This window comes from Globicephala melas, chromosome 1, assembly GCF_963455315.2.
Source record: "Globicephala melas chromosome 1, mGloMel1.2, whole genome shotgun sequence".
NCBI lineage: Eukaryota > Metazoa > Chordata > Mammalia > Artiodactyla > Delphinidae > Globicephala > Globicephala melas.
Window position 1 is genome coordinate 111,554,896 of NC_083314.1, and position 72,089 is coordinate 111,626,984.

Consider the following 72,089-nt stretch of genomic DNA (forward strand, 5'->3'; position numbering starts at 1 on the left):
CAGCAGTGAGAGGCCCGCGTATCACCAAAAAAAAGAAAAAAAAAAAAGCCATCCATGGCTCCTCACTGTTTTCAAGATACAGTCTAAAGTCACTAGACACTCAAGCCCTCCACAGCTGGCTTTAACCTCCCATTCCTACCTGTGCTCCACTTCTCCCTACTTCAACCCCCAAACCACACAGCGGGTCTCCTCACCGGTCCCCACACTGGACCTTATGTCCATCCACCCATACCCTGCCCTTTCTTCAAGCCCTGTCCTAGTCCTTCCTGCTCTCTGGAATCCCCAGTGCCCTTTCTCAGCACCTCATGTACCTCCTGTCCCCCTCACAGGCACTGATCAACTTACTGTGGCTGTATGTTGAGATTTAACTTTGTGGATATTGGTGTCTAACATCCCTGGTGAAATGATAGGCTCCCTGAAGGGGAGCCTCTTTTCCGCTACAGCAGTCAGTGTTTTAATGATTGTTCCATTAAACAAGACTTAACAAGACTTGCATTCAGCCTCACACTATCTGCGCACTTTCCACTCCAGGCATACCAGAGTCCTTGTAATTCCCCAGAGGGGCCATTTCACCTTTTATTTCCAGGTATTCTCGCGAGATGTTCCTTCTGCCTGAAACCCTTAACCTCGAGTGCTCTCTCTTCCTCCAGCTCCAGTTTTCCTGGAAAAATACTTGGCCTCAGCTTGGATGTCACTGCTCCCTGAGAGTCCTCCCTCAGCCCACAAGACCAGTTGGTTCCCCCAGCAGCTATGTTAACTCCAGTCATGTTGTCACACTCTGTGTTGGTCAGGACTCTTTCGGTTCTATGTAATATAAAACCAACTCAAACCAAGAAAAAAAAAGGGAAATTTATCATCTCAAGTAACTGCAATGGCCAGGGTAAAGCTGACCTCAAAGTACATAGTCATTTTACATTCTCTCTTGGTTTTTCCTTATTCTCTTTCTTTTTTCTTTATCTACTAGGTTTACTTCACTCTGTGTGGGCCTCATTCTCTGTGCAGCAGAAAATAGGGGAGCTGAAGATAGGATAGGGAACAAACTGACTGAGGAGGATACCGGATCTATATCACCCCAATGACCTCAGAGAAACAGAGCTGCCTCCTTCTGGCAGCCACAGATTAAACCCCAGGGAATTATTCTGATTGGCCTGGCTTGGTTTTACAGGTTTATTCCTGGGATAATCACTATGGCCACAGGCCTGGAGGTCAAGTCTGAGTCACCTGCCCCCCAAGTTCCCATGGTGTCGGGGGGCGTGGAGGAGAACTCCAATGATTAATGCTCTCCCCAGACCACTTAGAACTGGGAAATAGAATTTCCCCATAAGAAGGAGGAACCTATATATAAATAGGCTTTCCCAGCCAGAGCAACAGGGGCTACAAATGGGTTCTTGGAGAACCTGCACTGACTGCTCAGCAAATCCATAAAGTGTTCAAAGAAGGACCCAAAACTTTTCATAGAGCTGGCAGGAAATGAACCCAAGGTCAGCCACCTACCTCCTTAGGTCTGAGCACATCCAATACTGCGATTATAAAACACGCAGAGCAGCGCATTATCAAGGAAGAGGCCAACAGGGGACATGTTTCAGGAAAATCAACCAGAAGACTTCTGCATTTCTCAATGGATGAGAGCAAAGAGAGCTGGCAAGTGGGTTGCTTTCTTTGACCATCCTGTTAGTATATGCTCATAACATAAGACTAATTCTATTCAGGGATTATAATAAAATTGACTTTTATACCCCTACTGGATAATAAACTCTTCAAGGAGAAGAGCCCTTTCTTTAACTCCATGTAAGCCCCCGCAGCAACTGGCTCAACATAGCCTCACAAAGTGGAGGCTGGAATTAAAATACCTCAACCCATCCAGAGTTTTTGCAAACCTAATTTTATAAACCTAAATCTGATGAGATCTTGAGACACGGAATCACCATCCTGGTTGACTCATTGCTTCTAGAAGAACTTCAGAAGAACTTCACTTACAGTGCTGGAGTTCTTCTCTCTCTTTATAGGTTCTGTAATTAATGTAAACAAAAATGCTTTTAAAATCCATTTTTAAATGTGGGACTTATTTTCCTGTCATCTGCCAAAAGTCCGTAATCTTTTTCTAATAAATTAGGCAGAATGAATGTGGTGATCATACCCAATGGTGCTTCATTATATAATTTTGGCCTCACACACACACACACACACACACACACACACTCTCTCTCTCTCTCTCTGTTATTTTTAAATAGTAAGTCCCTTTGCAATCCTATTGAATATGATAGGAGAAAGCCATATCACTCAGTCTTAAAATGCTCAGGGCATTCACAAGAAATTTTGAGGTAAACTTTAAGGTTTATTTTAATTTTTAATTCATTAAAAATTTTAATCTACCACTAAGTATATCTCGTTGCTAAATAATTGCTAATACTGTCATCTACTTTACTTCCCAAGGCTTCGGTTAACATTATATCTAAAACGGTAACTTTTTTATTAATATCATTGATATAAGTAACTGTTAGCTGTCTTTCTGTGACATCTTTACACCATCATTCTCTCCCTACCCTTCACAACTTTGTTTCATAAACATTTCTTAAACACATTGTACCTTCTCACGTGCAACTGTAATCATGTCGTCTTCCTCAAAATCTGGGTGGGCTAAAATTCAAATACCTTAGCTGGCATTCCAGAACTTTCACAAGGCCCCAGCCCCCTTACTAACTCTTTCCCTCCGTGATATAAGACAGACACTCACCAAGCACCAAACCAGCCACCAAGCACTGCACACAGCAGCCTCCTGTCTCTTGGCCACAATATCCTCTTCACCTAGATTGTTCAGCCTGTCTTCTCCACCGGTCCAAGTCCTACTCTTTCTTCAAAGGTCAGAGTATGTCTCCCAGCCAGGAGCTGCCTTCTGTGAATCTCCAGGCTGACAGAGAGCTTCCAGCCTGTGAAATCATGACCCTGGAAGGCTGGCCTCCAGGTACTCACATGTGACCTGTTCTCCATTGTCCCCTAACTTTCCCTACATATATTTTCAGGTTTGCTGGGTAGTGAGTCTGTGGAGGGCAGAAGTCTTCTTTGTACTTGTTTCTGTCCCCTACACCTCTTAGCCCAAAACTGTAGTTGTTTCTCAACACATATTTAATTTTTGTTCAATTTCAGACTCTTTTCTCACATGTCCAAAGAACGAACAAGAAATGATCCTCTATGTTATACCATTTAACTATTCCCTCTTTAATTCAGGATAGGTATGAGCAGTGAATACAGTGAACTAGAGTAGAGTTTTAGTTAAGAAAGTTCTCTCTTGAGAATTGATTCCTTCATAGAGTGTTGGGCTAAGAGTTTATTAAGGGAAGGAGAGGACAGAATAGAAAAGGTAATAGTCTCCTAAATGGGTTCTTCCAGTGTTACTTCATTGTTTACGGTGAAGTGTGTGTATACCAGGGAGAGCTTAGATTCAAAATCATGGAACAAGGAGCTAAGGTTCATGATGATGTCCTGAGCACATGTACCTGCCTCCCCTTCCTCCAAAGATCCAATAGAAATTTTAGAAAAGAGATGTTTTAAAATGGTTCTGAAGAACCTAGGGGCAGGACAGGAATTAAGACACAGACGTAGAGAATGGACTTGAGGACACGGGGAGGGGGAAGGGTAAGCTGAGACGAAGTGAGAGAGTGACATGGACATATACACACTACCAAATGTAAAATAGATAGCTAGTGGGAAGCAGCCGCATAGCACAGGGAGATCAGCTCGGTGCTTTGTGACCACCTAGAGGGGTGGGTTAGGGAGGGTGGGAGGGAGGGAGACGCAAGAGGGAGGAGATATGGGGATATATGTATATGTATAACTGATTCACTTTGTTATACAGCAGAAACTAATACACCATTGTAAAACAATTATATTCCAATAAAGATGTTTTAAAAAAAAAGAAACGTTTTAAAATACTAAACTTTTCAGGAAGAGTAGAATGCAACATCCACAGACTAGAAATGGAGGCATTCCTGGAAGGTAGAAAGCACATGGAACTAGAATGACAGTGAAATGGGAACTGAGGAGCTGCAAAGAAGTCCTGGACAAGCTCCAAGCTCAGAGTCAACAAATGCAAAGCTGGAGGGAAGGGGAGATGGAGGGGAGGAGAGTGAGAAATCATAACAGCAATTAATTAGAAGATCTACCTTTGGAACAGCTGAACCATTGAGGCAACACCCCTCCCCCTACCTGTGCCTGAATACCAGCTAATAATTAGTGGCTTTTGCCTTCTGGGTAAAGCCTAGAGAATGGTTCCCTGGAGAAGGGGAAGGATATTCCTAGAGAGGGGTCCTTGATGCGGCCTGGGGAGTGCAGTAGAGGCAGAGCAGAGTCAGAGACAACTCTGGACCCCTATAACAGCTGCCAGAGAGAAAACTAAAAAATAAAGCTGCTCATCTTGGAATAAGATGGCCAAGCATCCTGGGTTGCCCAGACATTTCCAATTTATGTTATAATCCTCACACAGTTATTAACTTTTCTTTTTATGCTCAAAAATGTCCCAGTTTGAATAACAAATTATATAGCCATCTTATCCATAAGTGAAATATACTGAAGCCATGTTTCTCAAACTAGTGCTCAGGCACCATGTGAGGATTCAATCTTCCCCAGACTGGTCTGCCTGTGCAAATCATCGTCCATGCACAGGGCTCATGTTATTTGGGCAACACGCAACATGGATGCCATAGTAAAAACGCAAATGTAAATGCAGGTTCTGACACTGCTTGTCACACTTGTTTTTCAGGATCTGCAACTGATATTTTAAAAGATTATCATTAAAGTGAAAACCAGATTTTAAAATTCTGTTAGAGGACTAATGGACTCCTAAGAATATATAGAGAGACAGTTTCTAAGGATTATTAAATATTAAAGGATATTACGCAAAAAGGAGAAGGAGCAATTTACTTCACGGGGAACAGAGATTATTCAGAAAATTAAAGGTAACATTTTAAAAAAAAATTCAACTAGTTACACAAGAGATTCGAGAGGACAATGTATCCAATAATAAAAACAAGGTGCAATTTTTCTTAAAGTTTTCAGAGGATGCAAAAAGAATTCTTTAAATAGAAAAGCATAGTGTCTAAATACGAAATTCAGTGGACAATCTGCCTAACTGAGTGTGTGCTATACACGACAAATGGAGATCTGAAAAACTCCCGGTATCTCTCAAAATATGACACAAAAAGACGAGAGAGCAAATATGAGAAAAAGTAGATATTTACAGTGTCAGGAACAGGCTAATGGGAATTCTAGATGCATAAGACAGGGACTACAAAAGGGAGGAGATAACCAAAGACATAATACAAGAAACTCTGTATTACTGAAGGGAGGACATGAGTCTTTAGATTTAAAAGACCCACTAAATGATGAGCAGTATGAATGAAAAAAAAAAGGAAAAGAGAAACCCATTTAAAGATACATCCTAATGAAATGTCAGAAATCCAAGTATAAAAAGAAAATCTCAGCTTCCAGAGAGAGAAAAAATAGGCTACTCACAACAGAATAAAATTTGGATTGACGTTAGATTTCTCATCAACAGCACTAGATGCTAGGAGATCGATATGGTAATTAATTCAAAGTTCTAAGAAAAATTATTTTAAAACTAGAGTTATATATCCAACCAAACTGTATAGAGAATGGGGACAAAATAAAGATATTTGCAGAAATGTAAAGCTGAAACTTTTGCCACCATGAATCCTATGTGGAAAATACTCAAGGACATGTTCCAGGAAAACAAACAAACCAAAAGGAATCAAGGAGATGACTACATGAGAGTTAAAAGGAGTGCAGTTGAGCCAAAAGAAATAAATAAAGCTAAAAAGACATTTTTAAATAATCCATTTGACCTTAACACACTCAGAAAGTTCTCTTTTGAGGGAAATTGTTTGGTGACCCAGGATTAGTTTATTTCTCTTTAGTTCCAACCAGACTCCTTGGTTTGCAGTGAATAATATTTGCATAAGCATAGGACTATTTGTATTGGTTTTACTTTTTTTTTTTTTTTTTTTTGCGGTACACGGGCCTCTCACTGTTGTGGCCTGTCCCGTTGCGGAGCACAGGCTCCGGACGCACAGGCTCAGTGGCCATGGCTCACGGGCCTAGCCGCTCCGCGGCATGTGGGATCCTCCCGGACCAGGGCACGAACCCGTGTCCCCTGCATTAGCAGGCGGACTCTCAACCACTGTGCCACCAGGGAAACCCTGGTTTTACATTTTTTTAAATCAAATTACAAACTAAATACAGAAAACATCATAATCATAAAACAAAATGCTAATATAAACCTTAACAATGTGAAAATGACATGATTAATCAAAACTGGGAGAAAAGAGGGTATAAGTAAACTAATCTAATTTTTCATAGCAGGAAATAAATAGAAGTCTAATTTCAATAAATCAAGAAGTAGAGGTATTAATTAAAATTACAAAGATATTCTTTGTAATAACTAAATATAACTAACAAAAACTGAGAATGTAGTGGAAGATGGGAAATGAGTGATATTGCAATTGCACATAATGCTTCATATCCCATAGTTAGGAGTCAATAGATGTTACCCAAAGTTGATAAATCAATAGGGAGAAGTTGTAATGGTAACTATGATAAGGGTTAAAGAGAGAAACTTTCAACAGTGATTACCTATGAGTGACTTGTTGTATTACTCCCTTTCTACAATTCTTTACATGTGCTTGTATTACTCTTCTAATTTAAAATAGTTTTAAGAGATTTGGATATGTCCTTCACAATCCACAGAACCAAAAGAAATGATCTCTTCTGAAGTATCTGTTTGTGCCAAAGATAGGTTCATCCACCAATTTGGAATTACTCACTTTAGCTGTAAGAAAAACCCATCGCTGACTGGGTAGCTTCCCCTCATTAGGCTGTATAGCAGAATGAAAGCTATTAGAAGGTCCAGACCACTTTGCATGGCCAGCTTCCATCTAACATCCTTCCAAATTAATGTAGTAACAGGGCCAATGACCAGTCACAGGATGGTTCTAATGGCGAGACTCTCCCTATTTCAATGCATTGTATTCTCACTGTGCAGGTATTATCTCACTGGGGTAGGTGTGAACAAGATTTTATTCCCACATTATGGATGATCGAATGGGGGTTTCAAGAAATTGACTTGTCTCAGGTCTTAAACCCAGGTACTCTAATTCCATCACACTTCCTCATCACCTCTCAGATGGAAGGAAAAGGCCTTTACATTGTTTAAGGCAAGGAAATGAAAGGCTACAGCATCTATTTATAAGATGACAATGAAGTTGAAGAGAAAGCCATCAATCTCCACCATGTACACATTTCCACACTGTTATAAATTCAATTAACCAAAGTTTGGAAGAGAACAATATAATATTCCTCTTTCTTAGCCTAATATCTTGGTCTCAACGATGATTTCAAAACCAGAACGTTCTTCTGTAATTTGAAGTGAACTCAGTATTTCCATTATACCCCTTTCTCTATTATGCACAGATGTAAAATCATACTTTTAGACATAGCCAGTTTATAGTTATCCATTGATCAATTATGTAGTTGGTGCATTATTCAAACCTTTTGCAATTTGTTCTTTTATCTGTTTTTAATTTTATTATTTTGTTCTCTACTCTCACACCATCCCACTTTCCTCAATTATCATTACTATTTGTCCTGTTAAAATTTTTGACTGAAAAAAAGTTCATGGAGTTTGTGATACTTTCTCGTAATTTCATCTGCCTATTATGCATCCTCTCACATCAACAAAAGAAAGAATCAATGTTGGAAATATTCTGTTTCTGCACAATCATATCAGATTTGAATAGCATTGACTTAACTTGAAAATAAATCTGGACCTTTAACAAGGGAAATATTTTGGATAGAGAAAATTTTCTCTAATATTGTTATATGATTTTAATAATAAAAATGAGGGTAGGAATGGAAAGATATTGCATATATTCTCTAAAATAGTACTTGTGGGTCTTCCCTGGTGGCACAGTGGTTAAGAATCGCCTGCCAATGCAGAGGACAGGTTCGATCCCTGGTCCTGGAAGATCCCACATGCTGTGGAGCAACTATGCCCGTGAGCCACAACTACTGAGCTTATGCTCTAGAGCCCACGAGCCACAACTACTGAAGCCTGCACGTCTAGAGCCCATGCTCCGCAACAAGAGAAACCACCACAGTGAGAAGCCTACTCGCCGCAACGAAGAGTAGCCCCCACTCACTGCAACTAGAGAAAGCCAGCACACAGCAATGGAGACCCAGCGCAGCCAAAATAAATAAATTAATTAATTTTAAAAAAATAAAATAAAATAGTACTGTATCCCTGATCAAAAAGTCTGCAGTTACTGAATGGACAAGATCTGTCTAGAAAAATAATCAGCCAGGGCTTGGTGGGTCCTTTTCTGAACCAAGCCTCTGCCATTCCTATCTCCTTTTCTCCAAAACTGTTGGCTTCACAACTGGAGACTTGAGGGGTAACTGCCAATGGAGTTTGCCTTCCTACCCAGTTCTGCACCACTTTGCAAAAATGAACAGACTGTGGAGGGTTTAAAACAAAGGAAAGAATAAGAGAAGTGGAGATGCCTGATAGTAAAACTGACGTGGTTACAGGGTGGAAGAAAGTATAAGCTTCCCTGACCTTGAGAGTGGCCGAGTCTTGAACTGGGCTATGGTTTACTAAGGTTAAGGGCTTTCACACAAGAAAGCAGGAGGGCCTCCAAAAAGTCATGTTCTTTTCCAAAAACTTTCCTCTCAGACCCCTATGCTCCCCTCCATTACTGGGACTGAAATCTGTTGTTAAAATTTCAATCCTTGGGAAAGAGATATGTGCTTTACCAGAGCTTCCTCTGAAATTCAAATATCCCTGAAGCACCAACAAATGAAGTTGTTGTCCCTATTCTCTGGGATGAGTTTATCAAGTTGCCTTCTCCAAAATATATTGTGAAAGGAAATGGGCTGGATAGAGAGAGGGAAGTTTTGATGACTGATGAAATTGGGAATATGCCTGGAGCTTAAGGCCCCGTCCAGGGAAGGGAAGAGGAAGGAAACTGACATTTATTGAATAATTATGTCTCCCAGGCACTGTCTTAGGTACTTTACATACAGCTTCATAGCAGTCTCATGAACAGAGATTACTGTTTCCATTTTCCAGATAAGAAAATAAAGGCTCAAAGAGGTTTTTAACTTGCCTATTTTAGCTGTCTATTATTGTGTAACAAACCACCCTAAAATACAGTTGCTTAAAACAATAATTCATTATTTCTCACAATTTTGAGGGTTGAATAGGGCTCAGCTAGACAGTTCTTTTGATGGTCTCACTTGGGTCTCTTACGTGGCAGATAGGGCTGGAACCTCCAAGATGCCTCACTTACGTGACCAGTGCCTTTCTGGGAGCAGCTGCAATGCTAGGGGCAGATGGGATGGTGCAAAGGCCAAGCCTCTCTTTCCATGTAGCTTTAGGGCCCCTCTCTCTCTGCATGATCTCACCAGCACGAAAACCAGACTTCTAACGTGATAGCTCAGGGCTTTAAAGAGGAAGAAGCAGAAGATGCCAGTCTTCTTAAAGGTTAGGCAGGCCCAGAACTGGTAGAGCGTCACGACCACCATATTCTCTTTGTTAAAGCCGGTCACAAAACCAGCTTGGATACAACACTACCTCTTAAAAAAGAGGATGACAAGGAATGTGAAGTCATCTCTAATCTACTATATTGCCCCACATCACACAAGGGCAACAGGCCCAGAGTTTTGACCGGCCTTGGTGCTCCTGGCTGGAGCTCCTTGGCCCTCTGACCTGTGAGGTATGGGATGGGAATGATACTGTGATGAAGACTCAAGGCTGTAAAGGAGTTTGGGGATGGGGAAGGATGAAAGACAAGGACAAGGGCAATGAACTTCTGGGGGAGGGAGCTACTGAGCAAAGTCCCCAGGAAAGCTAAGAATCCGTACTGGCCTGAACAGATAAATAAAATATTATGCATCTGGACCAAGGCTTCAGAGCAGACTCAGATCTCCAGAGGAGATCATAGAATCAATGGAGCACCAGGCTCCATTGTGGGCAAGCATTTTGAGTAATTGAACACATGCAATTTCCATCCCCACTTATGGAGCCATCAAATGGCAGGTGAGGCAGAAAGATACACAAATGTGTCTGGTCCTATTCTTTGAGCCTAAATATACTGAACATGTCGTACAATCACACTCATTCACCTGATACCTTCAGGGTAACCCTTTTCCCCCATCTGCAACTCATTCATACACTTATTCACTCATGCAATAAATTATTATTGAGCACCTACTGTGAGTCAAACACTGTTCCATGGGCTGGGGATACAGCAGTGAACAAAAACAGAAAATCCTGACCTCCATGACGTTTACATCTTTTTTGTGAGAGTGAATGACAATACACAAATAAACAAGTAAGTTACATAATATCTCATAGTGATACAAAGGGAGCTAGAAAGTGTGTATTGAGGTGGGGGGCAATTTTATTTAAAATAGAGTAGTCAGAGGAGGCCTCCTGTAGGAGACGATGTTTGAACAAAGGCATGAAGAAGGTGAGGGAGTGAGCTCTGCCTAGACCTGGCAGAAGGGCATCCCAGGCAGGGAAATTCCTGAGCAGGAGTGTGCCTGGCTACTACAGTGCTGAGAACAGGGAGCAAGGGTAGAAACATTCACTCTTTGATTCATTAATTTAACAATATTTATTAAACGCCTACTACTCACCAGCATTACATTCAGCACTTGGTGTACAGAGATACATAGGTCACTACCCTGGAGGACTTGACAGTCTAGAATGGGAGACAGGCAAAAAGTCTCCTGACACAGGCTTTAAAAGCATGATGATGGGGCTTCCCTGGTGGCGCAGTGGTTGGGGGTCCGCCTGCTGATGCAGGGGACGCGGGTTCGTGCCCGGTCCGGGAAGATCCCACATGCCGCGGAGTGGCTGGGCCCGTGAGACATGGCCACTGGGCCTGCGCGTCCGGAGCCTGTGCTCCGCGGCGGGAGAGGCCACAGCAGTAAGAGGCCCGCGTACCGCAAAAAAAAAAAAAAAAAAAAAAAAAAAAACAACCATGATGATGGGAGTAAGCAGTGTCTCCGCAGGCACGCTGCTCAGCTTAGCGGAAAATGTCTGTCCTCAGTCCATCTGTTGATGGATCAGAAAGACAAGAGTTGTGTTTTGTACCTGAAATAGAATCTGCCCAGATGCTCAAATATTACAGAATCATAATTTTTTATTAAATGCAAATTTTATTATTGCACGTTAAAGCAAAAGTACCGGGTAAACTGCATAATATAATTGCCATATGAGTATCACTTTGAATTAGTATTGCAGATACTTCTAACTACTTAATTATTTATTTTTAAAATATATTCCAATATTTTAATTATGTTCAGTTAAGTGTACTTGAATATTTGCGGCACTCTGCATTATTTATATTAGAGAAAAAGCAGCCTAAATCAACGTGCTCCGGCATTCCGTAATTTGTGCTTGCATATCTCTAAAGTAGATTTATATATAGCTATCAAATGGTTATTCTGGATATGCTATGATTTAAAAATTTTATCTGAATTTTATTTTAATGTACCACAAAAATAAAATTTATTGGTTTCTTTATACCAGTAAGTATCTTATCTGACTATTCATATTCAATATTTGCAGAATACTAACTAGAGCTGCACACTCTTCAATTAGACACAAATGTGTAGATTTCAAATCCTCCATCCTAACCCCCTGCCCACTCCATCCCCCATCTCTTTCCTGGAAATATTCTAGATCTGGATGATTCAAATTCTCTAGCAGCTCAAGGGTAAAGAGTAAGGGAAAATGTATCACCTTAGAACAACACCATTACAAACAGAGAAAGGGGAGAAATTAGAAACCCCGAGGGAATTTACTATCTTGTACCAAGGAGCACAGCATATTACTGCTTAAAGGGAAGAATATGGATGGAGAAGCCTACACAGATGTGGGCTCTGCTATAACTGGCCTGAAAAATAATGAGAGCTGCTCTGTTCTTTGGTATCTGTCCAATGTCTTTCCTAGTTTCTAAATTCATTTAAGAGTCATTTCTGCATAGAGGATAAAAAATATTAAAGTTTACAGTATTTCAATAACCCTCTTTATGTCATACAAATCCAATGGACAGACGCCCACTAAAGAGATTACAGCTTGAATACTTAATCCCAATTTGGATGGTTTTAAACAAGCCAAACCTGGCCTTAAATGCAATGTGCACAATTTAGCTAAGTAAAAAATATTAATGCACAAACATGACCATAAATGTAGCCACAGAATCGGGCAGGTGGACGCCACCCAATAGCCATCTCTGCACATCACTCTCTGAAATCAAGGGCTGGGTGAATAATGAACGTGCCCATTTCCAGGTCGAAGGTACAGGTGGCTTGTGACAGACTGTCTCAAAGCCTGGGCAGGGAGAGCTGCTTAGAATGACAGTCATTTTAAACACTAGGGCTAGGTTAGCAGTTTTATTCAGCTGGGGTTTGGACTTCCAACCTCTCCTACTTTCCTTGGACTCCCTCTCTGAAAAAGGACCAGTATATTCTCAATGCTCAAGAATGTGCTTTGTACCCAGGATGACGTAAAGCAGTGACACAAGCGTGGGCTCAGGAATCGGATTGCCTGGGTTCAAATTTCTCCCCCACCACTTGTTAGCTTGGCCACTTAGGTAAATGGCTTACTTTCTCTGTGCCTCAGTTTCTTCTTGTGTTCATTTGACACATAGTAGTTGTAATAGGGCCCATGATGTAAAGTCATTTTGAGAATTCAAAAGCACTTAGAGCAATGCCTGGGCCCTGAGAATAAGGTCTAGTTATTAACATTGAGGTTACTATTAGAAAACCAGAGGCCAGGGCTTCTAGCAATGTCCTCTGTATGGTGGTGGTATGGGGGGGGGGTCATCACCCCTCTCCAGTCTGACCCTGTTGTCTGCTCTCATCTCCTTCATTTTCCTTGCCCTTTGCCTTCCTCTTCAATCACTGTTCAAAGTAAGTTACCTCAATAGATATTTGTTGGGTGAATAAGCTCCCAGGCTACTAACCCTCAAGAACATCTAGGGCAGCAAAGGCACCATATCCTTGAGAGACAACCTGTGAGGGAAATGCGCCTATAGCTGCTTCTTGCACCTATTCTGGTGAATAAAATTTTACTGGGTAAAATATGGTAAGAAGGAATTGGAGAAAAAAGAAGGAAGGAAGGAAGGGAGGGAGGAAGGAAGGAAGGAAGGAAGGAAGGAAGGGAGGAAGGAAGGAAGGGAGGAAGGAAGGAAAGAAGGAAGGAAGGGAGAGAGAAGGGCAGGAGGGAGGAAGGGAGAGGGGGGAAAGGGGAAAGGGATGGAACACGCCTTCCTGTCCTTGTGGAAGCTAGCAACAATAATCACAGTATCAAGATAAAAGGGGGTGGTTAAAAGAACATACTGTCCTTTGTTTAACTCACAATCAAGACCTATTTTCATGTCATACTGAATATGGCAATAAGATTATGAATTTCACATTTTAACATGTCTTGTTATAAGAACTTCACAATAATAAACACTTCTTCTCTTCCACAAGTGGAAGCAAAATCCTCACAAGAGCTTGAAATGCCATTTAAAAACTCCCAAGTGTTTTGTTTCTTGCTCCGGAAACTTCAATAATTTCATTAAACATTGGCCCTATTAAAATATCACAGTTTTATCTTCACAAAACGAAGACTCATTTTTCCCACCTTCACAAAAAGAGAACTCAATGTTCCCACTCAAGGTGGGAAGATCAAGGCCAAATCAGTGGCCTTGATTTGGCCACTGTCTCATCTAACTCAGACAGTGGGCAAACCAAGCTCAGAAGATGTATCTTACTCTTCCGTCTCTTCCCCACAATGAGAGCACTGAACAATCCATGACCATACGGGAAGCCCGCACTAGTGAGTTCTCATCCCATCTCACCTACGCTTCCCTGACTCTTTAACGAGCTCCCTTAGTTATAAACTAGAAATAAGCTCTGCCTGGTAGCTTGTTGCAATGATTAGGTAAGGAAGGACTACGTTGGTGGAGGGGTTAATATATAAAAAGGGCTCAAAAATTGTTAGTAGCAAAATCATTACCACCATTAGTATTTTTACTAAGTAGAGAAGTGATTTTGGAACAGTCCTTTAACCTCTCTTATCTCTTTTTCCTTATCTGTAAAGCCAGAGTTAAGACAAGATTCTCTCTAAAGTCATTGCTGCCTATAAAACTGATAAATGTGTGAAGAGTTTTATATTTTACAAAGCACTTTTGTGTACATTCGCTCATTCATTCTCTGCTATCCTTTGTGGACAGGTGGTGCAGTTTCCCGTTTAAAGATTAGGAAATAGAGTCTAAAAATAACTAAGGAAACGGTCCAAAATAATTTACATCAATGGTTAGAAAAGTCAAGACTCAGACCCTGGCTTTCTGACACCAAATCCATGTTCTCTTCAGTGCCCGGTGCTAATTCTCTCCCCAAAGCTGCCTGCATTGATCCCGTGTTTCCCATTCCTAGGGCCACCATCACTCTTCAGACTCCTATTTACTTATTTATTTACTTACTCATTCAACCAATATTTATTGGGTTCCAGGAACTGAAACGTATACTGAGAACACAATGGTGAGCAAAAAAGACATACTCCTTCCCTCATGGAGTCTACAGTCCAATAGAGGAGACAGTCGGATTGTCACGGAAATAAATGTTAGATTAAAACCATGGTAATTAGGTGCATGTAAGAGTCTGAAAACATATAATACTAAGATTTGGCCTAAATGAGAGAAGTCAGTGAATGCTTCCCTAAGAAAACGACTGTTGAGCGAGTCCCAAATGATGAAGTGTGGTAAGAGGAGTCTGCCAGACAGAATGAGCAACATATGCTAAGGCCCTGCGTTGGGAGGAAGCATGGCACATTCCAAAGACTCAGAGAAGACCATGGCAGGGAAAACTACAAGAGTGAGGAGAAAAGTGATTCAAAATTATGCTGGACAAGCAGACCAAGGCCAGTCCACATAAGATCACAACAGGCTGTTTACCTTTACCTTAAGAGTGGTGAGAAGCAGAAGGATGCCATGATTAGATTTTAATTTTGCCAAGACCATTCCCGCTGTGGTGTCTCAAAGGTGGATGGGGCAGGGCAAGAGTGGATGTAAACGGACAGGTTGGGAGGCTGTTGCAGTGTCCAGGTGAGAGAAGACCAGAGAAGCTAGATCGGTAGCAGAAATGGAGAGAAATTGGTGCATCCGAGAGGCTGATGATAGACTAAACCAACAGAGTATAATGGTGGACTAGATGTGGGCTTATTTTGACAGGTTCTCAACTGTTCTTCCTGCACGTACTCTTTCCAGTTTATGAGCCACTGCAAAACAACCCATCTTTCAATTGTTTTTCCTCCAGAGAATACTCATTGCACATTTTCTATATGTGGTGTGTTTTTCTATTATCTAGAATTCCCTCTCCTCTTTTCTACATTTATGTACAAACTATATCCATCTTTCAATGCTCTGCTTAAGTCCTTCCTCATTCGTTAAAAAAAATCATCAAATGTTTATTGAACATCTACTATATTCCAGGCATTGTTTTAGGTGATAGGGATACAGTGGTGAATAAAAAATATTCCCTGACCTCATGGAATTTGTGTTTTAGATCTCTTTGATCCCCTGTATCTTTCCAACATGTACCAAACTTAGAGACCATATTGTACAAGTTGGTGTTGTCATTTTTTTTCTATTTGTCTCATAGTATTAATCTTGCCTCTCAGGTAAAATTAAACCTTCTTGAAAGCGGAGACAAATGTTTTTGCTGCCTCTCAAATTCTCTTCATCACCACCTGCAACATAATAAAAAATTAAATGACTCGAAAAGATTGGTTGTAATATAAAAACCTTATGTTTTTAGAATTGCAGACGAAGTGCTTTCACATTCATTATAGCATTAGGACATCTCTAAGTTATAAAGCACTTTTAAAAATGTGTTGTTCCTATTTTTAATGTTAATATTATTATTACTACTACTGGCTCACAATATCTGCTGACTAGACTGTAGGTCTCTTCTCAGTCCTGGTTCTGGTGGATTGTGAATAATAATTATTTCATAATTGAGAATCTACATGTAAGATAATATTTCTTTGTTAGAAAATCCAGTTCCCACCACTGAAGAAGAATGGACATCCGTTGATAGTAATCTAGAATAACAGACATCAAAGGTATATAAATCCTCATTTACTCCTCTGGCAGGCTACAAGGAGGCAAAGTTCCAAAGGAAAACCTCCCAATAGATGTTCCATCTCACCTTTCATGATAGCCCTTCTATTTTTGAAACTGTAATTTTTACTAGTTGGGAGCTTGTCCAACCCAGTTCCAAATACACTGTGATTTGATGCCCCGGACTCAGGAGGCTTTGTGATATCCTATCTGCAATGGTTAATCCATCCTCAGCTCCCTAACCTACAGAGAACGAGGACAAAGACAGCCACCTTTTATACAGATTTAACTTTGTGGAAGCCCACAGAATAACAGATTTGGAAAGAAAATGAAATGTAATTTGTTGACAAAGACATGTTTTTCGCCTCTAGAAACAAGCATTGAAATTCAGTGTGTTAATAAAGCCTTTACATTTTCTTCCATCACAACTAATATTTCCCAGTGACCTGACTTGATTGAGGGTTTTGCATGAATCTTAAGTGAGAACAGAACTGAAAAAGCTCTAGAAATACCAGACACCTACAGTTAGCACACTTCATATAAAATAACCGAGCAACATATGCCTTCAGTGGCATATTGTTTCATATTTTTCCAGAGAAATATTGGGAGTGATTATCAAGGATTTAAAAATCAACACAAAGAACCACATTAAAAACTATAAGGACCCCCAAAATCTATGAAAATTAATTTTAGAGGCACGTGTTTTAATAAAACCTATTGTGGCATGAGATTGAAAAGTCATTTAAATATAGTATTTTACATATGTAGTTTAACCATGTAAACTCACCTCCAGTTTGGCATTTAAATTACTCTCTGATTATGTAATCACCATGGCCACGTTTGGAGATGTCTGCTTTTGCCCTGTTCTCTGGGAATTTCTGCTGTTCTCCTTGGCTATAGGTGATTAGTCCAAAGGTGGACATTTGACTCCAGTTAGGCCAGCCAGATTCTCTACTGGGTATTTCAAGTTGAAACCAAGAGAACATTTATCTGTAAATGTAGGTACCTGGACATATAACATGTAGTTTCTTCATGTGACCTGAGAAAACAGAGAAACCCATGGGGAGGGAGGGAGGTTGGAGGAGAAGGAAAGAGAGAAAGAGGGAAAGAGGGAAAGATAAAGAAGGAGAGAAGAAGGAAGAGGGGGAGGAGAAGGAAGTGGCAGATGAATACACAGGAGCAGAAATGAGAAATGAAGAGATCTTTTTAAGTTTCTAGTTCCATTCCGGTCCTAGAGTCTGGCTGCGTTCCTACACTTTGGTTCCATGAGACATCTTGGAACTCATAACAAATTCTCTCCTTTTTGCATAATCAAGCTCAAGTTTGTTTCTGTTGCTTGCAACCAAAGAGCTCTATCCAAAACTCTCTTTAAAACAATCAAATGCAGCCTGGTCTAGAAAGCCATGCATTCATTTACTCCATAATCATTTGCCAAACCAGGCACTGAAAACACAACCATGAATTAGTCACAATATTTGACTCTAAAAAACTCATGGTTAGTTGGGAAGGCAGAGAAATATCTTTGAAAAAAATATACAGTGTAGGTAAATATACAATGTAAGTGATAGATTCAGTGATGAAGAAACGTATAGTGAACAGTGGGGTAACAAAGAAGGGGTGGTAAACTTGACCTGGGGAAATCAGGGAAGGCTTCTCAGAGAAGGTGATGTTGACAGGAAATGTTGAAAGATGTTTAGTGCAGACAAGGAGGTAAAGCTTATCCCGCAGAAGGAAGAGCCCACACAAACATGAGAGGGCTGAAACAGCCTGGTACGTTTAGGTGTCTGGTTCCATGAGGGACTAGTTGATGAGACGAGGCAGACTGATCACAAAGGGTGCGTGGATTCAACATGAAGAATGCTAAGCTCAGGGCACTCGTCTCTGAAGAGAATGAGCTCAAAGGTTTTGTTGCCCCCGCATTAGTGCTCTCACTTTCCTGAAGATAAGGAGATGGCACCTGCCTCACTTTTCAGATAAGAAAAGTAAGGCACTTGACAGATGACAGGACTCGCCCTTGAGATCATCCGGGAACTCTGGATTTAGAGCTCAAAATACAGTGACCCCTCTCTGTTCTCACTCATAGTTATGGAAAACCTCCAAAGAGGATGTACCTGAGAAAGTAACCCCAAAACTCTGGAGTCTGGGGAAGTAAGGGGCTAGAGGCTGAAAACTGGATTTCTTGAATATAGGTACAAAATTATATAAAATGACATCATGAAGAGTCCTTTTGGATGTTTCAGTAAGTGCTTTTCTGCTTTTTCAACATATCTGTGTTGGAAGGTTAATGGGAAAGAAAAACAGGAAAATATTTTGGGAGAAATAGTAAATATAATGAAGAGAACCCTAAAATATCATGGGGCTGAAAGGAAGAAAGGAGTGAAGGACAAATTTAAAGACAACAGAAATGTAGACAATAATGAAAGCAAAGTTTAAAAAAAAAAAGATAGATTGTGTATATTTGTTTAGGGGGAGCAAATATTGAATTTTGAAGGAAAAGTTATACTAGGATTAAATTAGATAGAATCAATACCCAAAGCAAGATGTAAAAATAAAACTAACTTTCCTAGTTCAACTTTCCACTCAAAAGTTTTAGTGGAAAAAAATACTTTCAAGAGGGAAACAGAGCAGGCGAGACTAAGAGTTTCCATTCTTAACTATCCCAAAACAATTATTGATAATTGCCTGTCCTGAATTAAATTATTTCATCCTAGAGAACCAGATAGTCCAAGCTAGTCTTTTATTTGGAAGATTTAGTGAAGTTCAAACAAACTTTGCCACCACACAAAAGTTTAACAAAGTCAGAAGTCATGACTAGTACTTTCTCTGAGGATCTCTCAGGAGCTCTAATCCAACAGCTCTGGCAGGCTGGCCTTGGTGCCCGGCCTGCTGTCTTTTTATGTTGGTTCTTGGTTGCAAAATACCTCCAGCTGTTGAAGAACTTATTAACCCTTTCTCATTGGAACTGTGCAAGAGCAACAGAGCATCCCTCTGGGCCTGCTCAGCACTGGGTTAACTAAATCTCATCTTAGAAAGGTGTTCTGCATCCAGGAATGTTCAATATGATCCCTCAAACCCACCTAGCCAGGAGAGTTTCCTCTTCCTAAGGGCCTTCTCAAACCTTAATCTGCCTCTGAATCACCTGGGGATCTGGTTAAGCTACAGATCTGATCAGTGGGTCTAGGATGGGGCCTGAGACTCTGCATTTCTAACAAGTGCTGTTGCTGTGGACCAGACTTTGCAGAGTGACGTCTTAGAGGGTTCCCAAAGACAAGCATCTGAGCAATTACATAAGAAACTGAAAACCTGCAGCAGGTGAGTCCAGAGCAGAAATGGCCATAAGATATAGAAACTTTTGTAAAGCTTTCACATCAGCTGCTGCAACAATATCCCCAAAACAGTGACTTTCACAAAGCACCAGCTGGAGGTTGAGATAATCACAGGACTTCAGACGTGGACTTTATTGCCAGGGAAGATAATCACACCAAAAAGGGGAAGAGAGCCGGAGGCATTCAGATCTCTGTGCAAATATGACTTGCAATTTATTATCATGTGAAAAGCATAAGTGGCAGCAGCATTGTGATTTTTTTGCAGGATATAGAAAAATTGATAACGTCTGAGTAGAGCTATCTCCTGCCGGTGTCCTCTCCTGCTGCTGTCCCATCCTCTGCAGATCTGGAAGGCCTTTCTCATCTTCAACTATCAACGGGGTCATGTGTGATTACACAAGTTAGATAGAAAGATTACAAAAGGAGCGTGACGGGGCCATGGACCCTCTGCACCGCAAGAATAACGTTTGGAACAACAGACAATTATTATCCCAGAGGTAGTGTTGTATCTGGTGTCCCTCCATTCTTGTTTAGACAGGGGAAGGTCGCAGAAAGGGTGACAGAGAAGCAGGTTCAGGGGAGTGGCTGGGATGCCGAGGCCCAGGTCCTCTTGCCCTCACACGGAGCCTTCCGTCGGCTTCGGCACCCTGGATAGGTCCTCCTCACAAAAAAAGGTGTCGCAGCTCATATCATTAAGAGGCTTGGCTGTCTTCAGGCAGTCGCTCAGATTTTTTTGCCTTATTACCAATCTGCCTTTCTTAGCAAAGGTCATGAAATGGACAGGGGACGTCTCATCTTCCTTATAATCCACTGTTTGAAATATTTCAATTAAGCTTCAGATCAGGCCCCAGAACTGAGGCTGTTTTAACGAGGAGAAGTAATGACCTTCTGTTGCAGGTGGTTTCTGGCACACCATCAGTTTTAATTCTTCTTGATCTTTCTGCACCCTTTGATAGCCGGGATCAAGGGTTCTCTTTATATGCTTCAAGCGCACTGGAGGACTTTCAGGGACTCCACTGACATGGTTTTCATCCCTGCAGTCTTAGCTGAGCTGGTTGTCACCAGCAAGTTCTCCACGCTTGTTCAATTTATCAAAGATTAAAAGACAGCTGAAAAGATAGGGCCCATGTTCTAAACTGTGAGTGTCTGCATGTGTTCCCAAAGCAAGTGAACATCAGGCAGATTCCTCGGAGACAGTAGGGTAACCCCTTTGATGCCTGCTCCCCAGGAGGAAGGAAGCCTCAGAGGACATGAGAGCAGCCGTGTGGGCATGGTGGGTTTAATGGGGTGCACACCAGGTGTGGGTGAATGTGAGTGCGTGTGTGCGCGCGCGCGTGTGCGTGCAGGTGTGTCTGGAATCGAGACTTTTGAAAGCTGCACTGGTTTCACATGGGAGGGTCCTGGCACTTCTGAAATTTCATTTCCTTAACAAAGACATGGATATTTTAAGGAAAGTAATCCTTTTGAAAAGGATTTATCCCATTTCTCATCCTGGATATAAGACAGGAAGGACAGATAAAACACCTACTTTCCTTCCAGTACTGAAGAATTTCACTCATTTTACTTATTCTTTAACAATTCTTGAGCCCTCCTGTGTGCCAAGCTCACTGTCGGGCTATCACTGAGGGGGTAGCCATGAATGACACAAATGGTCTCTGTCTCCAGGAGTGTATGGTCTGTTCTGAAAGACTTATATTCAAAAACAATTATGCAAATAATTGTTTACAGAAAAATGTGAATGCCGTGCAGGTTCCTATGGGCAAGTGTGTGAGAGGAGCCAGCCCAGTCTGAACAGTCACATTTTTGTGCATGTTCGGGGGGAAGAGCAAGGTTGTCAGCTGGCACTGTGGTGCTGAGGCAGGGCTTGGAAGAAAACTGAAGGCATCTTCACCAAGACCAGGATATTAGCAGGTGCTTGTGGGCCTGGATGTCAGCAACAAACACCCTCATGAACCTTCAACATTTATTCCAAGAAATCACAGTTAAATATCTGTGCACTTTTTAAAAAACCACTCTATTGAGGTAAAATTGACATGTAAAAGCCTGTACACAGTATATACAACTCAATGAGTTTGGGGATAAGTAGATACCTGTGAAATCATCACCACCATGAAGGCCGTAGATTCATCCATCACCTCCTAAAATTTCCTCCTGCTCCTATTACTAGTAGTAGTAGTAGTAGTAGTAGTAGTAGTAGTAGTAACAGTAGTAGTAATAGTATTGTTCTTAGTATTTTGTCTGTGGGTGGCAAGAACACCTACCATAAGATCTACCCTCTTGGAACTTCCCTGGTGGTGCAGTGGTTAAGAATCCGCCTGTCAATGCAGGGGACACGGGTTCGAGCCCTGGTCCGGGAAGATCCCACATGCCTCGGAGCAACAAAGCCCGTGCGCCACAACAACTGAGCCTGAATGCTGCGACTGCTGAAGCCCGCACACCTAGAGGCCGTGCTCCACAGCAAAGAGTAGACCCTGCTCACCGCAACTAGCCCGCGCACAGCAACAAAGACCCAACACAGCCAAACATAAATAAATAAAATAAATACACTTATGAAAAAAAAAAACTAAAAAAAGAAAAAACAAAAGATCTACCCTCTTAGCAGTGTTCAGTCTACAATACAGTATTGCTAGCTATGGGTGTTATGCTGTATAGCAGGTCTCCAGCAATTACTGGTCTTGCGTAACTGAAACTTTGGACCCTTTGATTGTCACCTTCTTGTGGCTCCCACCCCCCAGCCCCTGATAACCACCGTCCTCTCTCTGCTTCTGTGAATTTGGCTATTTTAGTGTCCACCTCTAAGGGAGCTCATATACACTTCTGTGACCTGCAAGATGGGACAGCCTAGAGGCTAAATGCTCAGGCTTTGGATCCCGCCAGGACACTGGGAATGGATCATTTGAAAGAAATGGCTCCCCAGGCCTTTTCACTCCTTAAGCTGTTCTCACTTGCAACCAGCCTGTTTATCAGGAAGGGTATCAGAAAGTACTGTGTGCTTTACTGCCGTTAGACGGCACTGGCATCGAATTGAAAAAGCCTTAAAAATGGCCATCAATCATTTGCTATACGTAGCAGTGATCTATATTGATACGGCTCCAGCTGCCACCTGAAATGGTTTGTCTTTCATTTTATCCTTTATATGAGGGTTATTACAGTGCATGCCACTTACAACAGACATGGTTATTATGGACAATTGGTTATAGTGGACAAAAACTGATTTCCCAAACCAAACATATTAAATCCAATACATTTTTCATAGGTTATAACCGACAGAAACCTTGGTTTCGGCTGACATTTTCCGGGGACTTTAATGACATTACTATAGGACTCCAAAGAGGGAAAGGAAGGATGGCAGGTATCAAAATGAGGCCAGGGGACACCAGAGGTTTCATTTCTGACATAATAATTATCCAGGGTGGGAAGCTATTTTGGAGTTAACCCCCAGAGTGCCCCTGCTCAGGTGGCCAGGTGTCCGTTAGCAATTTCTCCGCACACCACCACTCCAGCCACGGGCCTCCAGTCGCTGTGGGTGGGATAAAGCCCAGGGAATGCACAGCCTGCCCAACGCAGGCTGCCTTCTGGAAAACAACTGGGCCACAGCTAGTCATGTGTTATCCATGAAGGTCACTCAGCCAATGAGCACTTTCTTCTTAACATACTCAGGTCATCAGACTCCCTTAAAAGAGTATTTAGGGCTTCCCTGGTGGCGCAGTGGTTGAGAGTCCGCCTGCTGATGCAGGGGACACGGGTTCGTGCCCCGGTCCGGGAAGATCCCGCATGCCGCGGAGCGGCTGGGCCTGTGAGCCGTGGCCGCTGAGCCTGCGCGTCCGGAGCCTGTGTTCAGCAACGGGAGAGGCCACAACAGTGAGAGGCCCGCGTACCGCAAAAAAAAAAAAAAAAAAAAAAAAAGAGTATTTAAAGAGTTCAGCAGTGGCAGAAAGATAAACGTAATGGCCTTAAATTCTGTTTCTCCCTAAACCTAAGAGGAAGGTGCGTGGAAAACACCATCAGACTGTGCCATGCCACAGCTCAGCACACAAGGGCAGTGAGCTCTCCTGTCTGGGAATCTTTGCTGGCTCCTCAGAGATTTGGGCTAAAGATGAGCAAAGTGTACTAGTTAGTTATCAGAACACAAGGTAACTCCCATTCTGCAATGCATCTGCTCACCTTTGACCCAAAGCCCACTCTTATGCCCTTTCTGCTCTCCCCCTGTACGAGGGAGAAAATGAGGTTTAGCATTCATAGGTGGAATAGATAAAAATGACTTACACTTTGGTGCCTCAGAACGCAGATGCTTCAAGCAGCGTAAGCTTTGGAGTCAATCAAATTTGTGTTGGAATCTTTCCTCTCCCCCTTATTACCACGTCACCTTAAGCAAGTTTCTCAGCCTCGCTGAGCCTCATTTCCTCTTCTGAAAATTGAGTGGTCATACCTATGTCACAGGATATGAGGCTACTCTGAAGTATCGTACATGACGGCATCTAGGAAATTCTGGCACAGAGTTGGCCCACAGGAGTATTTGGTGCCCCTCTTCTGTCCTCTCCTAGCACCCTCCCTGCATTCCTCTAGTTTATCCTGTGCGGTCCCTTGTGTCCTTGTCTCTCTACCCACCCCCACTCTCACCACAGCTTCTGAAAGGACTAAGACCTTATTCATCTTGGTGTCCCTGGTGCCAGGGGCAGAGCAGTGCCTGTGAAAGTTTGTTGAATGAACATATGGATGTTAGTTTCCTTTCCCACTGAGGTTCCTTCCCTCAGAGGTGGTTAAGATCTCTGATTCAGGGATTCTGTCTTTAGGGTTTTCCCTCCAGGACTTTGAACATGACATTTCTCCCCCTCCCCCGCAAAAAAAAAAAAAAAAATGACGGACTACCTCTCTGTTCTGAATTCTTCCTGTTGCTCTATTCTCCCTCTCCTGCTCCTCCTGGAGGAGCCTGGCCATTGGTCTCCCCAGGAATTTCAGCCCTTTTCAAGTTTAAACTCCCTACTTGTCCCTGTCTGGATCACCCTGGCCCTGCTCATCAGAAGTGAGGGGGAGGCCCTGTGAACACAGTGCAGCATCACAGAAAGAACGTGTACCAGGATGCAGAGCACCAGGCCCAATCCTGAGACCTGTGTCCTTAGTCCATTGACTTAAGTTCCTCAACTTCATTTCCTTATCTGTAAAATGCCCTTCTCTCCCTACTGAGTCTGTGGGATCCAGTAACACATGGGAAACTACTTTGAAAGCTGCAGAACACTAGACAAGGACCTTTACACAAAATTACACTTACCCTTTAAGGGTGTTATTTGAATCCTTCACCTCTCAAGTGACTCTTAGACCAAATGAGCTATCAAGATCATTCTTATAGGATTGAAATCTGCAGAGTGGAGTGCCAGTTCCTCATTACCAGAGCCTGGCACCTCTGCTTAGGCCCACCACCTGGGACCACATACGCAGACGGCCGTAGATATCACAAGTTCCGTCTCAGAAAAGACATAGCCAGACACGCTCCTCTGACCATCCAGTTCTACCTCTTCTGCATCAACACATTCAACAAAAGGACTTCCTTAAATTATCTGCAGGAGGTTGGTGCTCCAGGGAAAGATATTACTTGGGCCATCGCTAGAGAGGTGCTGCTCTAACATCTCCCCCACCCTTACCCTTCCTCTTCTTCCCCCTTCTCCCACCCTCGTCTCCAGAGCCCCTACCACTCACCACAGCTCTGAAAGTCAGCAGAGACAAGAAGTCATCAGTTGAAAACTATCATTTACCTCTCTTTCAACATCAGTTGTTAAACATGAAATTTAAACATTTCCTTAGGTCGGTCACTATTAAAATTTTTTCAGTTTGTGTGAGTTTTGCAAACACATTCCAAACAAATGTCAGTACTGAATCCTTAGATATATTCACTGGCCCTTCCTGCTTCTGTGGCTTTTCTCATGGGAAGCAGGAGAACAATTAAAAGTGAAGGAGGGCTCTGTTGACAGTTCTAGGTTCTAATCCCAGCTCTGCTCCTCACTTGCTGGGTAAACTTGGGCAAGTTACATACCTCTCTGTGCCTTGGTTTCCTCATCTGTAAAATGGGAATAATAATAATAACAGTACCCTCTTCAAAGGGCTGCTTTGATGATTAAAAGACTTAATCCATGTAAAACACTTAGCAAAGTGACTGGCACACACTAAATGCTTAATAAAAGTTAATTATTGTTATGATTTGCATTTGGGGAAAAATAATCATTCTTCATTGGGTCCTGGTGAAAATTAAATGAGTTGGATGCATATGAAGTGCTTACCATAGTTCCTGGCAAAAAGTAAGTGTTCAGTAAATGTAAGCCCCTGTCTGGAATGCCTTGCCCCCAACTCTGTCTATCAGATTCCTCCTTAACACATGACCCAACCTGAGCCCCACCCTCCCCTTCCATGAAGCCTTTCTTGATTAGCCCAGCAGCAAGAGAGCTTGCTTTCTCCTGACTTCACCATTCACACATGGAATTTATTATCCTCTGTCAAGTAACATAATATTTGTGAACACACCATCTCTCCAATCTAACTAGAAACTCAGAGAAGACTGGCTGTGGATTAAAATTATATGACCCTTGACCATCATAAGTCCTCGATAGATATGGGTGGATTTATTAAATAAATGAAAGAATGTTCTGATGAAACCGTGAATTTAGTAATTTAATGAAAAGATAATACTTAAAGGTGGAACTTTTTTGATTCATTTCTTTCGAGCCTCTGTCCATTTGGGTGGTCGTAATCTTCCCCTTGGGCTGGATAGCATGAGGCATCTCAGCCTAAATCATTTTTGAAGCAAGGCAGAGAACAAACAAGTTTAAGGGATCTGTCCTTCTTAGCTTAGGACGTGGAAGCTTTAGCACAAAAAGATTTATTTAGGGTGAGAGTAAAAGAAAAAATCAGAAAGTTCTTTCTTCTGGTGAATGAGGAGAAACTGACCATAGGTCTCAATGCTTGGGCTTATAAAAGTACTCCTTCAGCAAGTTAACTCTTCGTTTAGGGGGAAGCTAACTGTTCTCTTCTGTCTTCATTTGCAAGCTGCTCTTTGCTAGTGGGAGGGTGCGGGCCCACAGCTGGTTTGTGAATCAGTCAGAACCTTTGGTTTGGGGTGTGCCTCTTGCCAACCTGGCCCATTGAGGCCTTTCTTGGCCATGCCATGGGCAGCAGAAGGATACCACCAAAGCTCAGATCAATTTAGTTCATGACAGTAATTCTGGTCCAAAGTTTGGGGGAGAATGGGCTTGAGTGAGGCTATTGGCTGAAACCAAGATTAGGATTATCCATGGATTTCACTTAGCCCCAATTATCTCTTATTTTTCCTTTCTCTCTCACACATACCTTCCCCTGCAGTTACTCTGGAAAACTGAGAATTTGTAGTCCATTTGTATCCTTTGGAACTGGATTACCTTGAGCATTTTCCATGACAAACTGGTGACCTTTCTGGGACCCCACCTGTCCAGATGGAACCTTCTAAGAAGGAAGCCCAGGAGATGGGATTCTGATCTAGGTTTTTTTTTGAGGCACTTGTAAGATCTGCCCTCTAGGGAATTCCCTGTGCTTTGAGTTCAAAGAGGTAATGTATTTACATTTGGTGTTTTTATTTTGTGTGAGCATCTTGTACACAGTAGCCGCTCACACATCACTCCTAAATGTTTGATAATGAACAAATGATTGTTCCCCCTAAACAGATCAGTTACAAGTCTTTTCAAAACACAGGGGCTGTGTTCTGGTTCAATTATTACTTATTCCCCTGCACTCAGACCGAGCTCAGCCCTCATAAAGCCTCATTTCATGAGTGGAACAAACAGGAGATGGGATTAATCACTAGTTACAGCCCTCTCTGTCTAGTGCACCCAAGACCCACAGGGCCACCCAGTCTAGCTAAAACCCCTGTGCTCAAGGCCATCCTTCAACCACCTCCAAATGCTACTGTGCTGCCCTGGGGCATAGGTGTCAGCTGCAGTGGGCAGAGGTGTAGGGAAACTGAGGCAGAGACGGAAACTTCCTTTGCTTTCCTCTTCCCTCTTAAGTATTGGACCATGTTGTTTCCCAACTAGCTGTTAACTGCTCCACCTTCTGCCAAAGGTCTGGCCCAGGAATTCAAGACCCGGACTTTCCCATGCAAATTCCCTGGGGCCTCAGCACAGACGCCTCTGCCCACCCAGGAGGCTGGAAAGGCAGTCATCGTTACTTAGTGAGACAGACCACCCTATTCAGTTTTGCCATTTGAAGGGCATGTGAATGAGCTGCCCTCATCCAGTTATATTTACTGACTTATTAACCCATTATTTAAGTGTTCCATAATTTAAAAACTTCCTTGCTTTGTAAGTGGTAAGAATTTCCAGTTAAAACACTCATTGTAATCCGAACACCCACTCTGTTCCTAATTAGCTCTGTAATTAAATTACCAATTAAAGAGAGCAGAAAAAACCCTTCATTGGATAAAGCAAAATGTCCTGAATTATGATATTGTATCCTCGATGAACAGAAGCAGAAATATATATACATACACACTCACACACAAGAAATTAAATATATATACCCATCTATAAATGTCATCTTTTCATAGACTTTTCTGTACCAGAGCTTCACACTCAGCTCCACGCCAAAGTTGTGACTCTTCTTGGTTTTTTTAAGAGGGTGGGTGGGAGAGAAGAGGGACGAAGCTAGACAACTTTATTGGTTTATACTTGCCTCGTGAAAATAATGATATTGATCAAATTTATAGGGCCTGATTCAAAAGGGAATTGTTCAAGCTACTTCCAAACGAGAGCAAAAAAAAAAAAAGTCACCTAAGATGTAACGCTATCATCTAAAGGGCTAACTTTTGCTACCTAGTAACCCTGCTTTCTCTCACCCAAAGGCAGTTAGGATGGTCTATAAGATACAGGAGTGATTTAGAGGAGTCCCTAGATATTACGCCTTAGTGGGGACCTAGGGTTGGGCTCTATAAAGCTTCATGTGCCTTTCATATTTTCCTAATGCATAACATAAGAGAGGGAATAAAAACAACTATGAACAGGAAGGAAAGAAACTTTCTCCTTTTTTTTTTTCCTGTATTTACATTTTACAAAATTTACTATTTTTTCCTGAGGGTGCAGAATCACTAGTGTGTTAATTAAGTTCACAACTGCACACACCAAGTCAGGAAATACCAAAAAAAAAAAAAAAAAAGGCTTCTTGCAGCAAAACTGAGTTGGTGCTCGGGTTGCCCATGGCATATAATGAAGTTAGACACTGCCCTACTGTTCAAGCGTTCCAGATTCTGAATGCCAAATACACCACTTCTTAATTATTGGGGAGTTTAATTCATTTGCCGCCTCTCCGAAGCCTCCCTCTGCCCACTGCCTCTGCCAGGTTACCCTGCATATCTGTGCATTTCGGTGCACTATTTTTTAAGTCTTGAAGCTACATTTTGTGTTGTATACTTCAATCGGGGAGAAAGGAATTTAGCACAAACATTCCAAAGGAAATTCTAGTAGGGCGATGAAACTTAGTGTGGAAATTTTTATCTCAAAGGGGACATGGGTTTGGGAAAGTTCTTATTAAGCAGCAATTTTCCAGGGACTAAAACTGAACTCTTGTCGCTGCTACTGTAAGCATAATAAGAGCCATAGTTGTAAATATCCTTTGTATATCTATTCATTTGTAATTTTGAACGAGTCCTAGAAATTGAATCTGACACTTGCTACTTTAAGGTTGGTGCATAACAGATCACAAACACAAATGATTGCCCTTCCTCCCTTTAAAAAACAAAACAAAACACCTTCCTGGTATGTCCTGGCATTTTCCTGATGAAAACTCTAAAAAGCCCAGAAGAGGATATGGAAGAACCACGCCTCTGTGGTTTGTAGCTGAAACTCAGACACAATTTCTAGTGGCCGGCACTTTCCTCCTCTCAGTTCTCAGAAGTGATGGCGGATTGTGACTTCCATTTTACAAATGAGGAACCTTCAACTATCAGTGGCTTCCAAAAACAGTCACAGAAAATGATGTGCTGTCAGGCCATGCCGGAAGATAAGAGCAAAATCAAGATCTAAACCCTTAAACTTGATCATCTTGACTCTGAGAAACTCATTAAAGCCATTCGGGCAGAGTTTGCTCAAGTTTTAGAAAGTCAGCCTCTCGTCACATCGGAGAGATGGTACATCTCCCAGAGCATGTGATGTTCTGTTTTTGGCTGAGAAAGCTGTCCCCTATATCACACAGCTCTGCAGCAGGACCTTTTTCTACTAAACACGCTCGCTTCCCACATGAGCTGCCATATGTCTTAGCCTTCATAAGAAGTTGGGTGTGAATCCATTTTTATTTTAGCAAGGACTCTGATTCTGTTCGTCATTAATCTTCCCCCTTTGTCTCATCCCTCATCTCCTGCCAAATGACTTTTCAAGTACTCACTGAACTTATTTTAAAGGACAAAGCCTTCGTATACTCCCTCTGTGAAGAGATGCCATGAGAAATGGAGAAAATGGCTGGAGGACTTTTTTTGGTTAGTGAAGGATTTGTGGACAGGCTTTCACGTTTTAGAAAATGCCTTTCACTAAAGGGAATCCATTAAAGAAATGCAGGGAAGTTTACTCCTGTGGTCTCTAAGTGGACATACATACTTAGATTCTCAAACTTTAGCACGCTTATAGAATCTTGGGCAATGTGTTCAAAATGCAAAACGCTGGACCCCATTCCTCTCTGGTCCAGTAATTCCCGGGGCCCAGGAACCTATATTTTTGAAAACTCTCCAGGTAACCCTGACGCAGGTGGTCCCTGGACCACACCTTGGAAAACACTGACCCAGTGGATGTTTACCCACATCTCAAAGATAATTTGCAGCCTTGTCTCAGGCAGGGCCTGGCTTCAGGATATTGGAATGTTAAGAGGTCAGGGCCGAAGGGCTTGGGCTGAGACAAGGGGGCCTGAGATGTCAAAGGTCACCAGTCCACTTCTTTTCTGAGTCTAACAAGTAACTTAGGTTTTCTTGTTTCCTGAGTTCCAAACTCACCCATTAGCAAAATAAAGAGTGGCCTGTTCAAATTCTTTCTGTGAATCCTTCTCTGGGTTCCTTAGAGCAAAAGGCCTGTGTTCTCCCAGGAGTTGGCGTTGCTCTTTGTATAGCCGTGTTTTCTTCTTCGCCTCAACTGTCAGGACTCAGCCTACACAAAGCAGTTTTCGCGTTCTAAATCACATTTTTCTTGTGTACCATAACTAATCTGGACTTGAAAATCAAAATGGGAAGCACAACATGTGATCTGAATGCAATTTTTTCCAACAACTGGATCTCTTAATATTTAGTTTTCCTTAAGTTTTGTCTTAATGACCTAAGACACGGATCCACAAGGATTACACTCTTTCTGCCCCACTCAATTCACACAACGTAGAATTCACGTAACCTGGCTTGAATTTTTTCATATAAATAATTAATTCTACATTTAAAAACACGTTAAGATGTTTTATTTCTTAATCAGCTAATTTGACTGGGAAACAAAGATGCCTTTTATACACATTTTCTTTGAGTCGCGTTACTGTAGTAAAAGTTCCCCGCAAGATTTGGCCTTCGCTCACGAGTTTCGCGGCTGCCAATTAGTTTCCAGAGTTGCTATTTTACAAAAATGCTTCTCACTTTTAAAAAATGTAATTGAATGTCTGTTCATCACAGAGTTTCTTGTGTTCAAGCCCAAGGTGTTAAACATTTTTCAGGTTGACTTGGGTCAGCTTTGAAAGATTTCAGACAGTGAAACTTGAGAAGGGACCGTATGCTATAGCGCGTCCCTCACATTCTGTTAAGTATTAAGTGGATATTTAAATGGACTTGTTGCACCGCAAGACTGCCTTAAAGTGAGCCATATAGTTTACAAGACCATTAATTAAAGGAGAGGATTGCATGGGATGCACATGTATTTTCATAATCACTCACATTGGCCCACAGTAGCCCTTTAATTTTCAGACTAATTAAAGTAAGCGGCTGAACTGCAAACGGTGGTGGGCTGTGTCCCTTCACGGACGCTGACACTGATAGACGCAGAATGGCACATTTCTCTTTCTTAAAGGAAGGAAAAAGAGAGGGAGAAGAAAGAATTCGCCTGAGCGGACCTGACTCCATTCCATTCATGGCTCCCTATTTGTTCCATTCCTGGATCAAGTTTTTCATTTAGCAAGGCTGCATTTTGGGGGAGTTTTCCACCCCATCTGTTTGGGGCCAGAGTGGACCCCACCTGCTGGTGCCATTGATTTTTGAATTAACTGGGCTTTATTTCAGCACAATAGAGTGATTGTTGAGCTGCTTTTAAGCACTAGGATTCTTGGAATCTGATGGGCAAAAAAATAAATCAGAGTGCAACGTGCAGCCCTCTCGGCTGCTAATTGCATTTGACCCATTATCCTCCTCGGCCCTGGTTCAGACCCTGATACAGCTGACTTGGAGTTTGAAATGGAAATGGAAGGGCTGCTTTTGCAGGTCATCACACTGCAGAAGGTCCCTTCCTGGAACACCCTCCGAGGCCTGGAAAAGAGAAGAAACAGATACGAGCAATTATCCCTGGATTGTGCCATTGCTGGCCTTGGGGGCCGGCGGACACCACAGCGCGCCACCGGGGTGTGGAGTGGGGACTGAGCAGCCCTGCAGGTGTGAGAGGTGCCAACCACCCATGTGTTCACCACCCTCACGGAGATGGGGCTGAGGGGAACCTCCTCTCCTGCCTCCCATACCCCAGCCTCAAAAAGCACGTCGCGGGCTTCCCTGGTGGCGCAGTGGTTGAGAGTCCGCCTACCGATGCAGGGAACACGGGTTCGTGCCCCTGTCAGGGAGGATCCCACGTGCCGCGGAGCGGCTGGGACCGTGAGCCATGGCCGCTGAGCCTGCGCGTCCAGAGCCGGTGCTCCGCAACGGGAGAGACCACAGCAGTGAGAGGCCCGCGTACCGCAAAGAAAAAAAGAAAAAAAAAAGCACGTCGCATTTGGCTTAGAGTTAGCCATTCTCTTCCTGCCTCTCCAGCTTCATCCTCGCCGTGGTGGCTATGCCTTGCCACCCAGCAAGCCTCTTTGAAAAGAGCACGGGGTTCATAAAGCTCTTCTCTTTACAAAGAAAAGCTCCTCCGTTCCAGAGAAGCTCATCCAAAAGCAACAGCTCACACCGCTCAGCAGCCTGGGTCTAACTCAGGATGTGAGTGTTCAACCTTTGCTCCTCTCCCCTGGAGGCACAGCTCTCTCCCTGAGAGGCAGCGATCCTGAGTTGATTCAACAGTGACTTTCCAGGCCCTGGGAAGGGAGAGGAGTGGGGAGCACCATAGGGAAAAGGGTGATTCCCAAGTCGGGAGGGGTGTCGGGAGCTCAGAGGAAATTACAGCTGGGACGAGGAAGTGGGTCCAATCCCCAGCTCTCCAGGCTGGAAGGAAAACTGGCCCTGAAAAGGCAGGGGATGCAGGGCCTAGGGAGCAGGGCCGCTGACATCAGAGCCACCTGTGCAGGACTGGCCCCAGCGCTGGCATCTGCAGTAGCCCTGGGAGCTGCAGCCAGGCAGCAGTCTAGAAACGGGTTTCCTTCAATGTGATGGCCATGTGCAAATCCCAGCTTTGCTACTTACTTACTGTGTGAGATTGGCCAAGTGACACCACCCTTCTGCCTCAGTTTACCAAATGCTCAAACAGAGGCAGTATTAATAGCAGTAATAATTCCCCATGATAGTGTTGTGAGGAATTCAGAGCGAAAGCTGGTGCAGAGGAAGTGTTTGGTAAGTTCCAAGTAGTGTGATCATTAGAACCAAGGTTGAGCCTTACCTTGTTTGCTGAGGGAAGGTCAGGGGAGCACAGAGGTTCAATCTGCAGGGTCAAGGCAGCACCCTTCTAGGGAGCCTGGCTTCCAGCAGGCTGAGCTCCTGGCTTGAGGGAGCTCTCGACCCGGTGGAGGGGACGGACGAGGCAGCTGCACCTGTAAGAGAGCAAAGGCACTGCGTGTTACACCCTCAAAGCCCCATCGTCCTTCTCTCTGTTCCTCCACGCAGAGCTCTCTGCTCTGTGCATCGCCCGCTCCGTGCCAAGGCGACAGAGCCACAGAGCATCCAGGGCAGGCTGGGGAGGGTGCCCTGTCCACCACTGAATTTGACCTCTCCCCAGAGATTGAGAGTCCAACCTAATCTTGTTATTTGCTGGATTTGACCCCGGTTATTTTTCTCGGTGGGAAATCAGAAGATGATAATTTTGAGAGACTTTAATCATAGCTCCCACATGTATTAAAAGGCACGTATTCAATAAAAGCCCCTGACTTTAGAAGTACTGCAAGAATCATCCCACCCATGTTCTCGGCTCAGAGATGGAGAGATGTACTGTGTTTGGGGCCAGGTCTACACTGCACCTGGATCCCTATATTGCCAGTAAATAGAAGCACATGGAGTTATTAATTAGCATTTATGAGCTCATTAGTATTCATAAGTAATGTCAACACAAGATGATGAACTAAGCTGGATTGTTTGGGAAAGGGAGATGAGGGAGAAAACTTCTCCCTCCACTTGGATTCATATAAATGTTACTTCCCTGGAATCGATCCCCACCTAGGAGTCAGCAGAAATAAACACAAAATACACAGGGCAAGACGGTAAATTCCCTGTATATGAGGGTGGCCTTTTAAGAGTTTCTGGTTCCTATTACTAATCTACTTCATATTGAATGGATTTGAGACTCAGTTTAAAGAAAACATACAGTAGCAACATTGCCATCCAGGGTGGCCATATGTGATTCTTTTTCATGAACTTTTCAAGGTGAAAGGAAACTCAGAGATCATTGCAACATCAGGTAAAGAAACCCAGGTCCTAAAATTGGTAGCTGAACTGGGTCTGGACACTCCACATCTCTACCTATTTTTCTATAATTCAAAAATGGATAAAACTGGTCTGTCAGATTTGGCGCTAAAAAAAATCCATCTGGGTCCAATGTCATCACTATGTTTAAACTGTCCTTCTCTCCACCCAGAAGGCATGCTTCTTTCATTCTAATGTCTTTTGGGAACCAAGAAGCACTCACGTTCCCTTTCAGTCAATCTTTCAGCCCAGTCAACAAGCGTCAATGGTAGCTGATGTCTTTGGTCCCTTCTGGGCAAGGCAACCAAGTGAATCACTGTGGGAAACACCCGGCTTCTATTAGAAACAGGATGGAAATTATACTGGGATTAAAGGGTCCAATTTACTAGGGACTGAAAGGGGACTGAAAGGGGCTTTTACAGGGGAGAGTGTAGCAATTGGGTGAAGGAGGGAACAGAGACATGGTTGGAAACCTAGAGACCCCTAGAGGACTTTCAACTAACTCTCAGTTCTTCCAGCCATTTGGAACTTTGACCATTTTTATGCAGATCTACAACACTTGAATTAAATCTAACAGTAGATTTAATAGGTTAAGAAGAAACCACTTTGTAAAGCTTCCCCCATATTCAATTCATACCAGGTGTTTTGCTCACAAAAAGCTACTCACAAGAGGATGGTTTTGGTTGCAGCCTCACGATTTACTGTCGTCTTATCCAATATTAGCTATATCAAAGTGCTATCTAATTTCTAAAGGGTACTCGTACTTCTCAGCTATGATGGCTGATTTCAAACTTGATTTTCCAAAGCAGACCGTCTAAGCCTCTGTGTGCAGTGTGTAGGTTGACACCTTGGGCTATGTTGGAACAAATTTGGTGTTAGATCTATGCGGACTAGATGGGAAATGAGGGAAGACCAAGTACTGACCCAGGATACGAACTGTTCCGTTAGTAGAGGTTTTATGGATCCCTAATTTGGAACAGCTTGTCCAAGTGGGACATCCTAGTGACATAATTTTTCAATAATACCACATTTTTGCAAACAAGTAGTTTTTCATGCTGGTAGACTGGCTGTATTTCTTAAACTCATTGTTGATTATTCCAGTCCATCATTTTGTGTTCTGTATGGTTATTAGTGAATAAAACCACCAAGAAGCCAAAGGTGACCTCTACCTCATATTTGAGTTCACCTACGGAGAACGCTGGATTCTACCTGGAATTCAGTGTTGACTTTTAACTTGGTCAGGAGCTTGTTGCCAAAGTAATTTACCTGTCTTCTTGTTTCCTAATCCATGATGGCCTTTCTTGACTTTTTTCCTTCTTGGCTTCTCGGTTCGTTACTAGATATAATAGTATCTGATTATTAGAGTTCATCACCTTCTTTAAGCTCCCATGGGCTGCTGAAATCTTGGGTTTTGTGACTAGGATTGGGTCGCAGCCTCATGTGAGTTCTCTGTCTTCAGAATGATCATCAGTGAGTTTTACTGACTCAGCAAAGTAGCCCACACCAAGGCCTTTCCAAGCACCAACAATGTGAGGAGCTGCTGGACGGTTATCTCAAAGTACCAATGTTCTCCTGGAGCTCTGGACCTGTAATCAATCACTGACTTCCCCTGCCATGCCTTTGGGCATTGCTGTTTGAAATAAGTTAGAGAAAATGGGGCAGCTTCCAGCAATCTAGAACAGCTGAAAAGGCGTCAGCAACTTCACTGCTACAGACCCTACCAACGGAAAGTGATCTCAAGGAGGTCTTCTTAAAAGCCACTTTGAAAAGATAGGTTCCAATCTTCATAGCAGCATTATTTACAATTGCCAAGATATGGAAGCAACCGAAATGTCAATCAACAGATGACTGGATAAAGAAGATGTGGTATGTATAAGTATATGTATATGTATGTATATCTGGTACGTGTATATATACATACCACATATGTATACATACCACATACGTATATATATATATGTATGTATATGTGGTATGCATATATATGTGGTATGTATATATGTGTGTGTGTATATATATCTCCAGTCATCTGTTGATGGACACATATATACACAACGTAATACTAACTTAACCATAAAAAAAATGAAATTTTGCCATTTGCAGCAACATGGATGGACTTGGAGAGCATTATTCTAAGTGAGATAAGGCAGACAAAGACAAATACTCTATGATATCACTTATATGTGGAATCTAAAAAAATATAACAAACTAATGAACATAAAAAAGAAGCAGACACAGATATAGAGAACAAACTAGTAGTTGCCACGGGAGAGAGGATGGAGGAGGGGCTATAAAGGGTAAGGGATTAAAAGGTACAAGCTATTAGGTATAAAATAAGCTACAAGGATATAGTGTACAATTCAGGGACTATAGCCAATATTTTATAATAACTATAAATGGAGTATAATCTTTAAAAATTGTGAGTCACTCTATTGTACACCTGTTAACTTATATAGTACTGTACAGAAACAATACTTCTATAAAAATAAAAATAAATTTTAAAAAATAAAAACCACATTCACTAGTATCTGCCCAAACTGAAATCGGCTGTCAGAATAAAAGGCTTTTGTAAGGTGTCATACACGGTGACCAAAAGACACTCAAGCAGCTGCATTTCGGGGCAGCTGCAAGCAGGACACTGAAAAGACTGAAGGATGCATTAGAACCCCATCCTCCACTGAGACCCTGTCAATGACTCCATATCATTCACAGGATAAAGTTTATGTTGCTCAGCATGGAATATAAGAGCTTCCATTACCTGACCGCTGCTTTCCCTGACCTTGTTCTCTGGTGCTCCAGCAACATCCAGCCAAGCTATTTTTCATCTTTGCTCTGCCTGAAGTATTCTCCTACTGCACCCTGATATTCTTTCTCTTATTTTATAAGACTAAGCTCAAGCATCAGCTCCTCCTGGAAACTTTGCATTACTGTCCTTCCTCTCTGATCACCAAATTGGGTAAGACATTTTTCTTCTGTGCTCATCTCTACCACTCCAGTTACTGTAGTATTTATAATAGTTTGGTTACGTATCTTTTTCCTCCACTCGACTGTGAGTTTCTTAAGGGCAAGAGCTATGTTTTATTTTTCTTATTCATTTTCTTATCCCCTATATGAAGAACAAAGCTGAAGTAGAAATGTAATAAATGTTCAGTGGATGAATAATAGACTTTGAATAATATGAAAAGGCTATGAAGAGATGGTAAATACCATCCAAAAGCCCAACCTGGTGAATAAGAAATGGAAGCACTAATTTTGAGCTAAACACTCAGACAAAGAAACTGAGCCCTTAAGAGTAGCAGTATCTACCCCACCAGCCCAGCCCCTACTACTGTAGCTGGAGCAAACTACATCTGCAGTCAGATTCAAGATTGTAACTGATATTATTATCTCCCTCTTTTAATGACCATTTTAGATTCTCTTTATCCTCAGGTAGCATCTCTACCAGTCTGGATGGCTTACCTGGTGAGTGACCCAGACCCTCATCCTTGAAGGATCTTCTCTTTTCAGGCCATGTCCATTTATCAACAAAATTGGGTAAGCGAATACCTAAAGATGCCCGAGTGGTTCACCTGGGTTGTAAACATAGGTTCCCCGGCCCCCATTGTTAAGTACAGCCCTACCTCTTCTTGGTTAGGGTCAAATCCTGCCCTGAGATGGTGGTCTCTTGCACATGAAATCCATCCCGTAGCCATAGCTTAGAGTTCAATGGGACTCTTACTGTGTCCCCTGATGTAAGCATTCTCTGTTTGGAAACCAAGATGTCTAACCCTGCAGAGCCCAGAGCTGTGGGGAAAAGGGAAGTACAAATTCCCCAAGTGGTTTATTGGGAGTAATGGAAAGCAGAGCCACACCTACTCTCACCCCTTGGTTCTTGGACACATGTGTTCTTCCTTCTGGGGCACAACTCCAAATGATGGTCGCTGATTTAGAGTGTACACTGCATCCTAGAGGATAGCGCCTGATCCTCACAGATACCATCCCCAAGCTGGTGCTACAGCTTCACCTTCAACAGGCCATTCAATAACTCCAGGAGACCAGCTTCTTCTGGGTGGTGCTCTATGAGACAGGGTGAGTAGAAGCCATGGTTCTGTGCCCTCTGGTGCACCTCCCTTGCCATAAAGTGTGTTGCTTGGTGTGACCTGATGTGATGTGGGATCCCTGTCAATGGATCAAATACTCTAAGCCCTCAGATGCAGATGGTGGTACAAGCTGAGGCTCTGCAGGCAGTACAGGCAAACCCTGGGATATCACTTTCTCAAGTCAAAATAAATTGCTGCCCCTTCTAACAATGTAGCTAACTTACCACCGAGTGGCTGCTTGGTGATCTCCAAGGATATTGCCATATTGGGAATCATTCCCTATTACTGACAGATTGGACTTTTGGGAGCACCAATAGCTATATTAATTTGGTGAGTGGGAGCTGTGCTGTAGACACATGCATGGCCTCCAACCCTACCGCCATGGCTACTCCATTTATGCATCCACTGTGCCAGCCCTGGGGTGATCGATGGCAATGGTTGGCTGATGTCAGCTTGCCTAGACATTTTATCTTCTCTGTTAGATGCTCTCTGGTGGATGTTAACCTGTTATACAAAAATCGTCATATTTCCTGCCCATTCCCACAGGAATGCCTCTTCCCAGACTTCCCTGTCTTCCAATCTTTTTCCTTCCAGCTCTTGATCATTCAGCCAAGCCATATGCCATTTTGCACAAGAGTTTATCAATATTCTCTTTCCCCACATAGTGGATAAGCAGGTACAACATTTGAAACTACACTCATAGGGAGAATTTCCACTGATCGGTCACTTCAAGGTCACCCCTGAGTAGGGATCTAGTACAGCAGCAGTCCATTTTTAGCTTGCAGCCATGTACCAGGACGACACATTCATGAACCAAGCTCAGCTTCTTACATTCTCCATCAACTGGTCATAAGGGACCCTATGCAGCCACAGGTGTGCACTGAGGGAGAGGCAGTGCAATGGTGGCAGATGATGACATGGGGTCTGGGCCACCTGATCATGCAGTGTACCTGGCTCTGCTCATGTTCAATCCTACATGTACCCTTTCCATCTTGCAATGGATTACCTCTGGTCTCACCCACCCAACCTTATGACTTGTTGGATCTAACAGAAAATAGATCATAATGGACAGTTCTAGCCTCATAATCATTTGATAACTAATATGCAGGGTCCCAGGGCATACCAGGAGCTGCTCTTCCAAATGTGTATAGTCTATCCTCTGAGACCTGCCAGTGAACACAATTATTTTGGTGACATTTCTGACCTTATGTGATATTTCCACTTTGTCATGCCCATTTCTCTGGGCCTTTTCATCCTTTCTCCCACTGATTATCATGATAACTCATTTCTACTTCACTTTATGTAGACTATTACTTTCTTCAGGTGTCTGAGAGCCATCTTAACAGAATGTTAGCAGCATCCCAGGATCCTTGCCAGATGCCCTATATCCCAAGAGAGTGTTCCAATATTGATAAGTGCTCTCTTATATAACTTTATATTCCACCCACCTTGATTCAGTACTCCCAGAACACAGTCCCTTAAGTAGTGTCCGGAATCCTGGCAGCATCGTTGGCTAGATCCTGCAGTTCCTCCAGGTATAGGACCTTTCTTCCCCTAGCAAGCTCAGTACTTCCCCAGCTGGCAGTGTTGTGATTTCCCCTATTAATTAGTCTGGCTGCGAAGAGAGGGGACGTGGGGGCAGATCTTCAAGCGAGGGAGACACATTTGTCTTGCAAGGCAGAGGCCTATGCATCTTCTTCAAGCAAGAGAGGAGCAGTATTAGCCTTTAACAGAGAAGCATGGGCCCCTTCTGTGGGCCTGGAGGGTTCAGGGGAATCTGGAGACTTGAGATGCTCCAGTGCATCAACTCAGATGTCACTATCTCTTATCTCAAGGTCCTGTTCTTTCCTAATCAGAGCTCTGGGCTCGCATAGCACACCTGCCTAGATGAGCATTCAACCTTCCCTGGAACTCCGCTAATCTTATATCTTCAACTTTTTCTGCCCTCTAACTACAGGAGATGAGGCTCGCTTTATAGCCAATCAGTGAATTCTTCTGGTTTTCACACAGAGCCTTTAACTGCTAATTAATTACTCTTTTTTTTCCAAAGCACTGATTGCCCACAGCAATAGCTATCCAACGCCATTGTTCTTATAATTAATATTTCCCTGTATTTCTCAAATGGCTGATACATTCTCCCACTAGTGCATCTCCTTCCACGAACACACCAACCCAGGACCTCTGCTACCTTGTCCCAGGATGTATCACTGTCCCACCTACCCCCACAAATGGAATCCTCATTAGCGGTGGTCAGCAGGTGGTCAAGCTTCAGAATCCCATCTTAGCATCACCTTTCTTGGACCACTCCTGGTACCAACTGTTTAGGTTGGGTTCCCTGAGAATCAGACTTTGAATCAGAGATTTGTGTACAGGAAGTTTGTTAGTGCGTACTCTCGGGAATCACCATTTGCAAACGAGAAAGCAAAGGGAAGGAAATGGGATTGGGCCAAGGGAGAAGTCAAGCTATGATGCAGTCACAGCAAAGGCCTCAGCCAACCTCAGAGCTCTGAAGCTGGTTTGCACTTAGGAGGTGTCCCAAGTTGGGGTGAAATGGACACAACTTCATATCCCTTAAAACCAGTGTTCGAATGCAGGCTACCCCAGCAAAGGAGTGTGACACTGAGTGAAGAGACTTGCTTACGCAAAGGCAATTAGCAGAGGGCTGACAGGTGAGGACTATCATCCAGCAGCACTCCTACCAACTGGAGGGGTAAGTCTTTCAATTCCATGAGGGATCTGGGTGGTACGGTGTAGTGACTACCACAGAACCCAGCTCTACCTCTTATGAACTGTATGATCTTGGGCAAGTCAGTCATGCTCTCTGGGCCTTTGTTTCCTGATCTGTAAAATGGGAATAACAATCATGCCTACCTTGCAGGGTTGTCATGAAGATTAAATGAAATACTAATGTAATGTACTTTAATACAGAGCCTGGTACCTCATAAATACTGTAGCTTCTTGTAGCTACAAGAAGCTTTGGGTTTATATGGGACGCTAAGACTAAACTACAGGGTAGAACAGGAAGAGTTGCTAGATTGTGGGCAATAGAAGTTTAGAAGAGGTGAAGATCAAGGAAACAAAAAAGAACAATTTCAGAGAGGATCTGGTCAATAGACACATGAAGTTTAGAAAGGTGCCACAGGAGGAGACAACTTCCAGATAAGATGTGACCAAGAGCAGAGGCCCAAGAAACCAACATGGCACTGGAAGTATGATGAGGAAGCCAGTCTTGTTCTTGCAGTTCTTCCTGCCCAGGGTGGATTGGAAGCAGGTGGGTTATGAAAGCTTAGAGATCCAGGCAGAAACATTTGCTCTGGAGACCCCAACAGATCATAGTACAGTTGGGCTCGGTAGTGGTATAAGGAGCATCCCTGAGGAATGAAACACCTTGGCAGGAGAGGGAGAGGGAGAAGGATGGAGGCCAGGAGGAGAGAGGGACGAGGAGAGACAGACACAAAAGAGAGAGACTTGTGGAGGAGAGAGAAGGCTGAGAACAAATTAGAATCAAAAGCCAATCCCGAGAGTGAAAGAGAAAACCAGAAATGAAGAAGAAATGTAGACTAGAGCTTTAAGAAAAGATGGTCTTTTAGAAGCTCCAATCCAAAGAGTTAGAGTATTGTAGAAAATAATAATAATTTAAAGCTAGGTCAACTGTGCTCCTTCCTTGGGAAACAATACAAATATATTTATTAAGAAGCCCAGTATTTTTTATATTATAAATAGCTCTGAATTAATGTCCCTTCCCCAAATGCCTACTTTTCCAACAGGTGCAGTATGACACCATCTGCCCAACAAAAGAATCTGAATGTCACTAACTTCATAGGAAAATATAATTGGCTGTTTAAGACCCTAGTTTATTATGATGATATTTAATAATTTGTACTTACATAGCATGTAGGGGCATAAAATGAGTTATAAACGCTAACTCTCTAGCTCACAGTAGAAAGACAAGAAACATGGCACTCCCCTTTCAACAGATCCATTCATTCAACAAACTTTTATCGGGCTCCTACATGCCAGGCGTTGTAATGATGCAGAAATCTGGCTACGTGGAGTTGGATTCATGCTCTCTGAGTGCCTGCCCCACCACACCCCCTCAGCAGAAATGAGAGCCTCCCAAGAGCTCTCATGGCTTATTCTCTCTGAAGTCTTAGGGCCCAGCACTGCACCTGGAAAGGGGGAGTTCTTCCATAAATGTGTGCAGGTTTCTTAAAAATTGAATACCCAGCATTAGCTATAAGTCTAAGCTGTTATTAAAAACATAAACCCAGAAACTCGACTTCTGAGCCACTACTAACCACTGGACCTTTACTTCCTGTAGAAGCCCCCGTCTAGTGCTCTGTCTGTTCATTTAGACGGTAAAACTTCACTCATCCTCTGAACACTGTGAATTTTCACAATCCTTTACATTTACTGGGGACAAGGTCAAGGCTAAGGCTGGGCCCCATACTAACATTTGCCTTTTTCTTAAAGTTTTTGGCTTCTATGCAGATTTTCATATTGAGCAGAAAAATAGAATTCTACCTCTAGAGATCACTCAAGTCAATATTCTCTTGTTAGTCTGGGTTGGGTGTGGGATTTGGCAGTTCTGATTAATAACAAGGTCCGGACAGCTATCAAATGGCCAGCAGAAAATAGAAATAAATCGGACACTGGGCTTCTCTCTGACTCGGGCCACAGGATCTCAGTGTGGGAGGAAAGACCGCACTCCAGCAAGATTCTTCGCAGGTGTATGGTAATTTAACCCCCCTCCCAAGGTCCAAAGCAAACCTATCCTGTGTCATACCAAAACCCTGGTGAACTGGAGAAAAAGATAAAGTCACACATTTGCGCCCAAATCTTGCACACCGTCTCCCTCTCCCCTACGCCAATGTGGGATGAAAAGCTGGATGGCTAACATCAGGAGGTGCTTTCTCTCAGAAGGAAGGCAATGCCATCAGCTGGCCCAGTCATGAGCACAGAATCTCTCCAAGTCTCAGGAGCCAAGTGGCACCAAAAGGTCCAGGAGCTCCTCCCCAGGAGCCCTTAGGACATCACCCTTAGGACACAGCAGAAGGTCCATTTTCGCAAATGTCAAAAACCAGGCCCTGGACACTCATTTGGCCAAAATACACGCTAACTAGGTTGCTGGCCGTTTCAATAGTACAGGTTATCATCTCTCTTTAACTTTTGCTCCCTACCTTTGCTCAGCGAATGACTGTATAAACCTACCGCTCTCTAAAGATCTTCAGATGATTACACACAAGCAGTGCATCTGAAGAAGTCCTGAGAAATCAAAAGAAAAGGACTTGGCTTCTTTTATTCTTTGAAAAATAAGTCCTATAACACTTGGCTGAAATTTACAGGGAAAAAAAAGAATCTCAGAGTTTCTTTCTTCTGTGTTCCAAGGGAGGAGGGCAGCACAGTCTGTCTACGGCTGAGCCCACAGTTGCACAGGAAAGTTAATATTTCCAGGGCCCTGCGTGGGATACCTTTCCCAGAACTCATGTTCTCAGTGGGAAACTGAAATAGCACGTGAGAGTTACCCTAAGTAGATTTAAATAATTAAATTCAAAAATTCTCAAACCCCTTGCTGTTTCAAATTTATTTCTTTAATAACAACTCAGACTCAGTAACAGACCAGATTAAGGCTTCATTTATTCGAAATTTAAGGTATATCCAGCGCCCGGTGTTGTTTTTAAGTATTTAAGGGGAAATTCGTGCGTGGTGAAAATGAAGAGACTGCAACATTATAAATTCATTTCCTCTGTTAGAAGCAGGGCCGCGCCTGCCCGCTGCAGCTGTTTGGAAGGCAGGACCGCCAGGCTGGAGGGCGCACCCCGTGAGCAGACGACCCTTTGTCTCCCCACGAGGGGAGACGTGGCCGGACCCACACCCTTCGCAAGAACTATTTCCTCAGTGGCGCCAGGCAGTTGGGCAGGATCATCTAGGGTGGTTTTCATGTGGCAAAGCAAAGCATCCTCTGGGATTCCAGGGCAACTTCTAAGGATCCACTTTCATCCGTGACCTCAAATCAGGCCTTGCACCAGGCCCCAAAGATGGGAGGCCACTGTGCCCCGGGCAGGGTTCGATGACCTCTGAAACCACCCGCCCTGATCCATCCAGCAAAGCCAGGAGCAACTCAGAAAACAGGTGTTACATCGCAGGTAACAGCCCCACGGTACTTACTATGCATGCTAACAATTTTACAAACAAGTGAGTTTCTTATACATTCATCGCCACCCCCAGGCATTCATATTCTTTTTAAGTACAGAAACCTTAATTAGATTTTGACCACAGACCCGGATTTGACTTACCCTGACAGGGTTTCCATTAGTGTAATCTGTGGGGGAATTCAGTGTTTTAACATCTGTGTGCCTGAGGCCTATCTCACATTTACTGCAAAACTCTGAAAAGCCTCCCTTGTATGGCTGTATGTTTCCTCACGCTCCCAATTTCACAGAAGTCATTTCAGCACCAAGCGGTAATTAGCAAAGGGATGGGCCTCAGCTGACATGAATGCAATTTATTGTTTTCCACGAGGCCCTGAACCAAGCAAACAAAGAACACAGCCTCCCTGTCTGGCATTTGATTAACTTGTATTGTGCCATGCACCTTACTGAAGGGAGATCTTGAAGAGAAATTCAGCAGTTTGTGTGTGGCAACACACAGGCTTTGGAAGAACATTTATTTCGGTTCAATTAGGCAACTTTTGTAGTACCTCAGCCTGTAATATAGGACAGCCACTTTTATAATTATCTTCCATATTAACTTTATCATCACCAGACTTTTGCATAAATGCAACCTTTCATCTTTAAAATGCCAACACTTCTTCAATTTTGGCAACCGTACAGCACTGCTAATTATTTGCTCATTATGTGTGGTTAACTGATGAATCATTAATAAATGAATGAATGGCTAATATATTTTTATGGTAATTGGAGATATAACTGATTGCAGACTTCCTTAGTTTCTCAAAGCGGCACTGAATGAGCAGTGGCTGCCTAATTGTTTACAGATGATATTTATGCCTCCACCCAGCGTTTCCCACAGTTGTGGTTTATCACTGGCATATTCTCATCAGTCTGGGGTGGTGGCTCGCCGAGGACCAGTCTGGACAGAGGGGAGTGGGCAGCAGCACGACCGGGCTTCCTTTCTTGTGTTTCTGTCACCTCATTTGTTTCAGCTCAGCTGACATGTAACCACGTATGGGCCTCTTGGCCATTTTGCTAGCCATCTGAAGACTCCTCATGGACTCTTATTTGCTTAGGCATTGGCAAGGCCACAGCTAGAACACTGCTGTGGTTACCCCTACTCCAAAACTTATAACGAGTTGAATGCTGACACACAAACACGCACGCCATCCAACTGCCACTTGTCTTGCCTGGCGTATGCAAGGGAGCTGTGGCCAGTGGCCACCCAGCCTGGTGTCTCTGTGGTTGAGTAGCTAAAGGAGACTCTTTGCGAAGCTTGGTTAGAAGCCTGGAGTTCAATTTGCACCACTGACAGAAGTCCAGAAAATAAGATCAGCCAGAGATCCTTAATGGCATTCGCTGACGCGCCATTCCATGGCTGGTTAATGGGTTTGGAAATAACTGCTGCATTAAAAAAATGATACCCGTCACACTGCAAATCAGTTATCACCTATAGGTTAATAACAAAGAGTCCGTATTTGTTGACAATTCTTATGAAAATGAAGGCTAGAATACTGGCCAAATATGGCTTGTTTAGCTACTTACGAACAGACGGAAGAGCAAGTTAAAAATGCAAAGGAGATTACCAATTCTTAATTATAATTATTTAACCAGGTGGGTAGTTTCTCTTAATGAACATTTCCATGAAAACAGAATAACTAATGACAGTCTTAAAGAAGCCTTTGTCTTTCCATGTACTAATGATCACATTTATAAATATGCAGCAAGGCCCCCGTGTACATTGCTAATGATAAGTAATTAAGCACCACGCGTGGGAAGCCAGTGAAAAGGGTCATGTTAATGCGAGAGGAAATTAAAAATGCAATAAAATAAGTTGCCTAGAAAAGATTAAATAAACTTCTGGCTTCTCCTCATTCCAGAAGGAAAAGAACGGTGGTTTCCCCACTCTCACAGTAAAGCCGTGTCAAGCCGTTCAACAGCTGGTTATAAAGTCAGGCAGTACAAGTGCTCAGTTTGCTTTCTGCCCACATCCCCGTTTGATCCTACGGGTTTGCAGGCAGAGGGCGTGGCTTCAAAGGGCACTTTGGGTCACTGGAAGAGAAGATGGACCCCTGGAAAAGGAAGCACTTGGCCAGAAAGGATGGATATTTGCCACTGGCAAATTAAACTGGACTTTGGTTGTTACTGTTGATGTACCGCTTGTTCATTAAACTACGTTGACCAACCTGTTTTTTTCTCATTTTCTAGAAGAAAAAGAGAGGACAAGATGAGTGCCTTGCCAGTACAGTAGAATAACCTCTGTCTCTCCTCACATGCTTCCTGACCAGACAGCAAGCTCCTGGAAGGTGAGACCATGACTCTGTTACCAGACATTGCACAAGATACGGGTGAGTGCTTAGTAGACGCTGAGTGAACGAATGAAGGTTCAAATCAGATCAGCTCTAAACATCACTCCCAATCCAAGCAGCCCTGCCACCCAAACACTCGGGCTCAGTGGAAAGATCTGGGCCAGTTCCCTCTCTCGTTCAGGTACTAAGAAAGGCACCAGTTTTTAATTCCGTGTACCATCACCGAAAGGAACAGAAACGTGAGGCTTTAACAAAGGATTGGTCTTTGCAAAAAATCATAGAGTTGGCTGTAAGACTCTTGTTTGGGCATTGAATAGGAATCCCAGTATTTCTGTTAAGCATTAATGACACATAGACTGAATCAGTTGCCTTATTGGCAAAAGAAAAGGGACTTGTATTTAGATCTCCGAAGCTCTTTAATAAGGGCAGTTTTGATTCTTTTTTTAAAGTGTCTTAGTGAAGCTCTTAAACCACTGAAGCATTTTTCTTTCAACATTTCAGACTCGATCTCAAGCCTCTCAAGGCTTCTCCAGCCCCTCACTCTTCTCTGAGGTTAATCCCTCAGTGAGGGGAATCGAATTTTCTGCAGCTGCATCTAGGGTTAACAAGAAGGCGAACTTGATCTGAGGAAAACAGCAGCAACAAACAAAAATTAAAGCTCGGTTGGACATTTGGGGTGGTTTTTCCTTTCTGGGTTTTTTTGTTTGTTTGTTTTCTTTTTTCTCTGTTTTTTTTTTTTTTCCTTAAACAAGTTCTAAGAAATAAGGCAGAAAATCCGGGGCTTAGATCTTTCCACCTTGTTCTAATATTCCTTCTGAATTCAAAGGAATCATTTCCTTTTACGTAACATCTTCAACAAGGCCACACTTCTTTTGTTATCAGAGTGTTGTCATCTGCAAGCCCGCTTGACCCTCATAAAGGCAATTTAGTGCCTGACAGTGGAACAACTTGTGTGCAGGCCTAGATCTGCCTTACAAATAAGGGCTGTCAGGGAAACCTCTAGGGAGGAGGCGGCCGGCTCCAGGGACACCCAAGGTACATCTCTCCCAAACTTCTCCGCAGGCCTCGGGTTTCTGGAGGGCAGGCCTGTTCTCTCCTGCCGAGAAACTTCAGCCGGCGGCGGGGACACTGCGAGCTTATCCTGACCCCCAGTGGCCGGCCCTGTCATCCGACCCACACCGGCTCCCACTCTCTCACCGCTCCCAGGTTCCCCACCTAGATCCCTGGGACCCAGGCAACCATGCGCTTTCATTGACAATTAAAACAAACTTCGGTTCATACCAGAATCAACTGAGTGAAATTTCGCAACTGCAAGTTTCACAATTCAATTCCCTTGAAGCAAAACCAACAGTTTCCCTGAGGTTTCACTCCACACCTCTCCATTTGTTGTTTACTTCCGCCTCAAGTTTCTCTTCCCACACAGCATTTTATTTGAGAGTCAGGCACGGAAGCGGTTTAATTATGTTTCTGGGGGTCCCCGCCTCGTGCCTGCCCTGGCGCTGAATCAGCATCTGCGCGCAGCCGGGATGGGAAGGGAGCCCGCGGCCGGGCCCGGCCCGGAGGTGGGTATTTATGGCTTCGGCTGTGCCAACTGCCCGGTGGAGCTGGAGCTGGTTCATTTCGTCAGCCACCGAAATCAAACAACCTGAAATAAACCTTCTGTGCCAGTGAATAGAATGCAGTCAGCAAACACGTCTGACCCCGGTGGTAGCGATGCCGGATTTAGCCAGCGAAAATACGGGACGCCTTGAGACAGCTTTATACTGAAATCGTTGTTGTTTATCTGAAGTTCAGATTTAACTCGGGCTTCTCCTTTTCATCTGAACCCCAGCTCGTGAAGAAAGGAGAGGCTCTGTTTTATGGTTTTACAGATCAGCTTCTGATCAGACCCTCGGATAATCGAGGGGGTCTGGGTACCCCCTAAGAGTTAGGTGAGGATTTTTTTTTTTTAATCGTTAGGAAACTAGGAAGAGTATGGTTTTTCTGGTGGCCTCTCCGGAGGCTAGGCATTGGCCCATTTCTCAGACTTCAGCCCTGTTCCTCTTCTCCTCCCTCCCTATTTCTCCAGGGCAGAGGCAGGCCCCTGTCCTGAAGCGTCCCTTTCCCACAGTCAGCCTTAAGGAACATCCCCGCTGTCCTTGCCCACAGATGTTGAAACAAAAGTCACAACCAAGGTAACTATTTTTAGGGAGTAATAGATTAAACTGCAGCTGGGTCTTGAAGGGATAAAAGTGGCTACATTCTGAACTGCTGTTTGTATCCACTGACATGTAAAAAAAGTAAAAAGCAAACAGGTTTTGCATTACCGTTACCTTCCTTTTAAAAAAAAGGGGGGGGTGGTGTGTGCTATAGCCTTGGGAATACTGTCTGTATCTGTTACGGCAGCTCTGAAAACCACCTCTGCAAGCTTGTCAGTTAAACCAAATGTTAAATGGAAAAAATTTGGCGGGATTTAAAATTAGACCCGCACACATTACTTACAGATGTTTCCATGAAAAACACTTGAAACTGAACCACACCAAGTAATAAACCCCACAATGGTGTATTTTTTATACTCCAAGTTAATTTTTATTATATAAGTAGCTGTATGAAGAAGGTATTGCATACTGCTTAAATTAAATACGGAGGAATGAAATCAGCAGTATCCCTTTACAGCATATGGCCCAGCAAATCAAATTACAAAGCTTTCCACATCTCATTAACTGCAATGAGTACAGTGAGTTTTCTAATAAGTCACATCTTTTTCATGTGAGTGGTGAGCAGCGACTTATTGTAAGAATTCACAGGATGACCCTTGTGCTGAAATTAAGAACTAATCTAAAATGGGCAGGGTCAACTGGTCAAGACTGATCATAACATTTCCTCGTTATTGTTTTAGTTGGCATTGAAGCATATGTTTTCCTGGTGCCCCAGCTGAAAAATGCCTTTGATAATTTCACTGACAGCAAATAAGCCACACACTGCCATTTAATGAGTTCGGGCAGGATTAGCTGACAATAAAGAACACAGTATAAAGGTTTCTATTAGAACTGATGTATTTTTTAGCTGAAAAAAGTCACATGGAAATGCTGAGCTGACTTCTCCCTTGTGATAGCCCTGGCGGTGATGCAGGTGAAGGGCAGGAGGTGCACGGAGTCTGGGGCTGGCCAAGACCGTACTTTGGGCTGCAAACGGTCAAAGGCAAATACCAGCTGGAACCCGCACTCAGATGTCGGTTCCTCTTTTGCACAACAAGGAAAAAAATACTTCCACAATTGCTCATCATGTGGCCTTTGGTTGAGATGAATTACCAATTTACAACCTCTTGTGTTTGGAGAGAAGCAAACTGTGCTCTTTTGAGGCAAGAATCAGGAACCTAAAATCATTCAAGCCTTCTTGTTTATAAGGCCAGAGTGAGGCCAAAAATCCATTTCCCTCTGTGCTCTAAGCCCTTTCAATGACAAGTCTCTCACCATCTGCACTAATAAATATGGACTGGTGTGTGTATAACCATACACTGAGGAGAAGGGAAGAGTGAAAGGATTTTAAATGGTTGCAAATTGCTCTCCTGCTGAGATAACAGCAGTTTGCATGTGAGCCTCAGTTGTTACACATTAAGAATGGGCATTTGGCTTCTTTTCACACAGCTGTGAGAGAAGTGGTAGGTTTCTGAATGACCAGAGAGAAAAGGGGTCTGTTGTTCTTAGGGACACAGGCTTGCTAGTGGCATCTTGCCCAGAAGCTCTTTCTGCACAGCTCCAACCATGGGGACGAGAGACAGGATAGGCAGACCAGCCCCCAGCAACTGGAAGCAAAGGATCCCTGGAACTGGTCAAGTGAGCCCTGAAATGGGAGCCACAGCCCCAAGGCTCAGCAGAGACCAAAGGGACCATAAACGGAGGCCAGGTGGAAGGTTGATGTAGCCTAACGTGTAGAAATTTATCCTTGAGGTCAAGGTGAGTTTCCTGGGAGGATCTGGGGGCTTAAAACTGTCTCTTAGGCCCAAGTGGTCGTAGGGAAATCTTAGGAAGATGCAGAAGACTGCATTAAGAAGGTGGTGTAGAGTTGGTGAGGCCCAGCAGTGTGTAGCAGCCTAGGAAAAGCACCCAGACCTGAGGCTCAGAGGTCGCCCCCCAGACAGAAAGAAGCGACTCCCTATTCTCAGCAAAATGTAACAGGCACCTGGGGGAGCTTCAGCGTGACTCACCAGCGAACCATGGAAGAGTCCCCGGAGCCAAAGGGTAGCCACGGGAAGTGGAGTGCCCTGCACATCAGAAAGTGCGGGTGACAGGTGCTCAGGACCACGAGAAGACCTTCTGTCCAAATGCTTCTAAAGATGTGCTCCCACAGAAGGCGGCCTGCCCCAAGGTGGGAAGGTGGGACACCAGTAGCCCACACCCCCTGCTCAGGTGAGGAAGATGTGAGAGGAGGGGGCCCTGGGAAGCCAGGGCTACTGAAGCATGGAATCCAAGGAGGACATGGAAACAGGAACCGAAACTGAGCAAAGGACCAGCCACTGGGACCAGCCTTGGAAGACGGAGGCGAGAGAGATCACCGAGGAGGGGAGACTCTTAAGGAGTACCTGCGGCTAAACCCCTGGGAGAAGAAGGAGCTGTTAGGGGGCCAAGCCTCCAGGAACATCCAAGGCAGAATGCTGGGGTGGGAGGAGGAATTAAATACAGTCTCTGGTATAAAATACAATCCTCCTCACCTAATCCCTGGTGAGAAGGAGTGAATGGTTACCACCCAAAGCAACTGTTCAGCAGCAGTGTACGTGGTTCACCCACCGTGTTATTCTAGGTCTTCCCAATGAAGTCCGTACTAGAGCCTCTATCATCTGATTTCACCCTTCAGTTGAAACCTGACCTGCCAAGCCTTCAGTTACACAGACCCTGGCTACTTACCTGGAACCTAGACAAGGACAATCACTGAGTATTGCTAGCTAAAATACAAACCAACTAATATTTGCACAGCTTTACAGTTTATCTAGTGCTGTCATAACCTTTCTCATTTGCCCTTTATTACTACACCGTGAAGAATGCAACTTAGCCATAGCTAGGAAGTAAACGAGCCAGATCAGACCTAACTCTTCAGAGTCCAAGCTCGGTGTAATTATTTTTTACAGCGAATAGCTTTTATGTACTACACAGGTAACACTTAAATGCTCTGGCAGCCTGAGGGAATACCTGGGTTCTACTCTTGAGAGAATATAGTCAAGGCTTGAGGCAAAGTTCTCCAGAAGAAAGCATCCTCTCCTTATCTCAGAATAGGTCTATATTTAAAGTGTATGTGATGGGTCTTCTGCCTTTATTCCTCCCTGACTAGGACAGTCAGAACAGTGTTGCCAAGATAACACTCTTAGGACAGATGACTTCTAGGACCCTGCGCCCCACACCTGCTCATTGACTGTGCTTGGAATCAGAGCCATAGTTGCTATTGTGTCAAAAGAAGAACATGAGAAAAAAATCATGTCCAGACCTGAATGACAGACAAAAGGACCATAATAAATGACCAGCATGGCTTTTAAGGCAGCATAAACCCGGGGGGGCAGCTGGCCCCCCGGGAGTGGAGCTGCTGAGTAGTGCCCTCTGTGTGAATCTGCACCTTCCTTCCCCCATTTCTTCCTCTTTATTCTGGCTCCACGATGATGATGCTCAGCATACGGTCATGTCTAAAAGGAAGCTCTCCTCTCTCTTCATTCTTGCCCCCAGCTCTAGCGGGTGACCAGGACCCAATTTAAAGTGGGTTCTGGATGAAGACATAAAGGCTCCAGATGAAGGTTAAAAGTTGGTTGTGCAAGTAGATTATAAAAATTCCGGTCCATGTAGGAGGTTGGAGGCCTTGTCTCTACCGCGCTTCCCTGAACCATGAGGCAGAATGAGGCAGCTGTTTTATTGTGCTTTGCTTTATTGCGCTTTGCCGATATTGCGGTTTTTACAAATTGAAGGTTTGTGGAAACCCTGCGTTGTCAGATGATGGTTAACATTTTTAACAATAAACTTTTAAAATTAAGGTACGTACTTATTTTTAGACATAATGCTATTGCACATTTAATAGACTACGGTATAGTATAAACCTAATTTTATATGTACTGGGAAACCAAAAAATTCGTGTGACTTACTTTATTGCAATATTCACTTTATTGAGGTGGTCTGGAGCTGAACCCACAATATCTCCGAGGTATGCCTGTACTAGACACTCCTTATCCACTTCCCGAAGCAACCAAGCATAGTACCGAAAGCCCAAGGCACCGTTATGCAGATAATTGGCATAAGACATGAGTCTGGTGTTAATGAACAAGAAAAATGTTTAAGCTTAGGGAAACATTCTTCCTGTTCTTCCTCCTCTTCTTTCCCAAACTTTCCAAATGCTACCCTTTGGCCCCTCACTATTTCTTGCAGCCCTTCTTCATCCCAGCCAATAATAGCTTCTGGCAATCCCACCATTTTCTTCCATGTCACCTCCAAGCTCCTGCCCAAGTTTCCCCAAGTGCTGGGAGTGTCTCCTTTGTGTTTTCTGCACTGCTTTCCTGTCTTTCTTTGAAGGTTCCTCTTACTGACTCCAGGAAGACTTCGTAGTATAGTTGTCCTTCCATATCTGCGGAGGGTTGGTTCCAGGGCCCCCCCCCCCCAGCTCTCTGCAGATACCAAAAACCACAGATGCTTGAGTTCCTTATAAAAAATGGTGTAGTACAGCCGGCCCTCTGGAACCCATGAATATGGAGAACAACTGTACTCAATTTCCAAACTAGCAGATCACCAAAGCCCCAGCCTTGTATGTTACTTATGTATTGAAAACTTCAACAATCATTTCCAAGATTCATACAATATTCCAGGCTGGAAAGGACACGTGAATCACAGAATCTGTCAGTTCTTCAAACATTTCTCTAGCTATGACAACTTTCATCCGTAAAATGAGGGATCTGGGCCTTCACTTCTCATGTTCTAGAAGTCTGCAGCTTGCTTATAGTCACACAGCTCAAGTGTACTGAGATCTGGGCCAGAGGTACAGCTCCCTCCCTTCTTAAGGCTACCCTCCGCTACATCACACTGTGTGTGCACGTGCAAGCATAAGCCAACCTGTCTGCCTCCGAACCTCTCTTACAATGCTAATCAATTTGAGACCAAGGAACAATTCTGACCTTTTATATGCTTAAGTACTTAATACGGTGTTGGCTACTGGATTGCATCTTCCTAACTGCAAACACTCTACATTAACCATCTCTTGTTCCACCAGCTACCACCCCGTCCCTTGATGTTTCGCCTATGAAGATGCCTGATAAATACTTTTGAATGACTGAATGAATAGAGGCCCTCCCATTTGGGGTTACCTCAATCAGTACTGCTCACCAGCTGACTAGAACCAAGCTCTCTAATTCCCAGGCTGGGTTTCCCTCCAGATATGTTCTCCTGTGGTCTCGGTTCCACCGTTAAATAGGTGTATCGCTCAGAAGTTACAGAACCTTGCTGCACCTCCATTTCCTCATTTAAAATGTGGATAAAATAGAACTTACCTCATATGGTTGCAGTCAGGATTCAATGAGAGAATCTTCAGAAACACTGAGAACATTGCCTAGCAATACATAGCAAAGTACTGAATAAATATTACCTACTGTTATTTTATACTTCACTGAGCATAACCTTCACATCACATCACTGTGATCCTTGCTGAATTTGTTGACTTTTCAGAAAGATGGTAACCTCATGTCTGTCTTGGTCTTATCCCCAGCATGGTGGTCTGGCAGGTGGTAGGGGGTCGATAGATGTCTAAATGCATCCATGCAAGGATAGGAATACCTTATGGCTGACACAAATTTCTACAACATTTGGACAACCTTTGTGCTTGCAGGAAAACATTTTGCAGCAAATACAGAGAGTCCATGGGATGGCTGAAAGGCAGTGCTCAAAATACACATGACGCTGTGCCGTGACAATTTAGTGCCATTAATATACTGTTGGAATATTTTAGATTCACACAGTCAAGGCCACATTTGAGGGTAGGGGGCTATGGGAGAAGGGATTTCAGAAGTGTCTGATTTGCAAAATACAAACACTGCCTTGCCCACCAACTCTCACCACAAACCCTCCACTCCAATTAGATAGAAACACACCTGCGGCCCAGCACCAATCCTTGGGTCCTGCTGTGGCCAGGACCACTCTTCCCTCCTTGACGGCTCCTGCTAACGTGGGTTTTCTCATCATGCCGCAATTCAGGGACCCTCCAGAAACCTAGGGTGGCTGTTCTCTTCTTGGCTTCTGTGTCTCCAAAGCCACAGGGCCTCAGAGAAGCCCGGCTGCCAAGACGACAGCCACCTCCTCGCTGGGCCTCACCATCGCTGGACCACAGGTCACCAGGGATGTCTGAGAAGGCGGCAGCCAGGCCTCTCCCAGGATCCACTCCAGCAGAAAGTAGGCGGCCAGCTTCACCTGCTGAGTGAGGAGGGTGGCAGGACTCAGCTCTGGGAAGACGTGGGACTTTGTAGCTCTAAGAAACTTCAGGAGAGGAATCTTAGGTCTCAGAGCAATTGAAGAGCAGAAATGGGATGGGAGGAAGGAATGCGAGAGCTTTGTGTCTTCTGTTTTTTCGTCCATTTCACCACAATGGCTTCAGCCACCCCTGCAGCCCCAAGCAGTAAGGTGACTTGAAGACCACCACGTGTAGCCACTGACTGATTTGAAAATTATTCCTGATTTGCCAGCTCACCACTCTCTACCTGCCTCAAGATTAGATGCTGCCCCTATCTCACAGTTCTCTTATAAGGGGCTAAGATCAAAATCTCTTCATGAATGAAATTTATCTCACTCTTTGTGACTACGTGCTGTGGTTTGATATCATAGAGTTCTTTATTCTAGTATTTGCTTAATCTACCTATCTAGTTTATTACACGCATTCGTTTTTATACTGCAAGTCCTACACTAGGTACAGAAAGAAAATGGCAACAGAACCTGTCATGGTTCTGTTAGTATTACTATTATTATTATTTGTTGCATATCAAGTCCTTTTGATGTTTAATATCCAGCCTGCCCTCTTATGCATACACACAAACTAATATGGGTCTCTGAAGATACATCATAAATGGGTCAAATTTGCTCAAGATTCATGATTTTTACATAATACTACTACTAAACACTGGTATACCTATTTAAATAATTTTAACGAGATGTTAATAAATGAATATTATTTCCTTGGGATGGCCAAACTATCACGTCATGATCACAACATGAATGTAGACACAGAGGCCTGGCTGCTGACAGAAGTTAAGAACTTGACATCTGGAAGCGTCTCAGGAAGGACCCAGAATGTGGTCCATGAGGTTTCTCACTTGATAGAGCAGCAGGAGAAGCTTCACTCACCTAGTTATGTGCTCATTGCATGACCCTGGTGGGCAGAGTCCACCAATGTAACATACAATTTAAAACAAATTTTTAAAGGAGATGATGTCCCTCTTTAAACTGGCCATGCAACAGTATAAAGGCTGAAATTAAGATTCCTCATGGCCTTCCCATGAGCGTCATCACACTCCTTGGAGAGAGAGGCAGAGGAGGGGTGGGGATGTGCGTGAGGAATGTGCTGGGCCCGTGATGTGATTCTTCTGGAATACAAGGCAGGCACAAACCTCTTGAAGCCAGTTGGAGTCTAAGGTAAGCTGCTTCGCAAACCCTCAGGCAATAATAAAATGTTTTGAAAAGCACTTGAACTTCATATGTTGACGTGTTAAGTCAGTGGAAGCTTCTGTTCCTATGGAGAGGAACTATGAGAGAGCAGAGCAGTGCTGAGGGGCAGGAAAGGAAGAGGCACGCCTCACTCAGCAGGTACACAAGAAGGCCTCCTGCATAGCAAGGCCACCAATCCAGCCCAGAAGGATGATGGTGCGCCCAAGACAGGTCCGCTTAGTACCCAGATGGTCTTCAGATCCCTTCATGCCTCTTGGTTTGAATCAGGTTTCTTGATTCATCACTCTCCCCAGACCTACTATCGACCCGACTTTCTAGAAACAACCCCTATACTTATTCCTCCACCCCCCTCTTGGCTATCAACTCTGAATCCAGGGACCAGGCCGAGACACTCTGGAGTGGAGAGACTGTTTGCATCTACTAGGACCACAGATTTTCATGTTACGTTTCCCATAGAGCCTCTCACAAGCCATAGAGACATCAACAAGCTCAGCAAGTTCTCCTGCGAGAGTATGATTTTTGTTCCCCATGACTACTGCTTGGTGATTAATCTTTGTATAATGTTGTTTCCTGTCAAATAAAGCATTGCCCATAAAAGGATTTCAGTCTCCAAACTTCCCGTAGTTGCATCATACTCTGAACGCTCGTGTCCCAGCACCTGTGCCATCTGGCAGACATTCTAGTTCAGGGGTTGTGCACCAAGGCAGAAAACTCGTTCATCCTAACACCATTCACCACACGCCTTCCTGCGGTCTTCTACAGTGCGAGGCATAGGGAGGGGCTGCGTCACCGGTCAGTTAGGTGCCTCCCTGACCCATACTGTTGAGTCATCTTAACACTATTCAGAACCGTTGCTGTTGGCTCAGCCACAATTTAATACTATATGAAGTTTATCCTTCAACAGGATTATCCAGTCTCCTAGCCTGAGATTTACAATGCTCTTTGAAACAGATAAAATATTTTTTTAATGAAAGAACAAAACAACATAATTATTTACCTATAGAATGGGACAGACCTCTGCCAGTCCAGGTAGAGATGACAGGCACTAGGGTTTGATTGTTCTAATTACACAGACTCTTGGATAGGGGTGGTCCAAAGGACACTTTATTCCCCTCCCTGTTGTCATGATCGCTCTGTTGCAGCTAATCAAACTCTAATTCACTAGAAATCCGGGACAAGAAACAGAAGAGGAAAACAAAGAATGGCTTCTACCAGCCTTCAAAGCCCCATGGGAGTCTCTGATTAAATTTGGCACCTGGGCCGAGCTAGAACGTGCGCTCCATGAGAGCAGAGGCCTTGTCTGGATTGCTTACCAGTGTCTCTCCAGCTCCTAGATGAGCATCTGACACACTGTGGTCACTTAATAAATATTTGCTCAATGAAGCAATGAATGAACAAACGAAAAAAACGAACGAAAAACCCAGGCCAGAGTCTTCCAGAGCAGCAGAGAGGCCAAATGTCACAGTGGATAGAATATGTAATTGGAATAAAATTCCTTGCGTTGAATGCCAAGTCTTCTGACTGGAGGCCCTTGGGGAAATTATCTTATTTCTCTGAGCTATTTCCCCACCATAAAATGGAAAGAACAAAAATATATGTTCCACAGGACTATTTTATGGATTAAATGATAAAAGTCATGTGAATGTATTTCATAAAGTACCAATGCACACACTTGAAATCTGGAAGTCACCCACTGTATCCCACTGACTTGCCCACCCCCACGCTCCTGATACTTCCCATCTGCACTTCCTCTCCATTCCCACCACCACTGCCTTAGCTGTGGTTCTCACGACTCATCACCCAGATGGTTCTGGTCCCTCCCTAATGGGTTTCCTGCCTTGAGGCTCTTCTATAGCCCCCTGCTGCCAATAAGCTTCACAGGTGAGTGACCACTACAGAAGCACAGAAGGGCCCCCCACTTGAGCTTTAAAGTTCTGTGGTTGCCATCTTGAAATTCTTAACTAGTGTTTTGGAAGTGAAGTCCGTGGGACAACAGACCATGCACTGGGGGCTTAGGGCCTTGGTTCATCTGGGCCAGGCCTTCTGCCACCTCCCACCTCCTGGAACAGGTTCTCAGCCACTCACTCACCTGAGCTCTGGCACCCTGGGCTCTGCCCCGCCTCCCTTCTCTCTAAGCCCTCCCAGTGACCACTGCCAACTCCACCACAAGCAGGGGTCCGGGCACAGGTGTGAGGAGGGTCAGGGTTGGGTGAGCACACCTCATGGTGTCTAGGGGTGGACGGGGTCGTGGCTATCTCCACCCTAGGCTGATGGTGTCCCAGTGCATTTGGCAGGTGACATAATGCAGGCAAGCCTTGTGACCACCCCAGACCCAGATACCTATTGCATCCCGACACAGACACTGCAATACCCTTGGGGGCACCGGGCCTCTGGGAAGGAGAGATGCCGGCCCTAGGTGGGTGACTTTCCCACCCCTAGGTGGCCACAGCCCATTGGTCTGGCAGCCCCTGGGGGAGAAGCCCAGCCACCAGTGGGCCACTAGTATCCCAAGTTTTGGGGGTAGAACCCCAGGCTCCTGTGAGGGTCTGCACTTGTCCCACGAGTGTCCCTGTGCCTGAGGAGGGTGACATTAAATGGCAAATTTTAAAAAACACCACGACAGGTTGAGAGACTGAAGAATAAAGGGAAAAGCTCTATAGTTCAGTATCTTTGGCAGCACTAATTTTTGTTGTTTTGAATATTTTTCTTTCTGCACTGGGCCCCAACGGCTGGTCCTGGCTCCTGGGATGCGTCTTCCAAAGCTTGATCATCTCGCTCACCTGTGAGACTCCAACGCTTTCCCATAACATGCAGCATCAAATTTAAGCCTCCTGGCAAGGCCCCCTTCTCTTCCTCATCTGACACATGCTGATTTCCTTAGCTTTATCCCCTTCCACTCACCCACTCTCACCCTCCTTCCTGGTCATCTTGAAATATTAGCAGCTTCCTGAACGTGCCTGCCTGCTTTATGTCACGGGTCCTCACATAGCCTTCTCTCCATTACTGCTCCCCTCCCCGCCCCACTTTTATCTGACCATGTCCACTCAAGCTTCACCTTCTTCCATGACTTTTGCTGACCACCTCCAGCCCCCAAGGCTAAGTTGGGTTCTCCTCCACTGTGTTCCCCCAGCAAACCTCCTCCTCAACCCCAAGAACCTTGTCATGGCCCTTATCACTCTGTCCTACAATCACCGATGTTTCCCCTGAATGTCCACCAGATGGTTTGGTAAAAATTGGGAAGAGGAGGGCTTCCCTGGTGGCGCAGTGGTTGAGAGTCCACCTGCCGATGCAGGGGACACGGCCTCCTGCCCTGGTCCGGGAAGATCCCACATGCCGCGGAGCAGCTGGGCCCGTGAGCCATGGCCGCTGAGCCTGCGCGTCCGGAGCCTGTGCTCCGCAACGGGAGAGGCCACAACAGTGAGAGTCCCGCGTACCGCAAAAAAAAAAAAAAAAATTGGGAAGGGGAGGGATGAGAGTACTGATAACCATCTGTGATAAGACCTTACAGTTTACTTCACTAAAATATAGGGGAGCCCGTGATGAAGAAACGATCCTTGTTGACATGTAGCATTGACACGGCAGCCACACAACCCACATTCAATATCTGTCTAAAGCAGCTGCTCACTAGCTTTTGGGGGCAATGTAATTGCTTCTACCATGATCTCATGAAGAACCCCCTCCTTATTCCACCACGTTAATGGATTAGTTACTAAACTTGTAGGTTTCTGTTCCAGGCGGAGAGCAATCCACAGATCAGAAGCTTTCCAAATAGGCTGGAGATGGGTAGTTTATTGTATACATCCCCAGTCACCTTGCTTACAGCCCTCAGATTTCAGAACTGTCATTAGATATTCCTTTCAAGAAACACACGAACCCCTAAATCTGACCTACCTCCTCGCCACCCCCTCTCCACAGTGTCTCCATTCTTCAGGCACACTCTAAACTTGGAGAAACATGGTCAGGAGAGAGTTAGACTGTTTCATGTGATGCCATACAGCCTGCTCAACTTTTGCATAGCAATTCAGCAAACACAGTTTTAAGCATTCAATTCTACTTCTACAGCTTCTTAAAATTCCCTGCAATATAATTATACTGATGGGAATGCAGAAAGATAATTGCTTTTAGAGGAAAGTTTCTCCTTTGTTCCATGTTCATCTGGCTTCCAGAAATGGAACAAGAGCCCTTGAACAGCAGAAATACGCATCCATGTGTCTCTAGTTATCATTTATTTACAAAGATAGACCTTGACAAATGTAATTTGTTCAATAAAATTAAAAGGATGCACGATAATTCACTTAGACAAAGAGACTTGAAAGGGGAACGTCATCGGCAGCAGTGCCGTCCATCATTCCAAATGATCAGCTGACTTTGAAGAAGTGGCAGGTGCTCCCCTTTTGGAATGCGGCATTGAAATAGTATTTAGAAGGGGGGAAAAAAGAAAGAGAGCTAGGAATTGGAGCAATTCTTTATTCAGGCAATAATTATACAAATTAGATCTATGAAAGCCAGAGAATGACTGTGCCTTGAACCCTGTCTGTGTGCATAGAACAATGGGAAAATTAATAATTAAATCTATTACATATGCTCATAATTCAATACAAAAGATACCTCAGTAGTTCAAACACTCCTGTATTTTCATTTGAATAAGGCTTTCACACATTCTCCTCATTATATATGTATTATATTTTAAATTTAACAGCTTATTTTGTTGCCTTTATGTTTGAATTAATAAGGGCACACTTTAATGCACTAATGGGGAATTGCATTAGCTGGCTTTGCAGACTAAAACTTTGAAAAATCTCCAGTTTCCCAAGGGTGAAATCAATTTGCCCCAGAACGTGTTGTCTCACAGACACATCTGGAATCTGGGAAGAATAGCTCCCCTCTACAAGCTTCTGATTTGGACCTCTGTATCTGAAAGAGGATCCCCAGAGTCAAAAACCTTTGCTGAATTGAACAGACCCATCAAGATCAAATTCTGGCTTTGGCAGCCTCTTAGCCAGCTAACATGGTTTCCATGCCTGGCCCACGTTATTTTTCCCGAGAGCAAAAATAATTTTCTTATGAAAAAGTAAAGGTTTATTTTGAATCCAATCATTCATTTTCTCTTTTTTGTTTTCTCACTCCCTCTCTCCCTCTGGCTCCCTTCACATCCCTATGTTTAACTCTTCACACTACATCTGAACCCCAGAGAGCAGCGAAGAAAGAGAAGTTAGAGAAGGAAAGAAAGAGAAAGGAAAGTATATCATATAGTGGGTAATGCGGGGTCAGAGGGCGTCACAGTTGCTGGGGTGTGAGATGCCAGTTAACAGCTCCAGAATTACTGGAGTTCCAGGACAGGGGGAACATCGGTTGAACTGGAGCACTGAAATCCGAGGGAGAAAAGTGAGTGCACAAAGCAGGGGCCCCAATTACCTAGAAAACGTAGTGACTCCACTGCGGGACTGAAGGCGACGGATATAATCTATGCACAGATCCATCCCTCTGCAACTCAGAAAAGAGACAAAGAAGTCAGTAGCTGAGAGACAGAGAAAGAGAGGAAGCCTAACCAAATGCTCCTATTTCGGTGCGAAGCGGCTGCCAGCGCCCCAGGCCGCCCAGGCACGCGAGGAGGCGCTTGCCACTGCTGCCACCGCAGGATGACAAGGAGTTTTGTGCCTTCGGAGGAGCGCCAAATCCAATGATGCTAATTGCATTGCAGATTTCTAGCATCATTAGCAATTCTTAAAATTACATTTGCCCTGCTTAAGTTCTCTATTTCCAGCTTGGTATACGAAGAGGGCAGGTCTCTGAAGGGGATATGGGTTACAGAGAAATTCAATTGGACACACTGGCTTCAGGTATGCAGGTGGAGGCTGGCCTGTGGGGATTCACAGACCAGGAAAAATGCTTGTTTGTCTTATTTTAAATGCTGATTGCCGAGAGAATAAACAAAACCCGCAGCTAAATGGGCCTTAAAGGAATGCTGGGAATTTTGGAAAGAAAAAAAGCCTTGCCGAATAACGGTGGGAACTAGCTCTGTGGGTCCTACGGTGACAAACACCGTCCAAACATCCCAAGCGATGGAGTAACTTGCATTTGAAGTAGTTGGTACATAAATAACCACTTCTCTCTCCTTTTGTTTGTATTTAAAACAAATGAATAAAATCCAGATGAGTTGATGTTTTTGCTTTGTTTGTTTGTTTCCTTAAAGAGAACACATTTGCTCATTAGGAAAGCTAGACAGCCAGCCCCAGAAACAAAAGCCCGAAGGCCACATCTCTTTTTGCACGGACACTTTCCCCAACACTTCCCAGCTCAAGCATCTCAGCACTGCTGAGAAGGAAAAGGGACGTCCTGAGAGCAGAGCAGAGGTCAGAATCTGCCTCTCCTTAGACGGTGGCTCTCTGTGCAGCTGGGACTTCCACTGTGGAATCAGTGAGAAGCCACCAACACCACACCCTCAGGAGGTGGCCTCTACTCTGATCTAGCAACAGAAAGGCAGCTGGATCCTGGGTATTTTTCCCAACAATTTACACCATGTAATTAGATTACTAAGCATATGTGTGTGTGTGTGTGTGTATATATATATATATATATATATATATATATACCCACACACATACATATATGCACATGCACAGACATGCACATACATACACACACTTAGCAATATATGTTATATATACTGCTCCATGTATACACACACATATAGGAGGAATGTATAGTTTTGATTGGGCCCTCTTTTAATAGTAATTAAGCCAGTTTTAATGAAATACTGTTTAAGGCTCCTGGCAAGCAAAGGAGCCATCTTTTGCAGAGCATGAATAAATTGAGTCACACGTACAAGAGGATGGCTAGCTGTATCAGTCACGTTTGTAGTATTTATTCATAAATGAGCTCAGTTTACAAACTCTGACTTTCATCAGAAGCTAAGCGATGGACTTGCTGCCACGTGCAGGTCCATTTCAATGAGATGGTACAGCAATATCTGGTGTCCCAAAATATTTTTTGAAAGGGAAAGGCCTGTATGAAATCCCCGTGGTACACGTGAGGAAGCTGACATGCCCCTGAGTTACACCATTTATCTCCAGTGGTGTGGCTACATCAGGAATCCCTCTTCAAGAGTCCTGGGAAGGAAAAAAAAAAAAAAGCCAGTTACTCTCTTTTCCTTTCTAGCAAGGAGAGGACATCATAGCCCATAAAACAAAGGCAAACACTCGTAATTCAGAGAAAGTTACTCCTAACCCCGAACAAGGGGGGAAAAGCAGGTACTTCTGGATGTCTGTAAAATCAGTTTGGTGAGAGACTACAGCAATGGCTTCTATTTGATCATGCTAACAGCTATCATAGTTTAGCCTTCCTTATCTGCCCAGAGAGCACTTCACATACATATTAGCTCATAATCCTCACCACAACCCTATGATGTAGGCAGTAGTATTCCCATTTTACAGAACAGGAAACAGAGGCTCGGGAAGTGAAGTAACTTACCCACAATCCCAGAGCTCTCAGACCCAGAAACAGAAATCAGACATCGCAAGACCCGCAAACACAGGGCCCTGGTTCTTGTAACCCTTCCTGGTCCTCCCTTTTCCTTTTTCTTCTGCCAACTCATCACTCTCTATCTAGTGTCGATTTGGCCTCACAGCTGAGGCTTAATGTAGTTGAAATTTCCGTCAACTTGCCAGGCCTGCACTCCTAGGACATTGTACTTACTAGTAAAAAGGCAACTTCTGGGGAAGGAAGGGAGGGAGGGAGAGAGGGAGGAAGGAGAAAAGAAACTGCCCTTATCCTCAAATCCCTTCCAGATCTGATGGCCCTAGTAAACAGGAAAAGAAGGATACCTGAAGTGTGCTTTCCGCCCTGAGAAGGAAGGAAAGAGACCAGAATTGGCTTATTTCCTGATTCTCCAGAATCGGGGAATGGAGGGATGCCGTGGTGTGGGGAGGAGCCCGGGATCCGGCCTAGATCAGAGCCCCGCAGGATCAAGACCCGTGAGGGGTACTTGGAGGAAGGAGCCGAGAACTGGAGGAGCGAGCGGGAGCTGGGACCACCGGAGAAACCAGCGGGGCCGGGAAGCCATTTGTGCAGATGGGGCAGAGGAAACGGGCGAGGTGGAAAGGGCGATGCAGACAGGGACGTGAGAGGACAGCAACTGACTTTGAAGTGGGGAAGCTTTATTGTGATTTGAGAGGCAGCTGGGCATCCGTACGGGATCCCGAGGAGAGGAACCGAAAAGCGGAGGCGGGCCCTGGGCTGCGGCGGCCGCGCCCGGGCCCCGCTCCCTGCCCGCCTCCAGGGGACGCTCGCGGCGGCAGGGCCGGAGGAGACGCTGGTCCGGGACGCGCCGGGCTGAAGAGCATCGTGACACCTTCGGCAGGCAGACACTCCCTCCTGCTCCACGGTCCCCACGGCAACCTCTCTAGGCCGATTCGGAGGCGCCCGTCATGCAAGCGTAATTTGTATCACGTCTGCAGCCTTTTAAAAATAGAAAGACGGGGAGGTATATTTAGCGCCCCCAAACCCTCGTAACGATGGCACTCAAAGCAAATGCACCGTTAATGACATAGGAAGCGGGTGGGAGGGGAGACGACGGATGAGGAACAAACAAGCTTAGCCCCTTTGGTGTTTAAAATGCTGAATTGGAGAATCCTAACACCAAATGGAGCATGACTCCCATCGCCAGGCAGGACAATACCAGGCCTTCCCCCAGAGAGGAGTCGTCCTTTTAATGGGAGGACAGTGTGGCGAGAGGTGGCCAGCCTGACCCTGTGTGGAAACCCCGAGAATTCCGCGGCGCCCAGGCGAGTTCTCCCCGGCTGCGACCGCGCCTGGGGCCGCGAGGATGTTCCTTTGGCGCCACCTAGTGTCCGAGGCGGAGACAACGCCCTGGCGAGAGCTGCAAGGGCAGGCTGACTCCAGTCCTGAGACCTCAGACTCAGGCCCCGACCTTGTCGTCCTGTGGACCAGTAATACCCTTCGGCTGAGCAACAAGTCTCCCAAGACTCCTGTTCCTGCTGCTACCAAATAGAAAATAAATAGAAAATTTTCCAGAATAAGTGGAATAAATGACGCTCCCTCTGGATGAGACATCCACGAGGTGATGTCTGGTTTTTCCTAAATACAATGGCAAGTCGATTATTAATTCATCCCGAAAAAATATAGACGCTGTCATCGTATAAATATGAGTCCGGAGCAGAACTGAACCTCAGACCCTCTGGAGGGGCTACCTCTGAGAAATACTGAATTAGAACTTTGGGTGGGACAAAGATGACTTTTTACTTTTTATTTAATGGTAAATTGAAGGCCTCCAGAGAGAAAGATCCTGCAGTGTAATGGAAAGAAGAGAGATCTGGGTTCCAGGATACTAGGGTTCTGACGTTAGCTCTGCCCCCAAGTATCTGTGTGACCTTGACCAAGGTCAACCAGTTTTTACCTCTCACAACGACGCTCTGAGGTTCAAATTGTTGTCTCCACATGATAGATGAGTCAATACGGGCTCCTGGAGGTTACTCAAGGTCAGAGAGCAGGTCAGCATCAAAGCCAAGCTTCAAACCCAGGTCTGCTCAACTCTAAAGAGCACATTCCTTTCACCTAAGACCTTGAATCCCTCTGTGCTTTGGCTTCCCCATCTACAGTACGAAGGGGCTGTGTCAGGTGGTCACTTGTTCCCTTCCTCAATCAGCAAATTCTGATCTAAGGTCTCTCTAGTCCGTTAAAACCCACTTTTAGTGCTCACAAACCCTGTGGTGATAACAAAAGGGCCTTTAAAAAGGATTCATCCATCTATAAAAACCATTGGATTTTATTTTCAGTTATGGGCAAGAGAACACCAAAACAGACATGTTGGAACATCGAACCTCCTCTGAAATTTAGGATGGTGGGGAAAGCGGAGAAACTCTATGGGGGCTGGAGTGACAACTTATGGATCTGTGACAGAAACAGACCTGCAGGGCACAGCTTATCTCTTGAGCCACTGGCCTCCCAGGGGATAATTGCCTTCTGGTCACTGTTTAGACTTGATAAATACATGAAATCAGGCAAACAGTTTATCTGGCTACCAGTTCAGATCTGGACAGAACTAGATTAAGGAGTCAGGCATATTTGCAATAACCTCAGAGATAAACCCTTCCTATCTGAGGCAGTTTATCTCCTCCTCAAGGGTTGTTTTGCCCAGTAACTACCAACACCAAGAGAACAAAGGGAGAGACACACCAAAGGGCTCCAAATCAGCTAGGAACCCTCTCTTCCCACTGACCCTCGGCAGGTCACTAGCCTGAGAGCCAGGGGATGGGGCTCTGCCCTTGTCTGGAAAGCCTGGGGAAACATGTGGGCGAAGTAGCCAATCCAAAGCCAAGGTTACCTGACTCTGAGGTCAAAGTTTTCTGCACAGGCTCTTCCCCTACCTCAGAGGGGCAAGCCAAAGGAACTTCAAATGTCCCCAGCAAAGATAAGACCAGGAACTGCAGTTTAGATCTTGGACCCTACTTGGCCACAAACTTCCCATGTGACCAACGGCATGTTCAGACTTCTCTGGATTTGTTTCCTCAATTCTAACTCAGGGCTTAAAGCTAAATAATCTCTAAGACCCTATTGAGGCATTCCGTGGACCAGAATCAAACCCTGCCCTTTAAGGTTTCAGAGGCCACAGGCTTCACTGAAGTACCATCTCCCTCACTTACATTCTTCCTCAGTTCCCATCCCAGCTTAAACTCCTCTCGTTTCCTGGCATTCCCCTATCGTTCCCCAGTCACATGCCTCCATCCTCAAGCTCCTTCTGACTGGCTCTAGCAGGCAGCTGAGGAGAACTTTCCACGGGTTGCAGACACACCTTTTATTTTCCATCTGTCGTCAAGAAGTGAGGCCGCCCATTCCCTCCTCCCACTCTTCCACCTTCCCACCAGCAGACTCTTCAGCTCCTACAATGTTCTGTTGGGGGATGGCTGGAGTCTTCCTCAAACAAGATCACTTGGGGTCAGATACTGAACCAGCTGCCCTCAGACCCACCTCCCTCCCTCACACCCAGCCCTGAAGCAGGGGCTCCCTTTAGGAAAGCAATGGGCTCAGCGGGGCAGCAACTCAAAGTCTTTGTCACCTGCCCTGAAGCCCTGGCCTGACACCATCTCTTAAAAAAAAAAAAAAATCCTGTGGAGGGAGGCTTCCTGGGGACCCATAATTGAGCTATATTCCAGGAAAGAACTTGTATAAGAAAGGAATAAAGCATTGTTTTCCCAAGAGCCTTTTCTCCCTAATCTTGCACCTTATTTTCCCTGTGGTTGTAGGAGAGACAGGGAAAGTGCAGTCGGTCCTCTGCATCTAGGGATTCAACCAACCGTGGATCAAAAACATTCAGGAAAAAACAAATTCCAGAAAGTTTTGAAAAGCAAAACTTGAATTTGCTGCGCTCCAGCAACTATGTACCTAGCATTTACATTGTACTAGGTATCATAAGTAATCTAGAGATGACTTAAATTATACAGGAGGAAGTGTGTAGGTCTTATACAAATACTACTCCATTTTACATGAGACTTGAGCAACCGAGGATTTGGGTATTCACGGATTTGTGATCCACAGGGGATCCTGGAACCAATCCCCCAGGATACTGAGGGACGACTGTAAGAGAAAGAGAAATCCCAGAGGGTTGAGAACAGAGCAAACATTCTGTCATCTTTGTGGTGACAGAATGATCTCCTTCTCTCAGAGTTCCCCCACTGCGCTGGCCTCACCATAAGCATGTATCACATGCTAGTTAATGAGTGGAGGCAGCGTTCTGATGGAGTTACTCAGTATAGAGGATTACAAAAGTGGATGCAAGCAATGGCTACCTCACCCTTCAGGCCAGCCCGCAGCCCTCCTCCACCCTCCCAGCCCAGCCTCACACCAAAGCGATGGGAGGAAGCTAGGGTGTACCCTCTAAGGAAGCCGCTCTCCTACCCTCCAGGGCCAGTGTGCTGTCCAGGTGCCTCTGTTCTCTGCCTTCCTTCTGAGCAATGATTCATGGCAGATATTAGGGAGAAAACAGCATCCTGCAATTCTTTCTACCATTTCTCTTATCTTTACAGAGTTCTTATTAAGCAGTATCTTCAAACTTATTTATGTGATGTCATGCTAGGAAGCAGTGTTGTCAACATGCCACTTTCCATGAGCACTGAATTCAGTCTCAATAAGGGCCAAATAAATGCCACAGAGTCTCCACGCAGACTCTTCTCTATGCATGACTGGAAGCCTGGATATCCACAGACAGAGATAGGGAACCCCTAAAGATAATCAGATAACGGCAACTTTTGCTTCCTGCGCAGTTGAAGAGCTCTCCTTTCCTCTCCTCCTCTGGAGTGATTAATCCAGGGACGCCAGCTGCTTGCTGGAGCACAAACTCAGTATGCTCTCAGAAGCCAACTCAGAGGTGGGGACACAGAATCACGGGGGGTTGCCCATTGCCAAAGAGCTAAGTCATTACCCTCTACTTCACGTTTTTGTGAGCTCCTTTTTGTGTTGTAAAAGACACATATATGTCTTTTATCCCTGTTTTCATATTGAAAATGGGCAGGAGGAAATGGGAAGGGGAAGTAACTAGCCTTGGGACACGTCAAGTGCCAAGCACAGTGTTGGGAACTTGGCATTCTGCCCAAGCCCTCCAACCTTGGCCAGTGGGGAAGGGGAATGGGCATCGCCTCTTCTTTCATGTTTGAATAAATGCTCATATTTGAAAATGGCTTGAACCACAACCACATATAGTGGGGAGAGCGTCCCTCTGAGAGCATCCCTTTCTTCCGGTCAGGTAGACCTCTCTTCATCCTCTGTTACTTCCATCATGCCATCCCCTTGCCTGCAGTGCCTTTCCACACTCCACACCCTCCTTCTCAACCCACTTCCTCTTTTCAAGACTCGTTTAGGGCTTCCCTGGTGGCGCAGTGGTTGAGAGTCCGCCTGCCGATGCAGGGGACACGGGTTCGTGCCCCGGTCCGGGAAGATCCCACATGCCGCGGAGCAGCTGGGCCCGTGAGCCATGGCCGCTGAGCCTGTGCATCCGGAGCCTGTGCTTCGCAACGGGAGAGGCCACAACAGTGAGAGGCCCACGTACCGCCAAAAAAAAAAAAAAAAAAAAAAAAAGACTCGTTTAGACATCATCCTCAAGAAAGCTTCCCTGATTCTCTCCTGTCCAATTCAGTCTGGTTGGGCAGCCACATGCATAGACCTCTTGGACCACAATTGTCACCACTGTGTTGTAATGCTCTGCTTGTTTTTCTCTTCCCCAAGTTACTGTGAGCTCTCTGAAGACAGAGTCCGGTTCATGTTTGCATCCCTAGCATCTATTGGTTGAATTCTAGGCCACCATGTACCCCAACCACCCCCTCTGTATTCTAAGAAAAAGATGCCTTTCTGGAAGAAGGCAGGTCCATCCCTCCTACCCACCCCATATTATACTATCTGCCTCCAAGCAAGGCTTGACCAGCGTATGACTCCCTTGTTCAAATCAGAAAAAGATGCTCCTTCCTCCCAGTGGACGTGGCCCTACAGCAAGGGGCAAGGCTTGGCAAGGAGAACGTGAGCTGGACTTCTGTCTCCCCAGGCCCCTTTCTCCAGGCAACCTGGACAACTGCGTTGGGCAGCCCTGGTTGAGTCCATCACTCAACCGTGAGCATAGTGACGACTTCCCCTGACCTCTGGCTCAGGCTCTGAGATACCAGGCTGCCTTTCTACTCTGCTTCCCACCACTCTCCGCCTAATCACAGCCTCTTGTGAAGTGAATAGCGTGTGTGTCCAAATTCCCGTCACCCCATGAAACCCAAACACAGAACCCAGGAGGGAGGCTGAAGTGGTCCTACTTCTTCCAGGCCCGTTGCTGGCCTCTGTCTGGGCCTGGTCACGTGGACTCATTTGCTTTGCTGGTTTGGAGCCTTTGGCAGAGGTAAGTGCTCCGATAGTGTATATGTGTTGCTCATCATTAAACCTCCCCTTCAGGGTTTCTTGCCACCTTTGGTTTGTGTCTCAATCTGGAGCAAATTGAAGCAAAAGTTTAGGACACCGTGCTTCCTTGCTCTAATTAATAATTCATAATAAAAATTTAATCAAGGCATAAGCTTTCGTGGAAGGTTATAAAACACTTTTATTTGCCCTGGAGATCAGAATGACTGCTTTCTAAATCTGTGAAATGACTTTTTTCCCCCAAATGAGGAAATTTTACTCTCAACTGTAAATTTCAGCTGTTTGCCATATGTAACCACAGAGAATCTGTTTATTGACTTAGTATATTAGAAGTAGTTAGGCAGGAAGAAAAATAAACCCAAATTCCAGACAGGAGAAAGTGTGGGGAAGGAAGGAAGGGCTGGAGTTGGAGTGGAGCCTCAGAGAATCACAAGGAGACAAAGGGCTGAACTCACCTCCCAAAGGAAAGGAGGGGAGAGTAAGCGACTGGGAGACAAAGGAATCAATGCCCGGTAATCACAAGCTATTCAAGATCTTTAGAGAAATAAGCAGAGAATGTGATGGGAAAATGGGGCAGTGAAAGGATATCAGACACTGGCAGGGCCCCCAGAGGGACGGAGTCTTGCTTGTTAAAGTCTGTAACGTGGGACAGGTTTCCACCCACTTGGAATCAAAAAAAGGAATTTTTGCCTAGTGTCCAAGGGAGGGTCTGGGCAAGAGGAACTCAAATCCCCATCTGCAGACAAAACCGAACCACTAGGAAAGCAACTTAAAAATACAGATTCCTGGGCTTCCCTGGTGGCGCAGTGGTTGAGAGTCCGCCCGCCGATGCAGGGGACACAGGTTTGTGCCCCGGTCCGGGAAGATCCCACATGCCACGGAGTGGCTGGGCCCATGAGCCATGGCCGCTGAGCCTGCGTGTCCGGAGCCTGTGCTCCGCAACGGGAGAGGCCACAACAGTGAGAGGCCCGTGTACCGCAAAAAAAAAAAAAATATATATATATATATATATATATGTATGTATGTGTGTGTGTATATATATATATATATATATATATATATATATATATACAGATTCCTTGGCTTCCACGTTAAATGCCTCTCAACGCTCTGCATGTGCAACCATGTTTGGGAACCAGTGGTCCAGAAGACCTTTCAAGGATCAGCACTAACTCTGAGATTTTAAAAAATTAGGTCAAGAGAGGAAACACAAAATCGGTGCAGAAGAGCTGGGTAGCATCTGAGCATTCAGTGATTATGTATAATAATAACATGTTATTAGGGTGTGGTTACCCCCCTTAATCTGACAACAATCCAGAGAGAAGTTACCGTCCCCAGTTTACAGAAGCGGAGATGGAGTCTCAGAGAGGTGAAGGGACTGGCCGCACTGCTGGTTAACAGCGGGGATGGGTTTGGGGGTCTTCTGAATACAGATTCCCCCCTCAACCCTTACAGCCTATGTAGATCGGCCCTGCTTACAGCCTTCACGGATCACCTCCTTGCAGTCAGATGACGTATAATGAGGAGGTTTGAAGGTGGTGATGGTTATAAGGAGAAGCCCTACGGGCCCCAACCAGCACTGGCTCAGGCTTTGAGGACAGCTCAGAATGAACCAGAAGAAATGGACCCCTCAGGGCCTAATGGCCACCAACACATTTCTCACGTGGGAATATAA